The following is a 66,809-nucleotide window of genomic DNA, read 5'->3' on the forward strand; positions in this document are numbered from 1 at the left end:
TATGAATACAAATAAAGACAGATATTTATTATTCCTCTCGAATATTACATTTTAACAGAGTAAAACACCCTGATAATGTTGATAAAAAGTCTCAAATTCTTGTGCCCGAGTATAAGAGATAGACGCAATCAATCAATTTTAGAGTATTTTTCTTACAGATTATTCATAAAACGTTTTTTAAATTTTCATTTGTAATTTATGTCGATGTTAAAAAACTTTTTTATACCATAAATTTAGTGTTAAATGCATGTTAAATCCGTGTCAATTTTCCCAGACAATTTAAAGAATTTAAAAAAAATAAAAAAATCATGTATAAGAGATAGACGCAATCAATCAATTTTAGAGTATTTTTATTACAGATTATTCATAAAACATTTTTAAATTTTTATTTGTAATTTATGTCGATGTTAAAAAACTTTTTAATACCATAAATTTAGTGTTAAATGCACGTTAAATCCGTGTCAATTTTCCCAGACAATTTAAAGAATTTTTGAAAATAAAAAAATCATGTGTTTTAGGGTAAAGTATTTATTTTACACTTGAATATTATACGTCACCAAGTTATGTATGAATGATGACGGTTATGAATGTCTTTTGTATAATTGTAAACATTTTGTTGAATATTTTTCCCAATCAAATGATTAAATAGCATTAAAAATAAATCTAATGAGTAAGTAAGTCTTGGCTAATTTCAGAAGGTAAATGTTTAGCTGTTTGGAGTATCACAATCTTTCATCTTCGTAAATATCATCAATATCTATTTGTAGAACTTTCTCGTTAAAGGTGACCATAGATTTCCTCCTAGCTACTGGTTCTCCGAATTCATCTTCTTCACTTTCCGAATCACTTCCTTTGATTTTCTCATGGTGTCCATTTTGATCAGAGTTGGGTTTATCCCTCGCCTTGAATCCGGGGTTGATGACCTCATCCAGGGAAGAGGCGAGGTGGGCATTGTCTATCTGGGATGGAACCTCATCTACGTACTCCAAGTTTGAGCTTTTTTTGCTGCTGTTATCAGATTCGATCGAGGAAACACTGCTTCTGGTACTAGAGTTCGTGAAGCTTGAATATGTTTTCCGCCTAAAAAAAGTACAATTAGGAATATTACCCAGGTTAACTGATAAAATTACCCACTTAATTATTTTACAACTATTTAATTATGTTCACGGTAAATATAAAGACGTTTGGAACGTGATGTGTGTTTTAAAAGTATATTTGAAATGAAAAGTACGCGGAGATTTTTATAATAATGATTATTCAGAAATGTATTCCAGAATGTAAGTGGGGAGTGTAATATTACGCTTTCTATATACATAAAAAAATATTTTTTACTCTACTCGTAGATTTTGTGTTATACCTACCCGTAAGTGTGTGCAACAAAATTCTTAAGAGGGGTTTTAACAAGTCTATTTCCGTTTAACTCTTAAAAGATTGTGGTAAATAATCTCTTTGCGCGCGGTGATGTAACATCGTGTTATCACAAGCAAAGACGGAATATTCTAAAGTTTAGACATAAAAAAATTAAAAGATGCAGTTTAACAATTCCTTTTCCATAATTTATAAAAATAAAAATATAATTTAGCCCTGTTGTAGCAAAAAAAAAAAACATTAATTCGCCGCTCATAATTCACGCGTGCGTCCTTTATCGCTGTCAACAACCGTCTGAATTTGTTTCACACAACATGGGCTAGGGGGGCTACAGAAAAGAGTGTCTGTCTTCCTTGTTATGTGTTCTATCTTCGTACTCTCTCTAATGCAGATGTATTGCTGATTGCTGTATTTGCGGACATCATTCTTCGGGTAGTAAGGTCAAATACTTTTTGTATTAAAATCCAGCATAGTTATACAACTTTTACTTTTCAAACCCGGTGTGAAAATGACCATTTGAAAATTATAATAAACACAACTTTGTCTTAAAAAAAACTGACGAAGTTGATATGAAATATTTATTTGAAAGGGTGTTTTAAAACCAAAATATTTCATACTCCCTGGACTGGCATCTGAAGCGTTAGACTGATCATCTTACCTTTAGTAATAATAAAAGTTCAACATTCGCTGTTATTGGTGTACTAATGCAGTGCCCTATGTACCATTAGGTGTGGAAAGGGAATGACGATGAAGTTAAGAAAGACAAAATTAGAAATTTTAAAAGTATGGAGGGAGGAGCTGCAGATATACTAATATTTACTTAGTCAAATCCTCGATGATGTTTCTCGAAATATAATATTTCATAAAAATTAGTATTCTATAGAATTACTAGCGGACCCGACAGACGTCCTGCCCGAACGTTGGCTTGCCGGCTATTAGCTGGTTCCGAAAACGTTTTTTCGATATTCGAATTTCCCACCTACCGGGTCCAACTGTGAATCTAAACCCTCCAGAGACCCTCTCAAACACACAAAAAAACACAAGCAGGCATTTTGGTTTCGATTCTAAACGTCACGTCTGGCTGGCGGTCGAAGAACGACTAAATACACGTTGGGTATGACTGAATGTTTGGGCATGAGTTAAGTGTCATAATTTTTGAGGGCTCAGAACATGTCTATGTGTATTAAAATGTAAAGGAATTACCCAATACAATGCCATCTAAAATTGGAAAAAAACAAAAACAATATAGATTGATACAGCGTTATGGAAATAAATTTATTACTTCAAATAAAAATTGGGTTGCAAAAATCTTAAAATAGGTAGGTACTTTATTTGTGACTATTGTTGTAATGCCCCGATATGAAAGGGCCCTAGGCCCCAGGCACACACTTTGTTATGATAAGATGAAAGTGTGTTTTGGTATGCAATGTAATTAATATAATTGAGTAAAGCAACATTACTTACACGACAATAAAGTAATAAGCGCATATTCCCGCTATGGTAAGGAATAACAGCACGCCCAGGATGGATATTCCAACTATATATCCAGTATTGTCCGAATTTCCACCTCTGCCCAACTGTTGCAGTAGGGGGCTGTCAGTAAGGGTGACTCCTTCCACTTTCCACGGGAAAACAGTATTGCCTATTTGGCTGTAAACGAATATAAACACAAAGTAATTCATTAACCTTTCAATCATACGGGTTTCCCTTCCCGCGGTTCGGGTTCCAATACGAATAACCCAGTCCGTTTTAAACACGGTTATTTACTCAGAGTAATAATGCGTAACCTAGAGAGACGCCCTATCACTATGTTTCAAAGAACGCTAGCGATGTTGGTTAGCAACCAATTGGTGGCCATTTTGTTTTATTTGACAACATAAAATATAAGGGTTCGATCGGATGCTTTTGTAACTGTGTTTTGCTTTGTTTGTAAATAACTTGGATATTTACGTTATTATAAATAAAAATCGACTATGGAGAATTGGAGTATGTTTGGTTGCAGCAGTAGGAGCGTCAAAGGTGTTAAAGAAGACAGTTTTCACAGGTAATTGATTTCGAATATTTTCCCATGATTAACATTGATTTTTGGAATTTTTTGTCCCGACACGTGTATTATGTTGCTTAAAAACTTTACTTATACCAACATATTTACTTTAGATACAATTTTTTCTCAAATCAGGAGATAAATTTGTGAATTAAAGTATGTTTACTGTTGATTTTGACAGTTGATTATGGGCAATATGTCAGGGCCGCACTAGGCATCCATATAAAGTTTGAGTTTTTATCGAATAGAGGTCGATTCAAATTTTACTCTAAAATAGCAAATTAAAAATGAAAACCTTGAAATCGCATCTCAAATGACGTGTCCAATTTTCAGGCCGCTACGACTCGCCGTTTCGGAGATGTGACGGACAAACAAACAAACTCAACACAGGACTTTGGTTCAATGGAGTTGGGATTTATGTCTCAATAAACATAACGTAAATATATTGTGATTAAAATGAATAAATAAATAAAAAAATAAACACAAACGTGTATATTCAGTATTAAAAAATAAATATAGGCGAATTATAGAAAAATATATTGGAATAACCCTGCAATGATAAATACATAGGTACATATTTAAAAGTATTTACAATGCAAATCAATATCCCTTTGGCAATTCTCGACCAGAGTACGGCCCATTGTTTAGCTGCGAACTGTGGCTAACTTAATACCCAATAGTCATAGCATGGTTTTCCTACGTTTGGGCTCCTCTCTAGGTTACGCATTATTACTCTGAGGTTATTTACGACTAAAAAAAATGGAAAAACTATGGAATTTTTCAAAATATTTCGAATAATTATTGTAAGAAACCAAAGGTTACTTCAATATTTACCTAAGTTCAAATTGCATTGTATATATTTCTTTTCATTTTAAGTTTTGTTACTATTTATTTTGGTTCTATTGTAATAAGAAAAAAATATACATTGTACATAAAGGGGTAATAAACCATTTAGAACCTTAAACCGTTCATATTGTGATTGTCATACTCATATTGAAAAAAAAATAGTTTATTCATCCCTGACGAATTTAAAATCAATATTTTGGAGAAACCACCAAGGCAAAAAATAAACTGTTTAAATAAGTCAGACACGAAGCAATCAAATACAGGGTGTTCATTAAACCCTGTCACATCCGAAACCGCGATGATCAGTATGAGCAAGAAGACATATTGACACATTCAAATGTTTTTTTGGAACGAATAAAATTTAAAAAAATTAAATATCAAAAAAAGCAAATGGTTGCTTATTTCTGCAAGGGAGAAACGAGGGGGAGGGAGGAGCCTGATACCCCGACAGCCGAACTCCCCTCACTTCTTCCCTGCAGAAGTAAGCAACCATTTGTTTTTTTTAATATTTTATTTAAAAAAAAATTCATATATCTAATTTAAAAAAAATATTTTTTATTTAAAGTTTTTTGTTTTCCTACAATAAACATAGTAATAAAACAGAGTATTAAAAAAATAAAGCATAATTACATATCAACGAAATACATATTAATAGAAAAATAGTAAACAAAAATATCCCACAAAGGCATGGCCTGTTCGTGGGTATAGAAGAAAATGTTAATGAATTTGTGCTCCAATAATAAACAATAGACAGTTATAATATTTTTGTATAACAAAAGAAAGAAAAAATAAAATATTCTGGAAAAGATAATATGTTTTTTTTTTTATAGTAATTAAAAAAGGAAATAAAAAATATTTTAAAAAACACAAAAATATTCCTTATTACGAGTATTAAAGGGCAACAAAATAAATCATAGAAAAAAGAGTTCATATATTTAGTTTTAGTTGCTCATATGTCTTTTTGTCCATACTGATCATCGTTGTTTCGGATGTGACAGGGTTCAAAGAACACCCTGTATAATATCTAAAAATAGAGCGTTTATACCTAGCTAAAGTTGAGGCGGCTAAAATATTATTTTGTGAATCCAAAGCGTAAACAAACATCGTTAGTGATGTGTCATCTCCAGTTAAGTCTTCAAGTAATGGCGAATGCACTAAAATATTTCTTAATCTCCCGATGAAGGTAGTTTTATCAGGGTCTGGTAAAACAGCGGACGATAAAACATTCACCGTTGCCTTAATATTTTCTGAAAGCGTTTCAGTAATTTCTGATATGTTTTCAATTACTCCGTCTTCTATTGTTACCACTGCAATATCAGCTTCTTCCAGAGGTTTGACCTGTAAATCAGAAAAATGTAAATCATGTTCGTATACCCACCTAATAAAATACCAATATTTGTTTGAAATTGTGTTAAAAATTAGACGAACCCACATATTTTTTCTCGATTTAATAACATTAAATAATCGCTTTGCCCAAATCAGTTAATTTACTTACAATAAAAAGGTAAATGCGTTTGTATTTGTTCAACTTTAAAATATACAGGTTTATTGGAAACTCGACGTATTCTCGGCAGAATGAGGAGGGGGTACACAAATGCAACAAATTTTAGTACTCTAACATATGGCCGAATGTGAATACTTTTTAAGGTATTTGGAATTTGGTGATTTATAGAAAAATACCAGTTTCGGGCGTTCGCGACAAAATAAAAAAAATATGGCCATTTAAATGTCATTGAAGTTTTTTTTTTTATTTGTACGTGACCTATTAACAAACCGTATAAGCAATAAAACACAAAAAAAAAAACATTTAGACTGCGACTACTATAACCAATAATGTTTTTTTATTTTATTGATAATTTTTACGTTACTTGCCAAAAAAATTCATAAAATGTGCAAATTACTCGTTAAACCTCCTCGTTGAACAAGCTATAAAAAAAGTTATAAAAAACAGTATTTTTACTAAAACAACACAATCAAAACGAATTTCAACTAACCCGGGTAGCTCACACATTGTGAGCTACCCGGGTCGACCGGTTTTTTACCTACTTTGGAGCCTTGCTGACGACGGCCGATGACCAAATATTTCAAAAATATTCACATGCGGCCATATATTAGAGCATTTAAACTTGTTGCATTTGTGTAACACTACTTTTTCCTGCCAGGAATACTTCGAGTTTCCAATAACCCTGTATATATAACTAAATGGACTCACAGTAATTTTTAGCTCGGCGGAATTCGTACCGTCTCCAACTCCATAACGATCAGTTGCTTTTATAGTTATTGATACGCTTTCTTTGAACGATTCCGAAAAGAAATCGTTTTTCGGATAAACTACTCCAGTTTCAGGGTGGACAGAGAAGTAGTCGTTATTGGTTGTGTACTTTATCTTCGCATTATCACCGATGTCCAGATCGGTCGCCTGAAACAATGAAACGTTCATGAATGCCGCAACATGTAAAGTGTAGCTACTCGGGCATGGTTATGGTCAAATTAATCACGTACCAATACAGTTGTTAGATATTGTGGACGAATAACAAACGCGGTACTTTGTGTGGGAAATCCCAGAGTTATTGGACCAGGAGGATCAAATATAGGTGGATTATTGTTGATATCATTTATGACAACGGTAACAATTTTTTTCTGAGGAGTATAGTTTACATTCTTCGTTGATATCCAAAACCTTTCTTCGTCTTCCTCCTCTGGTCGAACGACATCGGTTTTAGTTGATCTGCACTCGACCGAAAGTTCTAGTTGTGTTTGTGATAAATATAAATCCGCCACGGAAGGATCTTCTCGAATAACTACATTAGATTTAAGATATTTTCCTGTTGGATCTATCTCAAACCAATCGGGTGTATTGGAAGGCCATTTATTATTGATCATCTTGTATTGACAACCGTCTTCCAAGTCACCTATTTCAATTTTTTCATACGCTTTTCCTTCCTGTATTGTAACAATGCTTAGTGCATTTCCCGGGATCCCTGTTTAACAAAATGCACGTAGTTTTAAAATTGAGTAATCAATATAAAAGATGTAATTGTCAGTCAATATGTGTTGACCATACCTGCTTTTCCTTTAAGTTTAATAGCTATAACTGATGTTGCAGTATAGGCGTCTGGTCTTGTAGCCTGTATAGAGAAGACGAGAACTGAAGTTTTCTCTAGCAAAATATCAGAGAGATCTTCTTTAGTTTTGATAGTGACAGTTTTATCTGTTGATTCTAATTTGAAGAGTTCGCTATTATCTGAAAGTATTGAACAACACACACGATAAATGTCTATTACTATGGTTATTAACTTTATGAAAAATTAGAAAACTGCATTACACATACCTCCAACTAACGAAAAATCAGTGTTGGCGTTATATCCTTGTTCCAAGATTATATTTTCTAAGGTCAACACATTACTCGAGTAAGCATAACTTCCAGAATAAAAGTTTTTCTCGAACTTCACCTTTACGCTGGTATCTAGTTAAGGTAAATTAAAGTTATTGACTTATATTTAAATTTAATTTAACTTAATACTCGGAAAAAAACTAAACAATATGAATAAATAGGAATGATAAATTATTAAAAAAATAAAAATATATTAGAACAAAAACAAATAATAATCAAAATGGTAGTAAAAATAAAAATAAGAAAATACAGCAATTGTAAAAAAAATAAGCGTAAATATGGATACTAATAAAAATAAAAATTCAAACAAACATGAATCACAAAACATTAAAAAAATATTTTTAAATAAGAAGATATTTAAAAATTAAAACAGACACAAATTTAAGTCAAAGAAACAATTAACTGGATCGAAAAAGGTCTACTTTTACTCCATCTGCTCCTAATTTTCTGTTATCCCCTCCAAATAGTTAAATCAGCCACTCAATCGGGCGGCTAGCCTGTTTACAAAACGCCAGCATTCAATAGAATGGCTACGCCGTTCGTTGAATGAGTGAAGATAGCTCATCGTTCAACGTTTTGGCTGGTTAAAAGGTAGTCCCATGGAAATGGCAGAACCGAAAGCCTCAGGTCAATCAGTTTTTTTTTTACCACTGAAACGCTAGCCGCATCTGTATCCAACAAATATAGCGTCAGCAACTGACAACGTTTGTTGTTTTTTGTTGAAGTGTTGTGTTTCGAGTGAAAACAGATAGCGCAATAAAAGACGAAAGGAATACAGCATTTTTCTGCAAGTAATGAGTCAGAGACGAGTTTTAAACAGAAAAAAATAAGTCTAAACTAATTAAATAAATTTAATTATCAACAATGTTCGACAAGCTAGGGTGACCATGAATTCCAAATCGGAAAGATACATTGACTTTCTGAAGACTTTAGTTATAAAAATGAAAAAAAAAAACATGTAGGAACGGACCCAGACCCATGAGAAATAACTGTTGTAGAATATATAAATCAGGGAAAAAAGCTCTGTATGCATAAGCAAAGCAATAAATAACCGGAACAAGAGAAAAACAAAAATCCAAAGACTTGCTGACGTCTATGGGGTGTTATTGGATGTCTTAGTAAGATTATTATGACTGCAACAAATGAAGAGCAATTGACAATTGACAAGTCCGAGAGAATAAACGTTTCGTTTATTTTTATTTTTTTAATAAATTTAACATGGAATTATAAAATTAATTATGAACTGATTTATCAGAGTAAATACATTCAAGAAATGTTAAAGCAATTTTGCATAAAAGCCCCGTACAAATATATTTGATCAAAACTGCTGAAAAAGCTATAAATTAGCCGTAACGAGTGCTAACTTCGTACAATTTTTTTTTACGAGTGTCCTATTAAGGTTACATAAGTATTTTTTAAGTTTAATGACAGAAATTCTTTCGGTCATTACGTATTGAAAATTTATAAATACTTTGAAAAAAGTAATTCTCACCTTTTTTTGGCAGGACGATACTAATTGTAGCTTTTACACTTACAGCATCCTTAACTTGCGCTTCTAACACAAGGACGATGAATGACTTTTCGTTTAACACTTCAGGAGCCAGATGGCTATCTAATGTAATTACAGCGGTGCTTCCCGTATTCGAGATGCTGAAATTATCTCCATTTTCTGAAATGATAAAGCTTCGGCCAGTTAGAAATTAATGTTACATAATGTAAGAGTATCTTGCAAGTTGGCCATTAGTTTACGTGTTTTTTTATCTTAGAAAAATCGCACATTGAATCGCATAATGTCAGGTTTAAGTACAATTAATAAATTTAGTACCCACTATGTTAATCTGATCAGTGAAAAATTATAATATGTCAAAATTATGTTGCATGATTATGTTTTATTGTTTACAAGTGCGTTTTCATCTCCGTGATTGGATTTGTATTAAATTCAAAATTGAAGTAATTTTATTTTGTATAAATTTCTACCTGTTTCTTTCGGTATACCCGAGGATAGGTAAAATTATATATATGGTCATGAAAGGGTCAAGACCGCCTGAATTTAAAGAATAAAATATTTACTGTATTACCAACGTATTTTTGACACGAGTGAAACTTATATGGATGCGGTTTTTTATGTTAAAACTAAAAGTAAAATTTTCCTTACCTCCCGATAGAGTAAATATTACGGAGCTATATTCCTTGGTAAGTTTTATCGTCGGCAATTCGAGACTATGGTCCGTCAAGTATTTTCCATCGTAGTTAGGTTTTTCAAACTCCAAAATTATTAGAGAGCCATCTAAAGCAATTAATTATACGAATTAAGGCATAAGAATTTGATTCGGGTCCCTTAATTATTATCATTCATTCATATTCATTAGCGTAATTTTTGGCATATAAGCCATAAATAAGATCAAACAAATGCATGCAAATAAGCAGATACATAATACGTACGCATTTAAAACATATGGCTGAAAAACTCTACTCTCTTTGGCCTATTTCAAACGACAGTAAAAATCCAGACAGCAAGATAAAGTAACAGAGTTGATTGATTGTATTAAAATTATTTTTATTTGTTTAATGGCAGATAAACGCACTAAACAGTACTGCAGCTTTTTAACTTACCCGCTTAATAGGCATTATTAAATAATACAATACATGTAAATTCACCCCAATTAAACCAAGCTTTGTGGATTTGGATATAACAATGGAAATGATGGTAAACAGGTTTGTGTAAAAAATAAAACGAATTTCCAATCTTGTTTGAAAACTGACTGATAATGCAACTTTTGTAGAAATTTTTAAAAATCAATGAAGCCAAGAATATTAAAATACAATAATTATTCACACGAAAATGAAAACGTTTATTTTATTATTATGAATGCTTAATTCCATAATTAATCTGAGATTTGCTAAACTTTGCAAATACTATTCCATATGCAAAGTGTGTGGGTTTAATCTTTATTGGTTTAGATAATTACAAAATAAATTAATCTTGAAAATTAAAAAATAATTAGTAGAATTAAACGTCGTAAGAATTCGATAAAAACTCTAATTATTTATGCGCTCGGTAGCTCTGAGAATATACCTACGCATTTTTTTTTTATTTTCGATTCGAATATGATTTAAAAAATAATGTTTATAAATTAATAGAATGAACATTTCTGTTGGTCATTAAGTAAATAAATGTAAATACTAAATAAGTATTTTTATGTCTCCTGTATAGAGATACAAAAATAGATTAACTTAAAATCCAGTCAACATAGACCATCCAAAGAGGCCGCTTTTGGCCGCTAAACTGCCGTTAAATTGAGTGCAACGGGGCGGTGGGGGTGGTTCGCCCCGGGTGCCCAGCACCAAGGGGTGACACCGTCCACAGTGCAGTTTAGAAAAAATACTCGCACAACCACGAGCACACGCGACAAGCGGGTGAGCGCGGGGGGCGAGTGAATTCTTCATTACCTTATGCATATAAGACACAAATATGTATATTTTTGAGGCGTGATCGTAAGTTATTGTCGTATGTTTACACGCAGGAAATTGTTAATATAGCTAATAACGTAAATATGTTCTTTGTTTTCCAAATCATTAAATATATCAATATCTACTTAAACTTTTACATAAAAAACTTAAGCTGTCAGGTCAGCCAAACGTCGCGTCGCGCCGACCATTTAATATTCCATACAGTTTTCGCTTTATACGGGACAGTTTGAAAACTGCGCAAGAAACTGTACAGTTTTTTTCCGTATAAAGTGCGCTATAGATTTGTAGACGTGACTACTTACTAAGAAACTGCAAAATAGCCATCTACCCCCCTCTTCTTGAACATTCATAAACCACTTTTCATATCAAGTGTCACCTGAAATATTTTGTCACCACCGTGCATGTCCGTCCAGTCAGTCGCTGGTGCAGGGTTTGAGATTCATGGTAAAATGAAACTATTCGGAGTCCGTTCCGAGTCTAATTCTGTGTCTCAGATTCTTCCTAACTATTTGCGTTCCGGTGACTTCGTGTGAAAGAAGCTTTTCAAAATTAAATTTAACTAAATCGTATTTAAGATCAACAAGCCAAGCGCGACTATCCAATATCCCTATTTTGTCAATTGAAAGGGAAAGAAAAGTAAAATTCGACCATTTTATTAAATATTTTAGTAAAATAACGTCACGTAAGCTCGTTTGGTAAGTAGGTATTTGTTGTTTTATTTTAAGGGGTGCTCATTTGAAATCCAGCCGGGTGCCAACCCACGCTACGCCGCCATTGCCATAGCAGACTATTTTAAATACTTACGTAAATATTAAGCCAGACTAAGCATTTCAAAGAGTGGCTTGGAAAATACCTGTGGTGGGTAGATCAATATTTATTATAGTTCGACCAGTAGATGCGTCTGAAGCTTTGGCTTCTAATACTAAAACGATGTAGGAATTGGAATTAATTATATTTTCGGTCAAATGATCTTTCACCGTAATCGTCACGGTACTTCCTTTGTTTGATACTGTAAAGTAGGTGCTGGTTTCTGTAAATAATATGAGGATGTTATTAGAATATGTTGATTTTAATGGCAAATTAATATATGTGTAGTAAAACGGTGATCAGTTAAAAAGCTTGTTTAACATGGCTTTTTAGAATAAACGTATAAAAAATGTTGCAACAAACCTCCGATAAGTTGGAAATTTACATCGACGATTTCTTCCGTCAGTTTAATACTTGATATGGCGAGAGAATGATCTTCTAAATAACTAACGGCATAATATGGCTTTTCAAACTGTAGAATTTTCTGGCCATCTGCAATGAATGTGTTTAAAAAGCACGTGTATGAATAACGATTTTAGACAAATTCATGCGTGATAATTATTATGTCATATTTTATTTTATTGTCTGAAAATGCCAAATATATGTAGTCACTAACAAAACGTAGCAATTTAAAAATCATATTCATACTTAAAATACTCATATGTCATGGAATATTGGCGGCCTCCGTGGTGTAGTGGTCAAGTCGCTTGACTCAGACATGGAAGGTTCCGGGTTCGATTCCCGGTGAGAACACAAAAAAATAATGTGATTTTTTTCAAGCCTGGGTGTTCTGTGATGTAATTCACCATTGTAATTGGGCCTCCTGGCCGGTTATGGTGCAAAAAAAAATTTAAAAAATCAAGAGCTGGTTTAATGGTATCGTTTTTAAAATGACAATGGTCTGTGGCCTTATTCTGTAACTAATTCATTTCGTAAATTCATTCGTGTCGTATGAGAGGGAATGAGGTGAAATTCGATTTTGAGTGCGTTAGAGTGTAATAGATTGTAATATGATGAACGAACGAACTTACGAAACGAAATCGTGACAGAATAAGCTTGCTGTAGCTCAATCACAAATAACCATCGAAGTGCTTAAAAACATGCTAAGCATTTGAGCGATCACAATGAACAATAATGAACATTTTTTTTTCTTTTATTCAGGAAACATACAGTACGGTTACATAGTTTTATATTTTACATAGTTAGACTAACATCTAATGGACCAGTGAAGTTTCCATATTATATTATAATTATATCTAAGTTTGTCAATGAACTAATTTTTAATACAATAATAAGTACAAAAAAGATAAGGAAAACAAACAAAAATGAAAGTTGTTTAAAAATTAAAATCAAAGTAAAAAAGTATTGAAAAGTTTGTAGTTACTATTTACAAATGGAAATTTTATTAAAAATGAAGAAAAAATTTCTTGACGTGCTTAAGTTATCGCCGTTATAAGTCAACGCGTGTGTAATCTCTAAGTCAACGCTCGTGTCGGTTTGATTTTTGTTTTCCTCGAAAATAAATACAGTTCATTGGCGAAAGATCGGTGTTTACTATAAAAAATAATACAACATGTTGTATTTGCAAAATAGTAAGGAGTATCTAATACAAAAACGTGAAAATTAAATTACAATTACTATAGCGACTGCTTTTCTTGACATTAAGCTTGCCGACCGCCGGCTAAATGGAATAAATAGCATGATAAATAATAAATAAATAAATAAAAATAGCAGTTTTGGAATATTATACATATTTACACCGGTGAAATTCAAATATGTTATTGCGCAGCAGGATTATACGACGCGAAACGTAAATATTTTGTCACTTAATATTAGGTGTTCACGGATGTTCCATTGTGATCGCGAATACGATAAACAGCCACGATATTAAGTTGTTATCAGGTCGATAGTTATATTTGATTGAGCTACTGATCATCGTCACATTATGTCACACAAACACACAGAATGTTTGTCTCGACAATCGAAATATTTAATTTCTGTTCCAAGATTACACGTGTAATACTCGTAGGTAATTTAGTGGTGGAGCAACATTTTGGGCTTTTCTACTGTACTGTAAATGCATTCGATTTCAAACAATCAACGATCTAAAAAGAATGGATGAATAGTAAAAAGGTCTCCAAACCAGGAGACTGATAAAGCGGTTGAATACAAAAAGAAGCTACAAATGAGAAGCGTCAGAACTTGGTCACATAATAATTAGAATATGAAGACATGCACAGATGATATATTATTAGAAAACATATTTGTACATTCATCTAAGCAGAAATACGAGATACAAGAAAACAACAAAGAAACATAGACATGTAATATGATACCGTTTGTAAGTAAATACAAAACACTAATTCTAACTACTTTTCTACAAAATGTATAAGTATTCGTATAATCAATACAAAGTACACATTATTATTGTACCTATAACTGGCAAACCAATGCTGAGGATAGTATGACCAGTGACAACATTTTCCACCTGCGCTTCAAGCATCAATAAAATGTAGTTCTTGGTATTAAGGATGTCTTCTGGTAAGTGTTCCTTCACCGTTATTGCCACAGTACTGCCGGTTGGTGTAAGGGTGAAGTACCCTTTAGTTTCTGTAATCAAAACCACAATGAAACTGATATTTTTAGTCACTGGTAAAACTGCGTAATATTGTTATAATAACATAGAAAAATGTTACTGCGTACCTCCAGAAAGAACAAACTTGACTGAGGCAAAGTTTTCTGTAAGTTTAATGGTCGGAACATCCAAAGTGTTGTCTGCTAAGTAGCTCGCTTCGTAGTACGCTTCTTCAAATTTCAATACCTTTGGAGTTTCTGTGCCTGTTTGTATCGTAAAATTAGCTGTTAAATTCACAATTTCTCTCGCTTGAGTGTAGTGTCGGTAGGTAGTAGGTATACAATCAGTTCTTACCCGAGAGAGGCAACTTGATGCTTAGGGTGGTTTGCCCATTTACAGCGCCTGTCTCCGCGGCATCTAGCACTAGGAGGATGGTGGAACTGGAGCTGAGAATCTCCGCAGTTAGGTGTGTTTTCACTGTAATGGTCACGGTACTCCCGGTATTTGTCAGAGTGAAGAAATCTTTTGTATCTAAAAGGAAAGCGAAAATTGTATCTTTTCTGACACGTATTTTATTTTACACAAGATAATATTTATATCTTTAAAGTGGCTACTTACCTCCCAATAAAGTAAACTTGACGGCGGAAGACTCTTGAGTAAGTTTGATGGTTGGAATGTTGAGTGAGTGGTTTTCCAAGTAAGATGCTTCATAGAACGGTTTCTCAAATTTTAACACTTTCTTTGAAGGATCATCTAAAAACAAGATAAATCCAAAGGGGAAGTAAAATGATACGACTCCGGTCAACAGACTTTGAACTTACTGAAAATGTCATTTTATTCTATGACTCAAAAACATGGGCAGCAAACCTCGTTAATCTTAATTACGACATTTAATGCGTTTGGTATACAAAGCACAAGATTTCTTTTATGTAATGTAAAGTATTGTTTTAGATAACTATGTCTAACTAGACAAATTCATTAAATTAAACAACGAAAATGTACAACAATAATTTCAATGAAAATGTTAGCAGACTATTAAACTAAGCTAATTAAAAAAAAAAGTGTATTGTATTATCAGGGCAATGATTTTTTAAAGTTTTGTATTTTTTTAATTACTTCGCGTGTGACGTCTCAAGTTTTCTTCCTTTCTTCTCAATGAGTTCTGCTGATTGGTCAGTGACCTACCGTAAAAACTGGAAATCTATTACAACTCCCTTATCATCGGTTGATTCGAAAGATCTAGTGACGTCATGCAAAGAAGTTATTTTTATTTTTTTTATTCAATTTCCCGTAGGGTTGTACTTTTTCATTGCTATTTTATAAATTATTAAATTCAGACCCACTGCATCCCTACGTTTTTTAATGTTTGCCATTCTTCATCTGATATCTATATTTTTCTGAAGATCGCACAAGGGGTGTGCATACGTATAATTTGATAATATTCATGAATATATTTTTTCAGTTGGCATGATATTGTCAATAAATTCCATCACAAATCGATCTGACCTATTATTTACTTCACATTTAGACGATTTATTATTCCAATTATCTTTTAAGTGCTCCATACTTATTGTTTCTTTGCTGCGATTTTGTTTTTCCTTCCTTTATTGAATTTTTTTAAAACCAATCTTTGAAGAAATCCAGTTAAAATTTATGGTCTTGATTTGGAAAATGACACAAATGCGAACGTTCCTGTTATAAATATATTCTTAACTTGTTAAGCGAGCATCGCGAGTTTTGTTTCTTCCAGAACCTCATTTGAAATTATCTTAAAATAAATATTAACTGCTGTTGATTATGATTATTACGCCGTCTCCTGTATGCTGACTAAACGAATCACATCTGACAGTTGTGAATCCCAGAAACATTACTTCATTAGTTATTATTTTTTTAGTTACATAATATATTCCACTAAGTATCAGCAAACACAGTTTATAGTCATTCAATAATACGTTCAGTTCTTCGTAATGAGTAAAAACACTTCAAATATTCATAAATAAATATTTTTTAAAACCTGTCTTGTTCTAAAAATCTATTTTTCTTTTCTCTGATTCCATTATCTTTTTCTGAACAGCACATTCCTTGCCTCATACAGAATGGCTAATATAAGGCTTCAATTGCAGTCATTTATTTCTGATCTTACAGTTTATGCACTGCAACTTGTCTGTTTCTTCATCACAATTTTTTATTTCAATGTTCAAAACAGCTTAAAAGATTTAGTAGCAGCCTTCCAAATCTAAATTCTCGAGGCCCATCAGATTTATTTTTAAATACCACAGAGATAAAAATCTTTGTTTTTGAAACAAGTATTTTGGTTGTAAATAACTCACTATTAGAAATTCGGATTCAAACCTTGAACCTCTGGTCCCGGAGTCCGCAACACTAGCAATGACTTTTTTTTTTAAATAATGATTTTTATTAAATTTTTTTAAACCAAATTTCGTTGCATAATATAATTAAGCTACTAATATAGCTGTATTCTTATTACAAAGTTTAAAAGTTACATGATTTTCATAAAATCTTATGTAGGTATATCTATAGAAATCATTATCTATAAAATAGGGAAAATTAAAACATTAAACGAGTACATTGAGTCTTGTTAAAGAATTAAACAATGACGGATTTGTTTTAAAACAACATACATTATTGTGCGAATCCATGGAATAAAATTCCTTGTAATCATAAAATACGTTTTTTATTATATTTTGAGTTACAGGTGACGTACAATTATAAAATCTTTTTTGTTTAAGAAGATGTATGTCCTCCATTTGTTTTTATAATAGCCTAAACACATTTTTAAAAGGAATTAATTAAACTTCGGCAATTTTATTTTATTCTGTCATCTCGTTTATATGGTCCGGTGAATAGAGCTTTATACTTTAAGCTATTCATCATTCTTTCTATTTGTATTAAAGATCCGGTCCGCATATACGAAAAGCAGCCCCAAAACATCTTTACAGGATATTTCACCGTTTGGTCAATATGAGCCACAGTAAGTTTTTCATCCCCACTTTTTCTAACAAATTAAGTGCGATATCCCCGCACGAAAAAGTGGGTCTCATCTGAAAACAGCACCTTCTTCCAGTCTTCTACAGTGCATTTGGTATATTTTCTAGACCAAATGAGCCTTTGATTCATCAAACGTGCCGTCAGGGGTTGTTTCTTTTGTGGTCGAATTGCTTTTCTTTCAGATTTAACGCGTCTTCTTCGTACTGTTAAGTCATGTATCATCATCCCAGTGGCTGCCAAATCTCGTTGAAGTTCGAAACTTGTTTTCTGGGGCTGAACTTACAATTTCTGATTAAAGATATTTTATCTCGGACATTAGTTTTCCGGTTTCATGCACAATTCCCAATTCTTTTTGCTTCAATTGACCCTGTTTCTCTTTTCTGCGTAACGATTACTAACTGACAGCTCTCTGACTCACAAAACATTCATTTGAAATCTCCTTCTAAGTCATTGATGTATGTTCACTTAAGGTTATAATCGTTTCCCCTTTTCTTGGCGTGATATCCATGATTAAAACCAACCCAAAAACACTGTTTAATATGTAAGCAATTTATAAAAAAGTCCTTTATTAAGAAAATGTAAAAAAAACAACAGATAGTTCACCAACAAACAATATGAGCTCTCAAATGATAAATAAACTGTAAGTCATAAATTTTGGCGCTGAACAATTGTCAAATTGACATATGAGTGTTGCTATACGTAAAAAATGACAAAAATTACTCTTATTCCGTTAATTTGCACAATACTTTAAATATTTTTGATTCAATTACGCAAGAAAGTTGTTACAGAAAATCATCTAAAATTGTACAACCACCTCCTCAAAACATGTTTTTACTAATTTGTTGTAGAATCAACCTCACAGCCTTCATATTCATAAAATAATATTCAACCTTTCTGTTGCGTATGCTGATTTGGATACCATGGCCATGAAGCATTGAACTACCACAAAAAATGTGAAGATGAAGTACGTATGATAAATATTTTTACATCTTCCTAGCAAGACACTGCACCAAAATTAAAGCATAAGCATGATTAAAATACAAAACAGCTTCATAAAAAAATATGTGTTTGTAATGAAACACTACCTTTCAGAGGTAAACCAATACTGAGGATGGTTTGACCAGTGACAATATTTTCCACCTGCGCTTCTAGCACCAAGAAGATGTAAGACTTTGTATCAAGGATGTCTTCTGGTAAGTGTTCCTTTACTGTTACAGCCACAGTACTGCCAGTCGGTGTAAGGGTGAAATACTCTTTAGTTTCTGTAATCAAAACCACAATGAAACTGATATTTCCAGTCACTGCTAAAACTGCGTAATATTGTTATTATAATGAAAAAAATGTTACTGCGTACCTCCAGAAAGAACAAACTTGACTGAGGCAAAGTTTTCTGTAAGTTTAATGGTCGGAACATCCAAAGTGTTATCTGCTAAGTAGCTCGCTTCGTAGTACGCTTCTTCAAATTTCAATACTTTTGGAGTTTCTGTGCCTGTATGTGTCGTAAAATTATAAGTTAAATTCACAATTTCTCTCGCTTGAGTTAATGTAGGTAGGTAGTAGGTATACAATCAGTTCTTACCCGACAGAGGCAACTTGATGCTTAGGATGGTTTGCCCATTTACAGCGCCTGTCTCCACGGCATCTAGCACTAGGAGGATGGTGGAACTGGAGCTGAGAATCTCCGCAGTTAGATGTGTTTTGACTGTAATGGTCACGGTACTCCCGGTATTTGTCAGAGTGAAGAAATCTTTTGTATCTAAAAGGAAAGCGAAAATTGTATCTTTTCTGACACGTATTTTATTTTACACAAGATAATATTTATATCTTTAAAGTAGCTACTTACCTCCCAATAAAGTAAACTTGACGGCGGAAGACTCCTGAGTAAGTTTAATGGTTGGAATGTTGAGTGAGTGGTTTTCCAAGTAAGATGCTTCATAGAACGGTTTCTCAAATTTTAACACTTTCTTTGAAGGATCATCTAAAAACATTAAATATTAAAAAATATAAAGTATACTATTCTTTATGATACATCATTATGTACAGTATTTTTTTTTTTATCGAGCTGCAAAAGAGCAATCAAATATGTTTGATTATTTCAAATGCTAAAAGAATATGCGGTGAGAGACAATTTTGATGAATAAGTATTTAAACATCATTTTTCTGTCACTTTCTCGCAAATGCCTCCCCGATGGTGTACGAAAAATGCAATTTCATTTCGGACTGATATGGATGACTGAAAGCGACAAAACTGACGTTTCGTTGTCCCGTTTTCCACACCCCAAGAACTGAACGGATTTTGTTTTATTTAACTACTTTTTCTGTTTTTCAAAACTATTTAACATATTTGTTTACCTTACATCCGAAGACGGCAGACAAAAATGGACGTTGTTATGGATTTTTGGGTGGTCCTACATAGCTCTTCAACACAATATCAGAAAAAAAAACAATAAAGACCTGTTATTGGTAAATATCTATAGTGTGTAAAAAAATCATCGCTTTAGTGCCATAATCCAGGGAGAAAATACGGGAATACGTCTGCATGAAGAAAAGTCAGACCGCGTTTCCTCTAAAGAAGATTAACCTCTAAACTTAACCAACTACTCACATCGAAAGATAAAAAAAATCTAGTCAGGTGGCGTTTAAATCACTTTTTTTATTATTTTGGTTACTTATCCGACTACACACACCCGATCTGGGAAATGTTAATTGATCCAACAGCGAGATCCTAATTGAGGCCCGTAGGGCCGATTTTATTAGGCTGCTAGGACAGATTCATCAAGGCCAGCAGAGCTGATTAAATGAGGCCTCAAGGGCCGAAAAAAATACTATGCAATAGTCGGTGATTTGACTGTGTGGTATTTCAAGATGCTCGAGATCCTAATCAACAGAAGCCGAAAGGGCCGATCAACTAAGGTCTGATTACATGAGGCAAATTTTTCTGTAAATTATGTTGCTTGCTATTTATTTTATAATTCAAAGAAACAAGTATAATATGAATTGGTTTTAGCCGTAAATAAATAATTATATATATTCAGAAATGCTAACTTAAAAACAAAATATTATAACAAATCTTTATTTTTAAAAAATGGTAACACGCCTTAAAATAGGTTGGTACGTACATCGTTATTATGTATTGAAATTAATTACGTAAACGTAATTTTTACAATTTAATTATGCTTACGTAGAAGGGTATATTACGATTGTACCTCGTTGCGGTGAAACATAACACATTTTTTAGTTTGTATGGTTGGTATATGACATTCTACGTAGGCACAATTCAATTACAGTTTAATTAAAAACGTTGTATTATGCACTCAGTATATATATATATATATATATGTCATTAAATATTACTTTTCACCAAATAATATAATAAATTAAAATATTAATGGAAAATTCGTAGGTATTTTTTAGTAATATAACGTAATCATAATTTAGATAAACATTAAATAAAATAGCTGTTTTATTATAAGATATTGAGGAAATTACTTAAATAATAAAAAGCAGTATGTTAAAAGGAAAATGGTACCTTTCAGAGGTAAACCAATACTGAGGATAGTTTGACCAGTGACAACATTTTCCACCTGCGCTTCTAGCAACAAGAAAATGTAGGTCTTGGTATTAAGGATGTCTTCTGGTAAGTGTTCCTTTACTGTTACAGCCACAGTACTGCCAGTCGGTGTAAGGGTGAAATACTCTTTAGTTTCTGTAATCAAAACCACAATGAAACTGATATTTCCAGTCACTGGTAAAACTGCGTAATATTGTTATTATAATGAAAAAAATGTTACTGCGTACCTCCAGAAAGAACAAACTTCACTGAGGCAAAGTTTTCTGTAAGTTTAATGGTCGGAACATCCAAAGTGTTATCTGCTAAGTAGCTCGCTTCGTAGTACGCTTCTTCAAATTTCAATACCTTTGGAGTTTCTGTGCCTGTATGTATCGTAAAATTATAAGTTAAATTCACAATTTCTCTCGCTTGAGTGTAATGTCGGTAGGTAGTAGGTATACAATCAGTTCTTACCCGACAGAGGCAACTTGATGCTTAGGATGGTTTGCCCATTTACAGCGCCTGTCTCCGCGGCATCTAGCACTAGGAGGATGGTGGAACTGGAGCTGAGAATTTCCGCAGTTAGATGTGTTTTCACTGTAATAGTCACGGTACTTCCGGTATTTGTCAGAGTGAAGAAATCTTTTGTTTCTGAAAAGAAAGCAAAAATTGTATCTTTTCTGACATGTATTTTACACAAGATAATATTTATATCCTTAAAGTAGCTACTTACCTCCCAATAAAGTAAACTTGACGGCGGAAGACTCCTCAGTAAGTTTAATGGTTGGAATGTTGAGTGAGTGGTTTTCCAAGTAAGATGCTTCATAGAACGGTTTCTCAAACTTTAATACTTTTTTCAGAGGATCATCTAATAACATTAAAGATTGAAAAATATAAAATAAACTATTTTGTATGATACATCATTACATACAGTATTATTATTTTTATTTTAATTGAAGTATTTATGTAGCGCTATTTTTATGAAAACTATTTCAAGGGCCCTGTAGAATAACTAAATATTCCAGCACGTCTTGCAGCTACAAATCCCATGGACGATTGGGATTTTAGTTTCTTGTTTTCAATTATGATCCATTCTAATTATAACAGATAGAAGCTGTATTACAGCACGTCTTGCAGTTACAAAGCGCATGGACGGTAAGAAATCTACCCCCCCTTAAAATGACGTTTTAATTTGACAGTAAAGTCTAGTGTTCGAATGATATTAAAATAGGAGTTAGATTATAACAAGTCTTGCAGCAACTGAGCGCATGAACAATTGAAGGTCTAGACCCCATTTGCAAAATTTAGGTATTTGATAGTTGATAACATTTACATATTAAAGCTAAATTATCAATTGTCTTGCAACTACAAAGCTAACGCACGAGTGGAATTTTAGCAACTTAAAACTGTATCAGTAAATTCACAAAAAATAAACACTGAGCGAAGTAGGTAATTTGTCAAATGTTCCTGCCAAAAACAAAATAGTAAAAAATAAATAAACTGAGCATTGTTTAAACATTATGGTTAAGAAAATTGAGAAAGATATCCGAAGGGTGGCTTTTGTAGATTGCATGTAGTTACTGTCGGACATGCGGCTAAGAGGCTGTTTGCTAATTCCCGGAAGATGGCAAATGTACATATATGCAGGTACCGAGGAATGGTGTATATTGTTCCAATGACTTGGTGTCCATTTTCGTCTGAACTGTTTAATTTTATTATAGGTACGAAACATTCTCGCTCAATTATTTTTTTACGTTAATATTTGACAAACGCGTGTAACACTCTCAGTGTTATAAGGATTGATTTATCATTTTGTATGTTATTAGAAGGTATGTATTTAATATTTTATGTATTTATCAACAAAGATAAGTTCACTTTTAGTCGCACTGTTGTAATTTATTAATTAAGGGGAGGTAGTGTTCCAGATAGTTAAATTTGGTTACTTTTGAATCATAAATTAAAACATTCCTAAACGGTTATAATGGAATTAAATAGATAGGAGCACTGTTTATAGAATATTTCTGTTGTTCACTATTCGTTTTATATTTTGGTAAGAATAAAGTGTAAAATAATGCCTAAAATAAATAGTTCTCTTATCCACATTAGCGACTTATAAACGCCAACTGATAATAACTTATTTTCGAATTTTAAGGTGCGATTAGAGAAGAGAACTATATTTTACGCCCAACCAGCACGGTGGCTGAACGCGAACTTCATAATAGTACTCTATAACAAAAACGTATTATATCTAAAAATTATTTTAAAGTTTTAGCTCAGGCGGCACGCACTCACGCTGCATTTTCATCGCTAACAATACCGCGTAAGACACACTGGAACTGCTCGACGTCGATACGATCAAAACTCAACAGAATCTCCATGTCCCGTGTCGGCTTCGGTTCAGTTAGCTTTTAGTTCTCTCTCTCTCTAAGACTTTCAAATACCTTCATAATATAAATTCGTGTCACGATTAATTCATTCAGTGTTGTATTAAATTTAATAATTATTTGTAAAGTCCTGTATTTATCATATAAATAACTATTAAATCTCAGAACAATGTAAGTGAATCTTTCATTAAATTTCACGTAACCTAACAACAAAACCACGGTCAGTCCAACTAACCATTTCATTCCAACAAAAAAGTTCACTACAGAGTTTTCACCAACTTGTTATTAGAAAACGGATCACTGTTTTCGGTAGGCGATTCATCGTAAACTAATATTATTTTACATTTTCGCTATGTAATATGGATAGCAGTGAACTACAACAATAAATATGAAGATGAAATAAGGAAGCAAAATGTTTTTTACACGTACACCGCACAAGCATAAGAATATACAAAACAGTTCCATAAAAACGTGGGTTTATAAAGAAATGCTACCTTTCAGGGGTAAACTAATACTGAGGATAGTTTGACCAGTGACAACATTTTCCACCTGCGCTTCTAGCACCAAGAAGATGTAGGACTTTGTATTAAGGATGTCTTCTGGCAAGTGTTCCTTCACCGTTATTGCCACAGTACTACCGGTTGGTGTGAGGGTGAAGTATTCTTTAGTATCTGTAAACAAAACCACTCGGAAACTGATACTCCAGTCACTGATAAAACTGCACAGGTAATACGGTTATTGTAAATAGACAAATATTCATGCTAACCTCCAGAGAGAACAAACTTCACCGAGGCAAAGTTTTCTGTAAGTTTTATAGTCGGAACATCTAAAGTGTTATCTTTTAAGTAGCTCGCTTCATAGTATGCTTCTTCAAACTTTAAAACTTTTGGAATTTCTGTACCTGTTAATTGTAAAAACCGGATATTTGATTTGTGATTATATTAAAGCTACTTTCATGCATATAAACAATATGTCACTTGATTTCTTTACCCGATAGAGGCAACCTGATGCTAATGATAGTTTGCCCATTCACAGCGCCTGTCTCCACGGCATCTAACACTAGAAATATGGTGGAACTGGAACTGAGAATTTCCGCAGTTAGATGTGTTTTTACTGTAATTGTTACGGTACTCCCAGTATTTGTGACGGTAAAGAAATCTTTTGTATCTAGAAGGAAAGTATGAAACGTTGAATAATTCGACCTTTGTTAAGAATCGATATACCTTTAAAAATATAATAAACGTAAGGTACTGATGCCTTAAAAAGTCATATTTTTACCTCCTAATAAAGTAAACTTAACGGCGGAAGACTCTTCAGTAAGTTTTATGGTTGGAATGTTCAGTGAGTGGTTTTCCATATAAAATGCTTCATATACTGGTTTCTCAAACTTTAATACTTTCTTTAGAGGATCTGAAAGCACATCGATTAAATAACTCATTTTTGTGTTCGATAAATAAATAATTTTATGACAATTTTAGAATGATATTGGTGTTAAAAAAATACCTTTAGACGGAAGCTTTATAGTGACGACCGCTTGTCCACTTACAGCGTCCTGCATTTGCGCTTCCAATACCAGGACAATGAAATCATATGAACTGAGAATATCACTAGGCAAGTGCTTGTTGACCTGAATATTGACAGTACTACCGACATTTGATATTTTGAAGTAATCCTTCTCCGCTGAAAATTTTTTTATAGATTCATCCACAGTTCATTAAATTTTTTTTAATAAAATAAATATTTGCGTTCTTATGATTTACCCAAATATTTAATTTTGAGGGCCGTTTTCAACGAGTTGTAAATAACTCACTATTAGAAAATGGAATCAAGTTGGAGTAAAGTGGGATTCGAACCACGGAACTTTGGCCCGTGAGTCCGGTCCACAGGACCACAACCCAATCTTTAATAACATTTGTTTACATGTGCTTGATTAAAATATTTGAATTTGTGTACTAACACAAATTAAAGTGCTATGTTTACTTTTATTTTTATTTTTTAAAGGAATAACCCGCTAAGCCTCTATTTTGAGGCTTGTCAGCAGGTGGGATAGAGGGGATATGGAAGAAGGTAATGAAAAATACACCACAACACTCAGACCAATTGAGAAAAAAATCTTTCTTGGATTTTTTCCTTGCAACTGGCGGGATTCGAACCCGCGACGCCAGTTTCACAGATAGCCGTCTAAACAACTGCGCCACGGCACCTGTCTGGTTTGCTGACATGTACTAGCGTATCAATTAACGACATTAAACATTTTAATGAACTGTACTTGTAAAGAACTGTATGCGTATTTCAATATTTTATTTGGGGTAGCAATCATCACTGCTATCGTTGTTAGGAGATAAATAATGTATTTTCAATTGTCTCTTCTTGATTTTTAAAGTATTTAAAAAAACTTTTTTTTTACGGGGGCTTTACTTTATTTTTTTATTACATTGCATTTATACAGTACATTAAAAGGTAACGTATACCCAACTCTTTGAGATATACATGTTCATGTGTGTATATGTATATGTATGGATCTGTGTGTATGTATGTATATATAAATATAAATATGGATGTGTGTGTATGTATATGTATGTATGTTAGAGACGCCCCTTCTTTATTTACATTCAAGTCAAGATTGAAATGTCACTATCTAAATATTTAAATTGTTCCTTTATCCTTCTTCTTTCCTTCCCATCCCCTCCCCGCTCTTCATAGTATAGTGCTATTTTTATATATATATATATATATATTTTTTTTGTTAATCTTTGCTTTTAATTTCTGTATAAAATTGTAAGATTCAATATGTCCATGTATTTATAATTTTCTCAAACTGAACGGTTTGGGTAGGTAGGCAGAAATTGCCGTAAGGCAATATGCCCGCCCTTATATGTATATTTATTGTATATGTATATAAAGTATCAAATAAAAATAAATATGTTTGTTGTAGATGTACATTTCTATTCATTTTTATTTATTTTTTTATTGTTTTATATTAACTTACTATTTCTTCTTCCTTCCCTATTTTCCCATCCCACTTACTTTCACCCCTAGCGAACTGTACGTTTTGTTTTTAATATATTTTTTCCTATATGAAATGCGTAATTGGTCTTGTTATTTGTAGTTATTCTGTATGTGTTGTTTATAACTATGACTGTGGTTTCAAAAATAAATAAAATTAAAAAAAGCTTTGAGTTGATTTGGGACACAATAAATTGAAAAAATAGTTATGTAATCATACAAAAATACAAATTGATTATAACATCACATTCATACATAAGGAGATTTTTTATAAAGTGGGAAATGGCATGTACAAATTTTTTTTTTAAATACATTTAAACCTAAAGTTAGGGCATACTTATGAGTTACATAATATAATAAAGAACAATAATTGAATTTAATAATTTATATTATTATTAGAAAACAAGTAGCATTATTTGTACATATATTATTTAAGGTTCCGAATAAAATGCATGCAATATCTCGCAGCAGTCTCCTGCAATGGTCTCATCCATCAGATAATCCAATGATGCATATTTCGCCTGAAGATGCCTTTTGTTAAAGAGAACTTAATTAATTCAGACTTTGTTTGACCAGAACATAGAGGTAGTATTGTTTTTACAAGGCTTTTTACCTTGCACGAAAAATATATTTTGGAACATATTAATATTTCTAGAACTTACCTCCAGACAAAATAAAACCTACTGTTGTAAACTCTTCCGTAAGCTTCAATGTGGGTATATTCAACGAATGATCGTCTAAATACTCTGCTTCATAAACTGGTTTTTCGAACTTCAAGACTGTTTTTGGGATGTCTTCTGCACAAAAAAATGACAATTTTTATTATTTCAAGCCCGTAATTTTAATACATTACAAAAAATAGTGCAAATGATTTCATCATCGTCAACATTTCATGTCCGTTTTCTAGTTGGAGCGTATTGTGTCCACGAACATCCTTCATCCTCTCAAGTCAGCATCTTATACTGGTACCTACATGTTTGTGTTTATATCATATATGCAGTCGGTATGTAGTCATTTGTAAAATTATCTGCCTGTCAAAATTTCCAAGATACGAATATTTATATGAGAGTCTAAGATTACTCAGAAAGTTGCAGTAGACTGAAGTTATCTTTGTAAAATGAAAAATAATTAGATTCATACGAAAAAACATAATCCGTGTCACGATATAACGAAAATTTGAAAAATTATATGTATTTCATTTTAAAAAGTTTTAAAATTTTTGTTACGGTAAACAATATTGATAAACTTTAAATTGGAATAAAATATACAAATATTATTGTAATAAGGTTTGTTTTATTTTTGAGCATTTCTGAAGTCTTATACAACGTTTTATAATAAAACAAATTAATTTATGTTTTATACTCTAAATAAATAAACCAATTTTTCCAACGAATCCTGTGAAGTTCCCAAGTGGTGTGTATTATACGAGTATCATCAGATTCCAATGCTTTAATAATTGGTTTGTTTCCAAATACACCATTAAAATGACTTATCCACACATAATTAAGCAGATAATACCTACCATTTTGGTAAATAATAGGAGTTTCAATAAAAAGTTTGAATTCAGAATAATTTTGACATTGTTCAAATTCATATCGCACCTTTAGGACGAAAATAACAAAACTCAAAAAAAGTTTAAAATGAGTTTAGAACATTATCCATATTTCTGCATTAAAAAAAACGCAACATTCGGGTGGGAATAGGACAAAACCGTTACATCGGTCTCTATATTACTCAGAAAATTTAGATTCCGTGTCAGTACGAAAGCGAAGCAATAAGTGTTGTGTTCCCATTGCTGTGTGAAGGACGCAACGCAGACAAACATATAGTGACCGAAAGCCGGTTGAGTCGATTTAATTCCGATACAAATGGAATGTTTACTTTTATTTTTTAAATATTAAAACGACCAATTTAGCTTTGTGATTATTTCGTTCCGACTTACCGATAATCTTGAATTATTTAAATAAATGCCATTTAATTATTTAAATCGTATAATTCGGCATAATTTTTAACTAAAAATTTGGTGCTTACTTTGAAAAATACGAAACAATTGACGAAAGAATACGAAGGTGTCACAATTTACATTCTTCTTTTGCAATTTCCCAAAAAGTTGATTTTTTTAGTTGAGTCGTTTTCGTCCTAAAGGTGCGATAGATGCAACAGGTGCAACAGATGTATACACGGTTTTCAGGGCCAGACCGTGATACTTCAAAGGAACATTCCTCATGGTAAGATTTTAAAATGTCCTAATTAAAATTTTCCAAAAAGTCATTAAAAAAAATATTAAAAGATCTCAAAATTTAGTGAATTCTTAATTTCTTGGACAAGCAGGCCCTCCACAACCCCTAGCCCTCTTCTACCCAGTCGCTTCACCTGTCCGCGTCTGATGCGTATCGCTTCGTGGGTAAAAAAAAGTAGAAAAAATGTACTCAATTTTAAGATTTTTTTTTTTTTTTTAAATTACTTTTTGGAAAAAGGATTTTTTAAAGTTTTTTTTTAAAGTTTGCCGTGAGGAATGTTTCTCTGAAGTTTCGCGGTCTGGCCCTGAAAAACCGTGTATAAAATAAAAGGAAAATTCATGCAATAAGTCGGTCTATTTTATACTTACCCTTTTCCGGCAAATCAATAATAATACTAGTAGACGCGTAATCTTTTGGTGTCGTCGCTTCCAGAAGGAGAAGAAGTCTTTTCGAACTATTTATAATTTGTTCTGGTAGTTGGTTCTTTAAGCTAAGTTTAACGACGTTTCCATCTATTTTCGTTTCAAAATATTCTACGCTGGCGTCTAAATCATACAAATAAAGGTAATTTATTAAGTACTGAAGCGAAATCAACCGGAATAAAAGATTATATATTTAGACATAGAATTAAGAATAGTCCAGAAGGAGCGTAGAATCATATTTGAATACATCGAACTGTGTTTAAAAATCCCACCACTTTGCCCTTACACATATATATTAAGTAATAGATTTGCTACTTACACATGCATTTGCCACTTTCACATGAAATGTGATCCCATCCTGTTTTTTTTTTATCCCAGCAGTATTTCTACACTTTAAAACGACTCAACACAACAGAGTTAAATTCAAATCGGTAGTTGCGTACTGAGCGACGTCTATAAAGAAACTAATGGATAGTGGAGCTAGGTAGAATGGATTGTCTCATTTGCCCATACCAATTTTGAATCAACTGCTCCACAAGTGAACAGCTTATGTTAGGTTTTTGTTATTTTCATCGTTTGTTTTGTAATATAAATAATATAGATTATTAATTAATAAAAAAAAATTAAAAAAAATAGATGTACATAAATACCGTGTTTTTTAAACTATCTGAATATTTGTTAATTATCTTTGTTTTTAAGTCAGTCTTCTTTGTTTATTCTCAAATGTAATTTCAAAAAAGTATACTGTTAAATGTCCTCGGCACGGAAAACCCCAGTGAGGTCACATTATTTTTATTATTAATTATAGTTTGTAAGCAAAAAATGTGAATAAATAAATGAACAAAATGTAAAACTACTATTTTATGAGTAGTTTAGTCACCTTCTGTTTGATGCGCGTATGCGGTTTCTGGACTATTCTTAATTCTATGTATTTAGGTCAGAATCAAGTTTTGCATAAGAAAAAAAATATTTGGCTACAATAACAATTGAACTACTAAAAAAAGTAGGTTATTAATTTTTTTTAAAGAAAAATATATTTTTTGTGTTAGTTTGAAGTTGCGAATATTCCGATATGTTAATATTATGTATCTTTTTTGGGTGATACCGTGTATGTTGGATTTGATCCGACGATTCGGCTACCATTGCAGGAGCCATCTTCAGGGAAAACTGTGTGTTTTATAGAGAAATGTATGTGTTTATGTACTAGTAATTTGTACCGTGTCACAATCAGCAGTAGGCACATTTCTAGTTTTGTAGGAAAGAATAATTATGTTTATGTACTAGTAATTTGTACCGTGTCGCAGTCGGCAGTAGGCACATTTCTATTCGTTTTTGTCATATGTAGTGCTGGGAACCATGTTGAATTTAATTTAAGCCCGTCGTCTTTGTTTATATTATTTGGATGTCTGTGTATTTCAATTGCCTCTTTTATTATTCGTGCACTATAATTACTAGGTTTATGTAGAACTTTTAGTTCAAAGGCGAAAAAATGCCCTGTGTCTATAAAGTGTTCCGCTATTGCGGATTTGTCTGGGTGCCCAAGTTTACACGCTCTTTTGTGTTCGTCAATTCTCTTCTTTGCTGTGCGCTCGGTTTGTCCAATATACACTTTATCACATCCTTTGCAACTTAGTTTGTATACGGCTACAGTGAAGATGGCTCCTGCAATGGTAGCCGAAACGTCGGATCAAATCCAACATACACGGTATCATCCAAAAAAGATACATAATATTGATAACAGTGACCGTGAAAACCTTCGCACCTATTCCGATATGTTGTTTATACATATTCATAAATATGCATATTACTACTTTTGTGGGAATAATGGGATTTTTACGAGGCTACGACCCACCTCGATTAAAATTGAAGACCTTGGCGGAAAACAACAAATGTCACATACATAAAATTTTACAGGAGAGCAATAAAACTTTTCATTTCCTAATGGCACATGATTTCCTTTGCCTTTGATATTGTAAAATGTAGGCAATACAATGAAAACATAAAAAAAGGTTTCATTTTTGTCAATATCTCTTTTCGAATTTAAAATACATAAGAAAATAATAGTGTGACATTTGATGTTTTTCCAAAAATTAGGCACATTTGTTGTTTTTCCACAAAATCGGTGGATAAAAAATGCACTAATCTTGTTAAAACATTAGGAAAATGCTTATTTTTTTAAAAAAGCATTAAGATTTTACTTGTGATATGTATTGAGGAGGAATAAAACATTGATTTGTATTACATGGACGACGAAAATTTATTAAAAGAACAAAATTATTAAAAAACGAAAAGAGAAAAAAGAAAAATTGTTAAACGAAAGATTTAAAAACTAATCTCTAACACCTTTACTATTCACTTAAATGTCGTCTTGCACATCATCATCATTTATTAAATTTTCATAAAATATTTTATTTTCAGGATTTTGTAAATATTTTGTCAATTTTATCAAATCGTTTTTTTTTGGTGGCCTTTATAGGTACCAAGCCAGAGTATGCTGGCTTTAGTGTTATTTGTCGGGGAATTTTTTTTTTTTTCGGACTAAAAATGAGTCCCATTGACCCATAAAGTTTTGTTTGGCAAGAACTTCGCCCACTCTATCTTTATCTATTTTGTATTTTCTGATTTTTCTTAACTCAAAGTTTTTTCCAAACGACGGCTTAAAGAATAGTTTCAAGGAATCTTTCATAAAAATCCGATGATTCTGGCTTGACTTATATACTATGAGTCAATCCTTTTACTTAGCAAATCTTATTTTTTCCTTTTTTACACTGATTAACAACCCTCTTCTTAGGTTTTTCAGATACTTGCATACTCGAAACATTTATTTTAAATAAAACAATTAAGCTTTAGTACAAAATTGCCTTAAATTGAACGTTAACTTTCAAACTGCACACTAAAAATGACACTTTGAAAGGAAAATACTGTTTTTAAACAAATCGTTAAGGACATTTGTGGTTTTTCCACAAACACGATATTTTTATCTAGTGATTTAGTGGGTATTGGTTGTTTTGACCTTATTTATAAACTAGCATCGGAAAGAAGGTGGATACTAGATAATATTAAGACAATAAAACAGTTTGATTAAATTTTGGACATTTGTTGTTTTTCTGCCAAGGTCGTCAATTATTATCATTTAAAGTCTGTTAAGATTGAAAATTGATGAAATGGTACCTCCTTTTAGCTTGATTACGACTTTTTCATTGTAACCCTCAATTTTGATGTCTTCAATATTTAGAACAGCCGCAGCGCTGTACGTTCCTTCGTAAGTCGACTTTTCAAACTTCAGCAGCGTGGCTTCGTCTTTCACGCAAGAAATTATTGATTAGTTCTACACAGGTAATAAGTTTATAATTTTCGAACTATTAACAAATAATACTCAAATAATAAGACTTACTGATTACCGGTGAAATTTGCAAGCGGCATAAAAAAAATATCAATCTACTGAAATACGCCATTCTTAAAATTATACACAATTGTAACGTTGGATTGAAATATTACATCCTGATATAATTCACTCAATTTTAAATTTCCTTGCCAACCACCACCAAATATTATTTTACGTTTTTACAGACAGCGGCAAAAAAGCCCCAAAAGAAAGACGACAAAGCGGCAGAATGAAGCGAAAATGAATAAACTCGAATGATCAAGATTAAAAATTAAAACCCCAAACAATTTAAGGTTAGAACGCAAAAGTAAATTTATACCTTTAGGAACTGCAACATATATGGTAGCTGAAGCACCTACAGTATTTTCCTTCTTAGCGTTTAAAGAAAACATGAAATGATCTGTGTTCTCCAATACTTCTTCAGGAATGGGGTTTTTTATTGTAATATCAATTACATTGTTGACATTATTCACTTGAAAGTATTTATCTAAAAATAATTAAACAGGTTTTAAAACATTTTTATTAATTACTCTTCACACAATTTTGGTAACCAACTTAATAAGTAAATAAAGATAGGTTTATGCGCAATTTTTTTCCCAAGGGATACTCAGTAATATTTTGTAAACATTTATGGGTAATGGATACATCCATGTAGGAATATTATAACTTATTCAACTTACACGCTTTGTACTCATTTCGAGTGATATTGTCTCCATGTTTATTGACTTGGATACGACATAAGTTAGAGTGAAATTAATGCAATAACTCTTTAATAATGCAATTTTGAATAAAGTTGGTAAATCTCAATTTATCTACTACTTCTGCGTTATCTAATGAATTCACGTGCGCTGCTCATCATATGTTGACTTAAAAAGAGCCGCACAAGACAGGGAGGAATGGAGGAGAAGAATGAAAGTAATTGCTGCCAGCCAATCCCAGGATTGAGACCAGAGAAGAAGAAGAACGAATTCAGAAATCGATGCATAATACTAATAAAAAATATTAACATCCTCAGATAGACGAGTAGTTATCAACTTTGGCGTGAATTGAAATGATCCAAAATTATTTAAAAATAAAAAAAAAAAAATATTGACCAATTCAACTGATTTCTAAAACAAAAACCTAATACTTGCCTTCCGATATTGAAAAGGTGGTGTCACTGGTAAAACCGGTAGAAATTTCAATTTTTTCTTCAAAAGAAAGCTCGCCATTTTTTATAGAGCCAGTGTAATAGGTCTTACTAAACTGCGGCGCCGGTGGTAACTGCGCCACCGGGTCGGAGGTCAGAGTGATGGTGGCCGGGACAGTGTGCGGTGGGTCTCCTGTTCTATCCACATCCTGGAATAAGTACATTTACCATAGAGATGGAGAAATAGATGTCTGCCGACCGATTGCGCGGGTGGATGGAAAAGTACAAGCAACATTAATAAAATAACTACAAAAACCGGTTGATTTTTAAGTAAATACCTACCATGAAGTCAAAGACGAAGCGAATTTTTCATAACTTCCTTCCATATGCTATTGCCCGACCTGCTGACAAGCCTTTAAAGTAGAGGCTTAGGGGGTTATTCCTTTAAAATTATAATCGTCTTTTGCTGAAAGTATTTTAGGGGAAAACTTAGCATGCCTATTGTGCGTCTGACAAACTGTTACCAATGCTATAGGCTAAATATCTGGCAGAAGAGAAAGAAAGCCATTTCAGCATCAACACTAGCGAGCTGTATAGATTTTAGGATATTAAATGTACACTTTAAATACTCCTTAAGCTGTCCCCTTGTTCACATGGAGTCATTTGTTTTTTTTATAATAGATTCTATGGAACTGATGCTGGATGGTGATACGCAGTTTATTTTCGAAGCAGATTACGTAGTAAGGTCTAACTCCTTGAAATGAAAAATTTGGAACTGGTGGGGAAAACTTATCATCGTTGCTAGCGGTTTGAGCGGTCTCTTCAGCAAGTGCACATAGAAGCACGTCATCGTCATTATCTTTGGTGTTCGTATTGTAAATCGTAAATAAAAAAGTTGTTTTCTGACATGCAATGCAAAAAAACTTAGTCAAACAAAAGAAAAAACTCCGTGATCGCCAATTTATTAATGGACCCGGCCGAGGTAACTTACCGTTGCAAATATTTTAAGAACTAAGGGTTTCTCTAAACCCAAAATGGCACTTTTTGTTTTCAAAACTCCAGTGTGAATTTTTTTCGTGGCGTCAACTCCGCTGTACTCCATCTCGAGGTACTCGTTGGAGTCTATCGTAAACTTAATGGCAGAAGTTGTGAGGTCATAATCCCGGACCTTTATCTCCCCGTACAGAGTAGACAGGGGGACTCCCGGTGGCATTGGAGTAAATATTTTGTACTCAAAGTTGTTCCCGGGAAGGAATTCCGGGATATTGTTATTGGTGTCCTTTATTTTGAATGTTATAGGCTGAAAAAAAGGTGCACGAGAAATTCTTTATAATTCATAAAATGGCATTATTAATATTTTTGTAATTTTATAAAATTCGTTATAAATAATATTTATATTTGTTTAAAAAGTAAGCCCTCTTTTAAAACTATTCCCGTTATGATTTATTTTATCTTCTTTCTCTCTGTTTCTTTCAATTTTCTGTCTCTTTCATACAATATTTTATTATATAAATAGCAATGCGTGTAATTATAAGTTAGTTAAATTCCTGACGATGAGGTAGTAACCTCGAAACCGGTCGAAATGTAACTAAAAAAATTAAGTGGTTTATACAAATTTATAAACAAATAAGTGTAAAAAAAATAAAACATAATCTAAATATGAGATATAAACTTTTAGAAATTATATAATAACGAGCCCGAATAGTTAATAATCGAACTTTCGAGATTGATGGAAAGTTCTGTTCCTAATGTTTAGGTAAACTTACCAGAAATCTAGATTGTCGAGAACATGTAAATGTAATCAACATTGTGAATTCCTCCAACGTTTCTTGCTTTTCATAATCGGCAAAACCACTGGATAGTGTTAATATGAAACTCGAATCCTTCAAACTTGCTGTTACATAATGTTCCTTAGAATTCAAATTTTCGGATTGTTCCGCCTTCTCTATACCTGTTGAAATATATTATTTAAAATATATGAACAGCATTTAAAATTAATGTATCAACATCATTGTACCCTTATCCACCACCCAACAACGGTGCATAAGGCACTGGATTAATACTCCAATTGCATAATATAATTTTGTAATAAACATACTATATGAAGAGAAATATCAGTCTTACTCATAAAGAAATATCGAGCCATAATCGGCAGAACAACGTAAGCGGCATTATTGGCGAAATGCGTTTTTTAAGGAAAAGTGTTCTTTATTGCCCCCCGCACAAGTTTTAAAAACAGCGTAGCTCTATAAAATTCACCTGCCACATTTAAGAATATTTATTTAATTTATTAAAAGACATTATAACAAAAAATACAATATTTACAAATAAATCAAAATAATATGCCAATTATAGTTTTCTAAGTATTACTCCGCATCGTTCTACTCTTTTAAAAAAATATGCTGACATATTGTTTTTAAGCTAAGCAAATCAACGTAACCGACGACAATGTAGGCGGTTACGCTAGCTGGCACCACTGTCAGAGTTATAGGCAAAACAGCGTTAACGCCACTATCTTAAAAGCGGAAGGTGTTTAAACAATTAAGCTGTCATTTCAGCATTGGCAATAACCAACCATTATAAATCCCATTTACCGAATTATTAAAAAAAAAATATGGAACAAAAATGAAAAAAAACTTTCTGCACAATTCACTTTTTGTCGCTTACGTTGTACTGCCGATTATGGCTCGATATAGCCGACGCGCCAATCTAGAAACTGAAAAATTTGATTTCGCTCTTGCAAACGAACTGTTAAGTAGTGTTAAAAAGCGTAGAGTAAATATTTTTTTGAGAAACGATCATGTTAATTTATGCATTTTTCGATTTCTATTGAAATACAACTTAATGTATTATGTAAGCTCAAAGGTTAAATTCAGTAAAGATCCGCAAGTTATCTAGTTCGTAAGTTTAAATGATTTGTAATTGAACGTAGTTATGCAGAAAGCGGCCAGTCCACAATTTTGAAAAAATGAGATATTGATGTTATCAGGAGCAAGGTCTATTCTATGTCCTGTTAAAAACAGCAAGACCACTTTCGTACAAAAAATGTTTTAATCACCTTCTGAAAGTGGTGTCCATCACAAAAACGGCATTTCTCAATTTGCCGAAAACACCCAAAGCAATAAAAAAAAATTAACGAATTTTAAAAATTATTAAAACTGGCCATAATTAAATTCTTGTTTGTATTATAAATAAAAACCAATATATTCATTGTTTATCATTTGTTTAAGTCATAAACATTCCAACTGTGGTGTAGATTTGTTTATTCACTCTTTTCACTCAAGTGTTATCATCCCAGTTTCACTTTTCTGTTGCTGGCTGCTTTCTGCATAACTACGTTCGATTTATATAGGTGCAGAGGTTTTCACGGTCACGGTTATCAATGTGTTTCTTTTTCGGGTGATATCGTGTGTATTGGATTTCTTCCGACGTTTTGGCTACCATTGCAGAAGCCATCTTCAGGGTTACCTGTGTCTTTTGTAGAAAAAAGTATGTGTTTATGTATTAGTAATTTGTACCGTGTCGCAGTCGGCAGTGGGAACATTTCTATTCGTTTTTGTAGTATGTAGTGCTGGGAACCACGTTGAGTTAAATTTGAGTCCGTCGTCTTTGTTTATGTTTTCTAAGTGTCTGTGTATTTCAACTGCTTTATATTATTTGTACACTGTAATTACTGGGTTAGATTTTTTTAAGTACCTTTCACATTCGTTGCCTTTCCGCTAAATATAATGTCCCTGTCTTTGTCGAAAAAAGCTATTATTTTTGCGGAGTTCCAATCATTTTCTTCGATGCCTTCAATTGCGCAATCGCCATCTTGTGCTAAAACAAAAATAAAAAGTTTCAAAAACTATAAAAATCAAAATAGTTTCTAACTTGACAGTGGAATTAGAAAAATAACTGAACAGAGAAAATTTAAAATATAGCGCTTCGTTCTCTACCAATAATATGTAGAAGCACGCCAAGTTAATATTATTGATTTATTTACGGTTTTTTAAGTTAGTTCATAACATCTTAAGAACAAATATAAACTTTTAATAACTTTACAATTTTTTTATCAAAATTTCTCCATAACATATTTTTTCAAATTAACTTTAAAATATTATGTTGATAAAATTTGAACAAAACCACTCACCGATTTATCTGTCTACAGGTTTCGAGACGTAACCCGTCTCTTCGTACCACTACACACCTTCATGTATTTGCATGTTGGTGTAGTGTTGTTGTCCTGATGAAGAGACGGGTTACGTCTCGAAACCGGTAGACAGATAAGTCGGTGAGTGGTTTTATACAAATTTTATTAACATAATATTAAAATGTTGGACCACAAAGTTAATGCTTTGAATATTAATAATATTAACTTTAAAAATTTAGATTTTTCTATTTCCTTTATTTCTTCAGGTAACTCATTGCCAGGGTTAATTCCCTGAACAATGAGTTTTGAGATTCTGTTTTTCTCCTCATTGCTAATCTTATCTTTTTTATCCCTTGTTTCATATGTATGACATTGTTGTTAAAATTTTATTTTTGTTTTTATTTTATTCATCTCCTTAATTATTTTATGTACAAACATTGCTACAAAATATTTAATTTGCTGCTTTACTGTGAATTCTTTGTACATAAGAATATATATTTCTTTTGAGTATAATCCTCATCGCCTTGATTTGAAGAATTTGTGTATTTTAAATTTCTCCTTCATTACATAAAAAAAAGAATGGAAGAACAGTAATTTATGTTACGACATATGATTGTTTTCTTTATATATTTTATTTTATTTATTGGGGATATCAACAGTAATACATGCCAAAAAAATATAACAAATAAAATATACCGAGAATAAATCCAATGACAGATATCTACAGAAATACATTAAAAGCACTTACAATACATACTAGTGTGTTTGTGTTCGTGTAGTGTGTGAGAGGGTGGGTAAGCGGGTGTTATTTTGGAATGAGGGTGGACACATGTGTGAATATTATTGCACAAGTGTCAAAAATATTAAAATATATAAAATATTAAGATTTAGAGATAAAATAAGATTTTATTCTAGAAACTAAGTATAATACAAAGACAATAAGAACACCACTATTTATATCTATTACATTTTGCAATCTTTCCATTAATGAAATTTATGAGAGCATGTATCACATTTCACCAGTAAGTCATAAAGATACATGTATAATATACCTACATTTCTTTGTTAAAACTTATATTTTTCAAATAAACTGAATGATATGCACCTTAATGTTAAAAAATGCTATCAAATAACGTTTACAAGAAAAAGAACTCAAAACTGTTTTACTTATAGCATTAATAATATTGACCTCAACTCAGTAAGCACAATCCGAGATCTTGGAATCACATTTGACTCACGTTTAACTTTTTCCAATCATTTCAATATTGTTAAAGAGAAATCTTTACAAATGCTGGGCTTCATACACAGAATATCCAAGCCATTTAGAAATGCAGCATCAATAATTTGTTTGTATAATTCTCTTGTACGTAGCAAGTTGGAATTTGGAAGTATTGTTTGGTCACCTCATTATGTGATTTATAAAAATATAATTGAAACTGTACAGAAAAAATTTCTTCGTTCTTTGTCGTTTAAGTGTAACATGGGCAGAATACTTCAATGTTATGAAGAGCGCTTGGAGTATTTTAAAATTGAAAAGTTAGAAACTAGGAGACAAATTATAGATATGATATACTTGTATAATATAATTCACAATAATGTTGATTCAGTGTTTTGTGTTCAAAGTGTGTCATTGTACGTTCCCCGTAGGCGCCTTAGATCACCTAATACATTTTACCTTCCAATTTTCACAAACAATATGGCACATTTTAACCCTCTTGCAAGTATGTTAAGACTCTATAACAAAATGGAAAAAAAGTTAACATTGACATTTATCATGGTTATAAAAAAAACATTACTATGTATCTTAAATCAAATGCCTAATCCTTATTTTTGTGTATGTAAATTAATTTTAGTCTATTTTATTATATCTTATATGTTTTTAATTTCTCTTTTCTTTTCTTTAAAAAAAAAATCTTTCTTTATTTTTACCTTTCACTAAACTTAATCTTTATCATTACTTAAATTGATTTTACACTCTTATTTTATATAATTTATGAAAGATGTTGGAGTTCTATAATTGAGAATATGTGTAAAGAACGTTAGTTATGCTTACTTAAAAAATGTATGTATTTTATGTATTCTTGTTGAACTTCCAAATAAATAAAAAAAAATATATATATTCCTAGATAGGGAATTTTCCGGTGAGGAATACATTATATTCAAAACATATACATTTTATGACTATGAAAAATCTAATAAATAATTACGTTTTTATAGAAAAAAAAACCTTGAATAATCATTAAGGTATATTATATTGAGTATGCATGAGCGTTCGAAATATGGTCCCTCAACCTGCGGCTAGTTGGCATATGTTCGATAGAACGGACTTTAGTCTGTTGCGAGCAGTCCCCGGCTATTTTTGAACTATTGTCTCCTCGCAATTACTAAAATGAATATATATACGATCTGGATAAGCGATGGTATAACGTTTCACCGGTAGGTAATGTTTTAACCTTAATCAATACCTGTTTAAAATAGCTATTTTACCACTAAGATATAATAAATAGAGATAACACTCCATACAAATCCGAGCTAAAAAGTCGTCTCCGGAGGAAAGTGAAGTAAGTATTTAAAGAGCTTAAAGCGATTTGTTTTTATTTAAGAATTTAAATACATCACACGACGAAATGATCATTTGGAAAGTGGAATGCACAAAAGATAATGGTAAATAAATTTAGGAGGTAATAAGGCTGTCATTTTGATATCAACTTGACTTGATATCAAGTCCTATTTAAAATGAACTTCAACTGATTAAAAAAAACTATGTCAAAGAACAACTTAAAGAAGATGTTAGAAAAGTGAAGAAAGAAGATGGAACAGCATAAAAAAATAAGTAAATATACTCTTAATAAAGTTAAGTATCTTTTTTTTATGAATGGGACTGTTTTATATATAAGGAAGCTGAAATACAAGATGTGGCGCAGTGAGATCTTTGAGATTGGGTGCACTGAAAATGTGTTGTAAAAAATGATTGCATTCGTTTATGTCCTTTTTTTTTTTTTATTTTTTTTATTTATTTATTCACACTTTTTATCAAAATACAATTCTATATTCACTTTGCCCAGCTAACAAGGGTACATACCCCGTTCCAAGCTAGGCAATTACATTTTAATATATTATAATACTTAACAAATTAATATAGAGCACAGACAAACAAAATATAAACTTATTCGGATACACATTTTGATTCATATACATACAGACATATACATATATACACACATGTATATATAAATATACACATATATACACATGTACATACACACACACGTACATACACCCATGCGCATGCACATACATACATTCATAAAAACATAGACAATTTATTTATGCGAAACTTCATGGTTGTCATCTATAAATATATATTTTTTAAATTATTCCTTATTTTTTATATTATATTTTTAACATCCAGTAAGGTTCTCCAATCCGTGGCATGCATCAACTTTTCTGACTCCCTGCGACCAATGTCATGAAAGAGCATTATCATTTTTATTTGGGTTTTTTAAAAATTTGTAGGCACTTATATTTATTTCATTGATTTATGTTTCAAATATGTTTTAAACATATTATTATAACGGACGAACGATGCTTTCTTCGATTACTCTCCTGGATATTTAATTCCAATAGCTACGAGGTGTTTTTCATAGATTTTATTTTACTAGTCCAAAATATTTTTGAAATATACACGGTCATAAACAAAAAAAAACATTTATTCACTTTTTATAATAAAACTCAATGTTATGTAGATATAGACATTTGCTGAAAGTGGTTTATAGAGTCTTTATTCAATAAAATATACATATTATTACAATAATAATACATTATAAAGAAAACAAAGTATTAAGATATATTTTGTCCCGATAAACTATTTAATAATAGTTTGTCATCGGGTGCTCAGACATTAGTTTTAATTAATAATCAAATAAGAAGAGAACAGACATAATACTGTATACGTATAAAATAATAAACATAAAAAATAGTTTAAAGATTTTATTTATTAAAGGTATTATTAGTATTACTTAAGTAGGTATCCTTTTATTATTTTATTTTATTTATTCATTTCAATGGCTTATGCCTTTGATAAAGTTTAAAATAATATTGAAAAACAATTAAAATAAAATAAAACACCAGAACACAGTATAAAATATGGATAAGTGAAATAAAATCAGCAGAAAATAAGGAAATAACAACAACTGAAAATGTTATTTTTTCAATTTCTATGCTTATTCATGGACCAGGTGGATTTATCAACAATATTTTGAGTTTGTCCAAATTTTTGTAGACATAAACAATAAACAGCTCCTCAGGGAGTTGAATCCAGTCCTTGTCTACAATAATTTGGTCAAACTCAAAATATTGTTGAATAAATTATTAATTAAAATAAGTTTTGTAACATTATCTTGCGATAAATAAAGATAAAAATATTTATCGTGATGCATAATGTATTGCTATAGCATTCCTCACTTATCTTTATAATAGATGAGTTTATTCCGTTTTATCGACTAATTGATATCGTTTGTGAAACGTTAAGTTCTTATTTATTATCTTTATTGGCTCATTTCTATTTGTGTGCAGCTCATTTTGAATAATCAAACGACTTTTTAGTATGAGTATTTTAAGAAAAATATTTATACTCAACACAAAAAGGTGCCCGTAAAATATAACTTAAATTAGATTTTCTTCTTACTTGGTACATTAAAAACGATATTTCATCAAACTGTATTAAAGTTCAGATTAGTACCTTAATAAAAAACTATTTTAAACTTAATCGTTATATTGAAGTACTCAATATAATTTATTTGAATTAGTTTTCCATTGTCTTAGGTTTAAGATTTCAAGTGAAAGATAAATTTATAGACACTATCAAGAATACAATAAAATTCACAAGTTCTCAATCTAATTTATGTGAATTAAATCTTTCTTCTTATAAAGTTTAAGGTTTCCAGTTAAATAATTTTTTAAACATAATCTAAAACCTTTGATTACATTCGTAATGGATCAATAGAGTTTATGTAATTAAGATTTTTCATTTTGTAAAGTTTGATGGATATTACCAATAATAAAAAAGCATATTTTACTACATTCATATTGTAAGTTCTCAGTATAATTTATTTTAAATAGGTGTACTATTTTGTAAAGTTTAAGGTTTCCAGTAGAGATGCCGCGTTATTTGTTCATTATTACACCACGTTGTGTTACTGATAGTATTTATTAGTAATAATTATTAGTAATTAGTAATTTTCATTGTCCATCATAGCACCGTTTAATAAAAAAAACCGCCGATTTGGGAATATTATGAGATTTGTAGTAAAGATAGTAGACTGGCCGTGTGTTTGCTGTGTTACAACTAGATCTCTCAAGTTTTTTTAAAATGATTTATTTATTAAAATAAAATAATAGCCATTGAAATGGAATAATTTGTTATAACAAAAAAAAATACTTACAAATGAACCAAAATTATAGGCCAATTATAGTTTTCTATACATTACTAAATTCAATGTTAAATAAAGAAGAAAAAAAGCGTTCATTGAAATAGCCACTCCGCATTGATCCACACGTAAAAATAAATAAAATATAACAAAAGTAATGAAATAATAAAAAAAATACAAGAAAACGTTTTTTGTTTACTCGGACCTTAAATCCTTTCGCTGGCGGATCCATACGGGAGAAATACGGAGCGGAGCTATCAGTCCTCCCTTCTTCCTTTTTTATACAAGAGAGAATAATTACAATATTAAAGTGTACAAAAAATCAAAAATTAGGTACTTACAGTTAGGATCAAATTATAATTTTAATTTTTAATCAGGGTTCTAGCATTTTCTTCAAATTTGTTTAAAGTGAGGTTAAGTAAATCTATTTCAGCAAAAAACCTGTTATAATTATTTACAATTCTGGGCAAAGATGCATTCTTATTATTATCAACATGAAATTTTTTTATTTTTTTTTAAATAAATATTTGCGTTCTTATGATTTACCCAAATATTTAATTTTGAGAGCCATTCTCAATAATTGTTGCAGCCGAGTTGTACGTTGAGGGATACGAATTTTAATTTTTTTCAAGCAGTTGAGGGCAATCTAAGTTGTCATTGCATATTTTGTAAAGGAAAACGGTATTAATTTAACGAAGTTATTATTTATGAGGTAAATCGCAACCGTTTGCTACCAACAAATGCAGAGAAAAAAGTTTTCATTCATCACAACTTATCACTGATAAATTGTAAGTATTTAACTAAAAAAATGCGTATTCACGTTTATTAAATAGATACGTGCGTTTTTTTATGATTTGGTATTCGGTATTCGGCCGAATAGTACGCAGTATTCGACCAAACACCGAATAAAAAAAGTAGTCGAATAGGTCGAATACCGAATAGGACACGAATATTCGTAACATCTCTAGTTTCCAGTGAAAGCAAATTTATGCATATTATCAAGATATTTCACCACGTGTATTAAAAATAATTAATTTATTAAAATGTAATGATTATACTTTTCTAAAATGTTACATTTGATCATCGCAAACAGAAAGAATCATACTATATTATCATATCTTGTTCAGGCATATCAAAATGATAACATTATAAGCGGGTTTGAGTTTGAGCGACAAAGTATTTGTGAGGTATGTACAATTAAAAAATATATTTAGTTAAATCAATTGCGAGTATTTTGATGAAAAACAAACATTACCTTTTGCAGGATTCAATAAAATTAATAACAGAATTCCACTAATTATGCAAGAAAAAAGTTTAGAAGTCATTTTTAAGCAATTTTCACGTAAAAAAAAACATTCATTGTATCTATCCCGAAAAACAAATCACTCTGTTTAGATTCCACTACGTTAACTGTATATTTGTATTTGAGATTTCCCGACGCCAGAACTGTTTCGATCAATAGCTATTAATGACTGTCCTCTGCGTAGATTACTTTTGTTTCGCCGTAGATATCGCTATAAAATATCTGAGATAACGACACCTGTACATTAGGGTTATATTCCCATACTGACGGCCCTAACTCATATTGTGACAAGTGATAATATTTATTTAAAAATATCCTTTCATGCTATTTTTCCATTAATGCATTAGAACACCAGCGAGCTCTCATATTATGCACTATGAATGCCAGCTCCAGAGAACTCGCTTTACGTGACAATTAAGAACGTAATCTGAAGGCCAAAGTCTACAGCTCTTGTCTTCTGCCGGTGCCAACATACGGTCTTGAAATCATGTCACTCATTGCTAGAAGTGTTCACAAAATTAAGTGCACTCAGCGGTTTATGGAAAGACGAATGTTGGGCGTCTCCTTAGAGACCGAATAAGGAATGAAGAGATAAGACGCCGTACAAAGGTGACCGATATCGCAGAAAGAGTGGGAAGACAAAAAGGCATGTGGCGAGACAAGAAGTCGATAGGTGGACCCCCAGAATACTAAACTGGAGACCCTACGAAAGTAAAAGGAGAGTAGAGAGACCACAGAGGAGATGGACTGATGATGTCGTCGAACTCGTGGCTCATGGATGGAAACAGAGTGTCCAGGACAGAAAAATATGGGAAAATTTGGAAGAAGCCTATATCTAGCAGTCAGTCTAGAGAAACAGGCTAAAAGGAGAAAAAGAACTAAGAACTTAATTAAAATATTGATTCTACGCTGAAATGTTTTGTAAGTAATTGGATGTTTAGTAAGCTGGAAATTTTATTAGAAATACGTCACCTAAATCTGAAAGTACATTGCCAAGCGCATCTAGCCGATTAAGAACAGAATGTTGCAGTTATACACTTGAACACGCTTTAACACTCACAGATAGGTCTTATTCTTCTTTATTCTTCTTCTTCTTCTTCTTCTCTTGGTCTAGGTCGTATGACTTGTTTGCAGCGGTGGGCTGTCCTGGGACCATGATATATTTAGCATAAATACAAGAAATAACTCTTACGAAGATTCGGGCCGCTTCCAACTAATACAAACTATGTTTTGGAACACTGTACAATTCATAATAAAAAGTTAAACATTCCTAAAAGTATTTTAACCAGTATTTCCAGAACAGAAGGAAAATTTTCTTTACTAAGCGATAATGAAATGTGGAAATCAACGTACAGGATTTCAGTAAATAGATAAAAAATAGTTTGACTCATATGAACCCGTCTTGATAAAACTCAAAAACAGTTTTCTCATAAATATTTTCTTTGAAAAATGAGCGGAATAAATGAGAAACTTCGTCCTCGACCAGTAACGGTGAAGTGATTCATTTAGTTAATTAGATAATTCTGACGGAATGCTTGTAGAAGAACCTTAAACATTTCGATTCCACTTCTTATGGAATCTTTTCTAGCACTGTTAAATATGGTCAATTGATACTGGCTAATAAGTATATTTCACGTCTTCCCAAGAAACAGATTCCAAGATACGTTTGCTCAGTACTAAAATTGCTTGATTGAAAAAAAAGTAACAGATTGCAGGTCATCTAGTAAAATAAATAATTTTATTGCAGTTAATGATGCAGTTTTTACCGCACATAAAACGGACTTAATAATTTCTATTTCTGATCCGATAAATATGTTTGCTAATGGACAAATTCCTATACACAATATATTAATAAACTGATAATTTTATTGGATGAGAAAGCGTCTGTCCGAAAGTATTATGTCCTCTTTATCTATTTATTTCGATATAAAAAAATCAATTATTATATTTGTGTTTACAGTAAAATCCCCTTTTATGGTTTACAATAATTTATAAAATTAACTTTACTTTACGTGGAATTAGAGTTTATTATTTAAATTTATTAAATTACTCAATGAGATGTAACTGAAACGCCCATCAAATACACGCTTTTTCTTTATTTGCTTATCCCTCAGGGTGAGTTTTTAAAAATTAATGTATTAGAGGAAAATTTTCAAAACGAACACATGAAATCATGGCGTATCAAAGCGACCCCACTTCGAGGGTTGACAAGAATGATCACACCATGCTTTTATTTTTTCTGGCTCACACAACATAATATTGTCTCATTTTAAAAACTTTTTTTTTGTTTTTTTAAATTTCCCTTTCAATAACATTTAATGAAGGATTGAAGTTCGGAATTGATCAAAGTCACTCAATTTCACGTACTTTTTAAAAATCATAGACGTTTACGTAAAAACTGCCGCCGCATCCGATGACGTCATACTCGATGACGTAGCAAATTGCTCGTTTTTCACTTTATTTTTTTCACATTATATCTCCTTTATTTTTCTACTGATTTTAATAATAATAGTACCAATTGACTCATGATTTTGAAAAATAATTCATACGCTAGTAAAAAAATCCATGAGAATTGCCCATTAAAGAGAAGCTAGAATACTTTAGGCATTTTATGCGAAGACAAAAGTACGAAATATGTAGTCCGTATCACATTGCAGTGAAAAATTGAAGGAAAACGCTGTGTATAGAGAAGATGTATCTCCTGTCACAATGAAAAGTTGAAGGAAAACGCTGTGTATAAAGAAGATGTATCTCCTGTCACAATGAAAAGTTGAAGGAAAACGCTATGTATAAAGAAGGTGTATCTCCTGTCACAATAGAATGTTGAAGGAAAACGCTGTGTATAAAGAAGATGTATCTCCTGTCACAATGAAAAGTTGAAGGAAAACGCTGTATATAAAGAAAATGTATCTCCTGTCCCAAAAACTTAAGAGTGGTTCCGCTGTGGCTCCAAATACCTATACATTCAGAGCGGCGCAGACAAAATATAAATTGCAATGATGATAACCATCGTCTACCGTGGAGTGGCACCATATGAATAAGTAGATGTACTACTACTACTACTATCACGCCATTTCCCTAGGCAGAGAGAATGGACCGCCACACACGTCTATTATGGCATACATTTCTAACTTCTTCCACATTATACATGCCCTTTAGTTCTACCTGCTTTTGACATGACCAGACCTAAGATATGGGTTTATCTGATCATGCCATGCCATATATATACTTGTTTAACCATTCTTCCGTTATCCATTCGTTCTACATGACCAAATCATCACAGAAACCCTTTTTTAATCTTATCAATAAAACCTGACTCAGATTTACAATATCGCCCAATTTTATCATTCGCAACCCTGTAATACATTGATTTCCCTTACATTCGTCGAAGAGATCGCATTTTGAGAGCGTTCACTCGGCTTTCATCCTTCCTCTGCCAGTTCCATGTTTCACTTCTATACATAAGTGTTAAGACTAAAACTCCGTTGTGCGCTGCCAGTTTAGCTTCGATTGACATATTTTTATTAGCTATTACTGGGCTTAGTGGGCCATTCATTTTGTTGCCCGCATTCGATCTCCTTTCAACATCTTTTTCTACTCTTCCACTTTCTGAAAACACGCTTCCTAGACTCACAAAATCTTTTACAGTAACCTCACTTCCCCTTTCAAATACCATCACTTTTGACTTATTTTCGTTCATCACCAATTCGCTCTCCTGGCGTACATTATACCTTGTGGAAACTATTTTTTACTATAGATAATAGAGATAGAGTTTTTTTTTTTTAATAAATAATTTGTTTTAATAAAATAATGCTGCTAAAAAAAATGGTTTGAAAGATTACTTTAGACGAAATAAAATGTATATACACGGCGTTTTAGTGCAAGACCGCAAAACTGCGGAGAAACATCCCGTATGGTAAACTAATCATAATATTTTTTAATCGGCATCAGTAGCTGTCCTCGGATCTCTGCTGAGGCTTGCGGTTGACCGTGATGTTGAGAGCCAGCAGCTGGTCGATGGGCAGGCGCGGGGACAGGTTGACCATGCTGGCCCACTGGCCCGTGCACAGGTCGGGGAAGCGCAGTGCGCCCAGCAGCCGGCCCTCCACGCCCCACGGGGACACGCACTGGGGAGCGTAGTCCCACACCTTCTCTTCGTTCAGCCTGAGCCACCTGTAAACAAATTAGGCTCAGAATTTTTAACACTCTCCAATTAAAATTGATGACTTTTACTAATATACAACATATGCCCCGAGACATTAGTGAAAATTCTGTTTTTCTGAACGCATTGCTGATAAACATCGATGAGCATTCGATAGAACCGAAGAACTTTCTGCATCCCACGTCATCATACTTCCCACTTCATAAATTCGTTAACTGGAAGACTTTAAAAAGGTTAACCTCAAAATTTGAAACATGCTACGTCAAGGAATACGTCATACGAAAAAATTTAACAATATAATTTGATTTTGAAATATGTTATAATAAAAATACCCGGTAATGTTATGTGTTCCATATCAAATACAAATAAATATTCTGTTCATATTGTATTATAACATAATGTACCTATCTGCTTTTAACTTTGAAACTGTATTTCTTTACGTAATATATGTGTACTTTTTTTTGTAAGTATATATTTTTTTAAATATCTTATACAAAATTTTCTCTTTTTTACGGCTTCTTATATTTTTCTTTACCAAATACATTTCTTAATACTGTTCTATCTTTTATTTCTTGGTAATGTATTTTTTTTAATTTTACGTTGTTCATATACTCGTGTTTTATTTAACTTTTATGAGCTTGAAAAAATATCTAAATAAAATAAAATAAATGAGAGTAAAAACGCGCCATCTTCTCTGAAATTTCCATTTGTACATTACATACTTTATATTGTTGATCGCAAAATTGAAATATATATATATATCTCTGTTTGGTGGGAAAAAAATTTGCATTAACAAAAGATTTTATACATTGTACTGACCGTACATTGTACACCCAGTTAGATGTCGACAGTCTTTGTTCTGCGGAGTTAACACCTCATTATTTGGGCTTGCATGCAATTATCAATTAGTATGATCTACAGAAGTTGTAACTTACGTAGAAATGTAGAGAGAGTGACAGTCACAGTTCCAAGGGTTTCCAGCTAATTTGATGGAAGTCAGACTAGGTAAGTAATCCAAGGCGCGTGAAGGGATTGATGGAATCTTGTTGCGATCTAAATGGCTGAAATTATAATAATTTAGTTAATTTTATTTATATTTTCTGCAAGCTGGCTCATGATGACCAACATTTTCATGAAATAATCATATTGAGTGATGAGGAGGATTTCCGTTTGAATTCACACGTTAATAAACAAAATAGTCAGTTCTGGTCAGCAGAAAATCCTCGAATTATTTATTTTTCATCTTTGCATCCTGTGATAAGATGGTACGCCATGTGGCCTGGAGGAATCATTGGTTGTTACTTATTTGAAGATGAACGTGGGGTGACTGTTACTGGAGAACATTATCACAACATGATTGATAACTTTTTGGCACCAGAATCAGATGATTTCGGCTTAGTTGACACATGGATCCAACAATGTGGTGATACTTCATATACAGCAAATGTTATAATTGAATTACTTAGAGATTTGTTTTCACAACAAATTATCTCTAGAGCTGGTAATGTCGACTGGCCTCTTGGGTTGGTCTCCGGATTTAACTGCCCGAACTTCTTTTTGTGAAGATATCTAAAAAACAAGGTTTATGTCAACAAACTAGGGACACGCGAGCAAGTTAAACAAAACATTTGTGACGAAATTCGTGAAATACCCGTTGAAATTTCTGAAAATATGATGAAAAATGTTATAAAAAGAGTCAGCATTGTTTATCATTCTAACAGTGGCGGATATTTAGCTGACATTGTAATCCATATGTAATTCCCAACATTTATGAGCAATAATCCATTTTTCTTTCATTATCCATAAAGTTATATATCCGGCAAACACTGCATAATAAAAAAGATAATAAATTCAAACAGAACGCAAAATGCCTTGATCTCTTCAAGTGAACCGGAAGACCTTTCGATGCCTATCAATAGTACTTCTTTTTGTAGAACTTTCTATGGGTTTCTCTTTGTTTAATGCAAAGAAGTTCCTGTGAAGGTCCACAGCCGAAATTCTCTCCCAAGGAAAATTAATGATACTGTAACTTCCATTTAACATTTTGTTAACATTTAATTCGTTGGTGAAAAACAATGAAACAAACCTAACTTTTTTTTGTTGCTGTAGACTGAATATAATTGAGCTTTCATAAAACTAATTAGCTCTTAAGTGATTTAATGTGTTCTAAGCTTTTATACAACTGTAAAATTACATAAAATGTAATGTATTTAAATTAAACTAAGATACTGAATGTAATAGCGACATAATAAGGGTTCTTACAGCGTTGTTAGAGTCGGCAGGAAGGCAAATACTTTTTGATGTATTTCACGAAGCAAGTTATTTGTCAAAATCAGAACTTTAAGTTTGCCCATTCCTTGAAACGCCGACATGTTGAGGAATTCTATTCTGTTTGATGATAAAACTAATGTTTCCAAATTTGAACAGTTGCGAAATAGATAATCGGGTATTTTAGATATCAAATTTTTGTCCAAGTTTATCTGCCGTAAATTTTTCTGGTAATCAAACTCGTTCCCTTTGAACTGAAACAAAAAGATTTTTTTCTTTTAAATTGTGTCAACCTTAATTTCTAAGAATTTAAATAAAGTTAATATTGTAACTAACTTGACGCAAAACCCTTCCGACTGACTGTGTTCTCAGGGAAAATTTAAATACTTTACAATGTAATAATGAACGAGTCCACACAAATCATGGAAGTATATATTATGTAGATCAAGAGGGAATATTTGTGGGACAAGTAACCAGATATTACCAAAATTATTCAATAATATGTAGAAAAATACTTCTATAATTCCATATCGTTATTTTTATTCAATCTTTAAGTTGCTAATATATAGGATTGATTTATAGTTATAGCTAATTTATGTAATTCACTAATAAAAAAATGTTGAGAGATACTCAAGCTGAGGTGACTTTTATTGTTAATCTACCTTTTAAGCCACGTTATTGATTTGAAATTTATGAAAATAAATAAAGAAATAAAATCAAATAAAGAATAAAACAAAAAAAAACTAATAAGAAAACGAGTTGATCACAAGTCAAAACGAATTTAATAAGTTTTGAACCGTAGTTTTAACAAATGATACTTACTTTTTCAAGTCGATTAGACGAGAGATCCAAAAATACTAGATATTTCATGTGTTTTAACAAACCATTGTTAATGTTAGAAAGTTTATTCCTTCTCAAAATGAAGACCTCTACATGTTCGAGGTCGTCAAAAACTCCCGGTGAAAAATAAGATATGTTGTTCTCGGCAAGTTTCAAAACTTTTAAATATCTCAAATTAGCGAACGTGGGGGATTCGATTGAGGAAATGGTATTTCTAGACAGTTCCAGCTGCGAGAGTCTGAGGGCGCCAACCAGGAGGTCAGCGGGAAGAGAGGATATTCTGTTGTCCGAAACATCGATGTTCTCCAGATGCGGGTTATTCACAAAAAGCAATGTTGGCAAGCTCAGCAATTTGTTTCGAGACATATCCAACTCTTTTAGATTAAATAATCCACGAAGTAGATGGTCTGGAACTTCTTCCAGATTGTTTTGCTGAAGTCGTCTAAAAACAAATATTAAAGTTAATCATGTTTCTTTTATTCTCATGTCTATGATTTATTTTAAATAAATTCATCGAGATATTACAAATAAATGAATGTAAAAACATTTTAATGTAAAAGGGAGTAATATTTTTATTGCAAGTTTTAATTTCTAAAATGATGAAATATTAGGAGTTTTCTAGGAATTTACCCCGGATAATTATAATCTGCTGTCAATCAAATAAGCTGTTTACTGATTTCAGCAGAAATTATACTCATTCGTCTTAAAAACCGGCTAATAATCGCATACTCTTATTAGTACGATCAATGATTCTGAAATTGCTACCGCTATGATGGTTTCAGTGTATTCAAGAGTAGTTTGATAACAATTATAACTAAATACAACACTTACAAGTTCCTCAAATTATGCAAACTATCAAAGACTGATTGAGGTAAATAGTCCACATTATTGTCGAACAGGTCGAGGTCCGCAAGGTTAGTGAGACCCCTGAGCGAGTCCTTGTGTAAAGTTGTCAGCCGGTTAACTCCGAGGTCTCTGAAGGCACACATATTACCGTAAATTAATTCATTTAAACAAGTCGTATTTCTGACATCGCCATAGTAAGAAAATTTTGTTTTTTATCATTCCCTTATTAAAATTGCAACTATCACAAAATATTGGTTATAATTTACTTTGAAATATTATATCTGCTATGTCATCTAGGCCAAGCAAAGTACTCATCTTATTGAGGTGCCCGTAACTCCATGGCCCGTACACTTTAACTACAGGGTCTTTCATTAAGCGCGCATCCGAAATGTCAAATTTTCCATGATTCTGGCGCATAAATCAGGCTGAATTTGACCGATAGCATGGGTTATGTTGGCTTTGAGGACCTCTGTGGTTTGTGGCTTATTTGAATAGACCTGCGACTAAAGAAAACCCCACAACAAAGTCTAACGGGGTCAAATCGCACGATCTCGGTGGCCAGTTCACAATACCTCCACGTGAGATAACTATGCCCTCAAATCACTCTTGCAGAATGTCCAATGAGACATGAGCTGTATGGTACGTAGCGCCGTCTTGTGATTGCGTAGATCGCGTGAAAAATATGAGATTCAATTTATAAATGAAACTTCCATTCATTCCATCTCTAAGCTTTAATGTGGTTCACATATAGCTGGTTTATCGCACAGACTTAGTTCTGCAGCCTACGCTGCTAAAAAGATTCGACATCTTACTGATGTAGAAACAGCAAGGTTGGTCTATTTTAGTTTCTTCCAAAGCGTTATGTCTTACGGTATACTGCTGTGGGGAAATGCCGCAGATACTGACTCTATTTTTGTGCTGCAGAAGAAAGCTGTTTGAGCAATTTACAATATGAATCCCAAAGAATCAATTAGGGATAAATTTAAAGAAAACATTATATTGACAGTCAAATGTCAATATATATAAAAACTTGATGTATCTACATAATAATATTTATGATTTTAAAACAGAGATTTTCATAGGTTCAACACTAGAAATAAAGATAAGCTAGTTATGCCCGCCACCATGATTGCAAAAAATATATGTTTTGCTTCAAACTTCACACGATTCTACAACAAGGTACCTCTTGAAATTCAGGCTTTTTAAACAAATGAATTAAAATGTTTATCCTACTAAATAAATCGAAAAAAAATCCTTATGAATGTATGAAATCGCACCACAGTGGCAAAACTAAAAAAACTCGTTTTTTTCAGTATAATCCCAAATAACTATCGACGTGCTTAAAATCATGCTAAGCATTTGAGCAATCACAATGAACAATTATGAACATACTTAAGTTATCGCAGTCATAAGTCAACGCATCTGTAATCTCTAAGTCAACGCTCGTGTCGGTTTGTTTTTTTTTTCTTCGTAAATAAATACAGTTCACTGGGAAAAATCTGTACGCAAACATAAAATAATAGCATAATTAATAAATAATATGATAAAATTAAATAATACTACACTTACAATATCAAATATCAAACACTGATTTGATTCTACTAAACACATCATTTTATTTTTACAAATATAAAAACAAAAATTTCTTGACAATGGTTTCGCATTGTTAGGTCATTTTGAAATATAATATATTGTTTATATATTTTCCACAAGTATCTGTAAATACAAAACTATAAAGCTTCATTAGTTATTTCACAATACATACATGTATGTCAATAAATACTTACTATGTTCTAAATTTTTCCGAATATAAATACCTAAATTCCTCATTATCTATTAAACACTTAGCCTTGCCCTTCACTATTGGCTTTTTCCACAATTATGATTAATGAAGGATGCTATACTTAATAAAATTAATTTTATTTTTTTCTTAAGTATCTTGAATTATAAAACCATATAAGGACACTCAATCCAGCTAATCTTTACATTCGTTTTAAAATGACCTAACAAGGCGAAACAATTGTTAGAGATTTTTGTTTTACATTCGAAAAATAAAATAAAGTTTTCAGTAGACTCAAATCAGTGTTTGATTTCTTTTATTATAAGTTTAAATATGGAGTTCTACAAAATAAACACCAAATCAATCAATAAAAAATAATATATATAAATGCGAGTTAGAGGGTATTGGCAGTTCACGGTCGATATACATATCTATGATCTTACATCTGAACTACGTCATGAGGAATCAACTGTGACGTCGGCAAGTAGGTGAGATCAGCTCTCCAGCATGAGACACTATGGGTTTCCTGGTCGCACCTGCAGTATCCCTGTTTACACTTTCTCCACCGTTCTCTCTGCCTCGTTATGCCCCAAACTACAACAATTATTCATTAATTTAATTCATTTTGAAATCCGTCTCCGGGCGGATGCAGAATACATTCCTGGGTAAGAAATAGAACCAGAATTTTGGAATAGCGTTTTTGGCTCGACGGCTACTCTCAGGTAAAAATCATAAAGAGGGAAATCTAGTAAAGGCAGAATATCCATTCACATCATTTAATGTTTATAAACATTGGAAACATTGGATATTTATACATTGGAAAAATTGTGAATCTTACACAAAACAGGCAACGGCAGGTCATAAGTCTTCTGTATTAAATTTTCAAAAAAGTTATAATTATGCACATCGTATTACATAAAATACGTTAATATCTAGTTAGTTTTTTTTTGTTATTATTTACTGGTTTAAATAGGATTCAATATCGTTAAAAAAAACCTTTTTTAAATATATAATAATGTGCAGAAGGTATGTTTCATTTTATATATCAATTTTCCTACTCAAAACGGTCGTCTATATATGTAACTTTAAAAATATGTGTAACTTTTATGTTTTATTTCGTCGTTATGTAAAACTTTATGATTTAAAAAAAATCTGAACTAAATTCTAGACAGTTTGAAGTTAAGCTTAGTTTATGTTATGAGTAGTTTTTATTTATTATTATTTAAATATGTATTTATAATAAGCGATTTACCTTCTATAACATATTTATTTAAAAATAAAAAAAATTAAATATAATGATTATTGTTATTTTATAAACGTACATATTGTACATATATTTTTGATTTCATAAAATACATTTTAACATATATTTTTCCTTTTTTGAAAATGTTTTTTTGCATTTGAGCGTGTTTTTTATTCTTATTTCTTTAAATTTTTACTCTTTAATTACTTTTAGTACGTTTTTTTTTCATTTTTAATAAACTAATAATACTAACTAGATACTTTTAACATAACTTTGATTATAATTTTAATTAAATTCTTAAACCTCTTACAGTTATGTTTTTTTTCTCTTTAAATATTGTTGTATTCGAAAAAATAAAAATATTTCATTGATAACCTTAGTATGATGTAACATAATATAGAAACTTCACAGGTACATTATAATGAATTCTAACTTTGTTAACTATAAAACTTTGTTATTGTACTGTATGTTTCCTGAATAAAAAAAAATTAAAAAATTCACAGGTAGGTATTTATAAAATTCAAAAAAACATATAACAAAGAGACTTTTACACTCTTATCGTCGACAAATCATTGTGACGGCATTCATAAATATGTTAATCCAGTAATATTATCAGAAATACGTGATTCTTTTATTTATATGATTAGATTATTTATTATTCGATTACTATCGAATTGATGATAGTTTCTAGAAAAACATTTATATCGAGTGTATATCCACAAAGTGAGTTGCGTTTGTACATATTTCTTACCATTGCAGTGTTGCGATAGCAGTTTCGCGCATCCGTGCTACTTACCCTGACCTTTTAAAAAGGCGGTGACGCTATTTTGAGTTAGTTGTCTGTTGTTTATGCTTCGTGGTGCTTGTTTGAAATGTCCAATAAAACTGAAAATTTGCTACGTGTGATTTAAGGTCTGTTATTCGTTAAAAATAGGTATATTGTAACCCACCACCGGCACGCACGTTTTTTTGTGACCAGTGGGCTTTAAGAGTTAATGCGAAGAACATTAAGCCATTTCACATTCACCAACAGATCTGTGACAACATGAGATAACTGATTCAATAGTACACATGGGTGAAACATTTCAATGAAGGTTGTTATAATGTGTACGGTGATGAACTAAATGGGCGTCCAACTTTGGTTGGTGCAGGTACAAAAAATTAAAAGAAAACTGAAAGTTTACTATTTTTGCTTTCTGTATAAAAAAATCAATTTTTGAAAAATGAGTACTCATTTTGTCGCAAAACTCTTACTGATTAATAAAAGTCACATATCAGGCGGCATCTTATGATGAAAAAAGAATATAAAAGCTTGTGCTACACTATAAGTACCTATAAAATTCTAGGAGTTACGTAAAAAAATAGTTAATGGTCTAATGTGAAAATACAACATTTTAATTCTGAATTATTTGTCAAGGTATTAAACAAAGTAGTCACCATGCTTAATTTTTTGAACATGTAAAGAAAATTTACACCTGGCAATATTAAAGTGTGCTGGCGAGATCGGAACCCGTCAACGGGTTGAAAGTTGAAAGAGAATTCAAAATGGCGACGCAAGCACGTGAGATTTCGCCGACGCTGAGCCAGTAGTATAACAAGGGGAAGGAATCCATGAGATCAACAAGTATAATAGTTTTTATATCACAAAGCTTATTTAGATCTGACGCGATAACTCATTATCTTGTTTATTTCAAACTGGGTTCCTTTTGGTTGAACACGTATCAAATTTAACAATGCCATAAATTTAATGACTTTTTTGATATGAATAATGATACATCATGCATGATCAATATGCATCATAGCAATCAGCCCTATAGATATGACTTCTCTCGCCCCATTTTAAGAAGATCTCTGCATTTCAGTACATTTAACTATTGAATGATGACCAGCCATCTTGGAGATCCATAGTTAAAAGGTCCACGCTGTCCAAGGACAGTCTACAAATAAATAGACCGAGTGGAATTTGTTACGTTGATCGATAGATTATATGATTTATTTAATCAAAAAGAGAGCACTTTGTCCAAATAATAAAATGATAAATAGAATCAATCCTCGTTGGACCTTGATTAAAATAGATTTTTTGACATGTTTTTGAAAATTGAAAATGCTAGTCACGTGTGTAAAAAAAATCATTTATACATCCGAATAGTTTTTTCGGATATTTTCTTTTTTAATAAATTTAAACAATTTAATTAAGATTAGTTTGAAGAGGCAGACTGATATTGAAAACGATATTTAATTAAAGAATAAACTCTGTAAGCATCATTTGAACGTCCTTTATTTCAATTTTCAAACTATTTTACGGGGTAAATCTGAAAGGAGTCTAACTAAATACTTTTCTTGTTTCTGATGAGTATTATTCTTGATGATTGAGTAAGCTGGTGGATGCACTTTGAAAAGGGGCGCCAGAAACATGATAAGTCAATTTTTTATTTTTAAAATTATCTACGAAAATTTTAATAATTTACAATATTTTGAGCATATCCAAACAATTATAGGCAGGCAGAATTTCCTTCCAAGGGAGTTATTTAGATCTAAATTTGTTGCAACGCAGATAACTCTCTAAAGAGGAAATGGAGCCTGTCAACAAACATTTGGAACCAATTCTTATTCTCATTCTTAGAGGTAGGAGTCAGTGCTATGCAAGCTCCTGACGTCATTTTGACCTGTAAATATCTATTGTGACGGGTTTCCGTTAATAGTTCTTGCCCTCCAAGTCCAGGTCTATAAGAGTCTGGCTACTGTGTGGAAGGCGAGAGTTGACATTTTGCTAAATCTCCCCCTCCAAGCCTAGATCAGTGAAGTATCGGGCTATTAGATAGGGGGCGGGCTCTATTGTCATTAGGTTTAACCAGTGGTCCCCTGAGGATTAGGCCTATTTTATGATGTAAAGCATCACATTCACTTAAAAAGTGTATACGTGTTTTTCCATCTGCACTGCAGAACCTACATCTAGAAGTTTCGGAAAGGTTCTTTGTAGCAAAATGTTTGTTTAATCTGCAGTGCCCTGTAAGGGTTCTTGTGGTTACCCTCACTTGATTTTGCCTGAACTTTATTAGGTCGAAAGCAAACCTCTGCGAGTATCCTTTTAACAGTTCCTTCGCATGGTGCTGATCAGGTACTTTTTGCCAGAGCATTATGCTCTGCTTTCTGACCCATGACCTAAATTCATTACGAGGAGGGCATTTAGGCAACCCACAGTAGGGTTTAGGGCCTATTAGGGCTGTATTAGCTCCTGTTAAGTATGTCCAATATTTAGGCATACTCACATAAAATCATGATGTATCAAAGTGACCCCACTACGAAGGTTATCTTAAATCACCAAGTTTTTATTATTTTCTTGCTCACACAACAAAATATTTTCTCATTTAAAAAATAACAATTTCAATTTCCTTTTTATGAAGGTTTGAAGTTTGAAACTGATCTAAGTCACCCCATTTCTCTTTCTCTGCTTAAATCATAGACTTTTACATAAAAACTGACTCCGCATCCAATGACGTCATACTTGGTGATGTCACAAATTTAAATTTATTTCAACAGAGAGGGAAAAAGTTTTCGAGAAGGGAATATGGAAGTCTAGGCATTTACAGGGCTTATGACCTGTCATTGGCTGGTTTAAGTGGCCACTTTACACACTGTGTAACATTCACCATTCTGCCCATGTTTGAACATCCACATTTCTTCAACTCTTCCATCTGTTGACTTTTGTGAAGTAAAAGAGCTGAAACCTTTATCACGTGGGTGAGATTCATCCGGCTGAACCAAATCACCTACTAGGCAACGCCTGGAAACAATTTTCCAATTTTTATACTTCTTCTTTTACCAGGTAGATTCATGTGTAAAGTGTGTAAAGTGGCCACTTAAACCAGCCAATGACAGGTCATAAGCCCTGTAAATGCCTAGACTTCCATATTCCCTTCTCGAAAACTTTTTCCCTCTCTGTTGAAATAAATTTAAATATGAACAACTCCCTAGGGATGAAATCCAGCCAGTCTGCAAGCATTTGGACATAATCAAACATTGTTGATGTCACAAATTGTTTATTTTTATCTTTATTCAAATGACTAGTTTTTGATCCTTTATATCTCCGTTATTTCTTAACTATTTTTTATTAGCTAATAAAAAAATAATTTATGAGCTAGTAAAAAATCTACGATAATTACCCATTTGTGTAAGCTACAAGCTTACTCTAAAAGAAATAAACCACGATAGGTGTGAAGATGTTCAAAATATAATAAACTTATTTGTATGAAGAAATAAGCTGGAATAATCGGCTAGTTTCATTGCTCACTGCTGGCGCTGGGCGCGTTATCGCGATACCTACTTGGAGAAAAAACAAACGTGGCATATATTTATAAGAAATAATAATATTTGTTTGTTTGTCTGTAAATAAAGTAAGTGTGAGGAATTATTTTGGATAGTCAAATATAATGGTAAGCTGCCCATAATCGCTTATAAAGACGATTCGCCCATGATGAAGTTCCTATTGGCTATAGAACTAGACTGGTGCGACCGCGGACAAATATAGTATATGTGACTGAAGGGGTTACCTTGAGCTGGTCTTTAATTACTTGACAACTGAGAATGAACTGCCACATTTAGGCACTTTTCCATTGTTGCGTTCACACGGAACGTCAGCAACGCAACGGAAGAAAGGGAACGTCTGATGACACGCCGCACCCTACGTAAACACGTTCAACGGTGGACGTCGAGAAAAGTGCAGATGAAAGCACTTCCGGAAGATAAATTGCGTAGGACCTGCAGGCGCCAATCGAGGGTCGTAACAAACCACGTTTTGCTGCTGTGATTGATCAGGGAACTCGGGAGAGTTCTTCCGGGAGGAACAAGTCATAATTTTGGCAAGTTAAAGTGAGTTGTGAGAAAAAACTGTGGAAGTAATTTAGGCACGTTTAATCTATGACTTCGCGATTGGCGTAAGTAATTTGAGAAAATTGTATACGCCATTTCGAAATGCTATTAATTAAATGCATTACAAAAAGTTACGAAATAAATAATTGGATTGATTTCAATGGATTTCAGCAATACTAGAGTGGTTCGGATAGTACGTTATTTTATAAAAAATAGGAGGTCTAGTATAATATAATATAGTTTGCAAATAATTATGTAACCGATTTTTTTAAAAATAAATTTATATTTGATTTGCGTTGTTTTTTATTTTACCTCCCGGATTTTCAGTCAATACAGTTGACAACCCTAGCCGGAAACCGAAAGTTGTGAAAATGTACATTAATATAGGATTATATTGTTGGATTTAATTGTGTTGATGTGTGGTCTGTCTTGATTGCGAGTTAAGGTACAATTTCATTGTTGTGTCATGTTGCGGAGTGGTGTGTTAAGGACTCTTCTGTCATTTTTATTGAACATTCATACTGTTTGCTTAGCTTGCTTAACGAGTTGGTGATGCTTTTCAGTGAGACTAAATGCTTTAAAGAGACGTTGCTAGAAACATATTGTTGCGTTGTGTTGTGACGCACCATAACTCCGTCACTCTGAAGCAGACTAAATACCGTTGGTTCTGGACTGCATCGTGACGAGCCAAGACACATCACACTAGAGCAAGGGTCGTCAACCTTTTTATGCTTACCGCCTACTTTTGCTTATTTTTCATGTTTAAAATTTCTCTACCGCTCATCAAATATATTTCAATGCAGTATATGTGTGAAAAAAAATTAAGGGATTTTTAAAAGCAAGTTTTTATAACCAATATTTTATTGCAAGAAAAAAAGAGTGCGTAAACATATATTTAAAAAATACAAGAAATTTCAAAAATCAAATTCAATTACTTTATGAGAACCTTGAGCCTGATGCTGTGTGACTAAATATTTTATGTCTTGTTCAATTTTCGTTAAAAACAAACGAACGTCTCTTATTTCAATGATTTTCAGACAATTTCTTTGTTTTGTTATGATAATATTCATGTTATTCACCACACTGAAACCTGATTCAACAAGATAAGATGTAGGAAAGGGTACTAAAACATATTTCATTGCTTCCCACATTTTTGGATATAAACAAGGCAATTTTTATTTTGCCAAAGTTTTTGGCTTCCAGAAATATTAAAAATATCGTTGCTCTCCTTGTCATATTTTAGTTCCCACAGCTTTTTTTAATAAATTATATCGACCTCATCCAAATTAACGGTGAAAAAATTAATAATTCAACTATACATATCTTTAAATTTAAAATGTCTTCAAATATTATTTTCATATCAATTTTAAGTTTGCTCATATGGCAACTAATTCTTTTAATTTCTTCTGGTGTTATATATTCTTTTATAAATACATTGAAATAGGCACTGTCAAAGTCAGGTGAGTCCACAGGTCATTCTTCATAGCCAAAGTTAATCCGATTACAATATATTTTGTCCATTGGTGAAGCTATGTCTAAAAACGAAAATTGTAAAGGAATTTTTTTTAATTTTTTGGGGTAAAATCGCCCACCACCCACCACGGAAGTCTTTATCGCCCACCAGTGGGCGGCACGGACCAGGTTGACGACCTTTACACTAGAGGAATGCTATTCTGACCATATAAAATACATGGCAGCAATATGCGCCGGATAGATCTCCAACACACCACTCTACAGCAAGAGATGATAATGTAATCCTACCTTTAATCGCGTTGCTTATTACAACACATTGAATCAGAAGAACAATAAATCAATTTAAATAGAGCAAACACAGTCCTACAAATTCAAATTACCCGGTTGTTCCATCGCCCTTAATCTTCTTTCAAGGGTTCGGAGTCTGAAGTCCCCATTTTCTATTTGCTTCATGTAATTAATGGGAAGTCTACCATTTGGTTGGGGCTGGTCTCCCTGGGGCATCTTCCCCTCCATCATCTCCCAGACATCACAAGCGGATAGAAAGCACATATCTTTGGGATTCTCAGAAGTCAAAACTGAAAGGTTTATAAAAGTGATTTGAAGTTAGTACAGACCAGAAGTCCGAGGCTTAAGTACCGCTCTACCACAATTTGATTATTTACAATTCGTTGAAAATGGCCACCAAAATTGAAACATTTGGGTAAATCATAAGAACGCAAAGATTTTATTAAAAAATAAAAAAATAAATTTTCTTGTTTTTTACTATTGTAAATATCGCCACTTGTAGGTTCGTACTTCCATAATTTTAAATATGAAACTGTGTATTTTGGAAACAAACGAATAATTAAAAATATGATAATTCAATCTGACTTTTGTCATTCTCAATTTTTTTAACATTTTGAAGGGTTTTATCCAAACACGTATATATATATATATATATATATTAATAAAGCCGCACGCTATTTTATTATACTTTCAGACGATTCTACGTTTTTTTTACGAATATAGTTACATAAAATGATACGTGTTTTTTTTTATATCCATCTACTTTTATATATTTAGTCAATGTTGTAACTGTAAGCTTTCCAAAATAGAGACTAGCTCTTGTGTTTGGAGAGTGACTTACACTGTTATAGTTATTTAGTAATTTGAAGTTCCATAATTTCGAATATACATGAGAAAAAAAAACGAAATAAAAAGAAAAACAGTATATTATCATGAATAGTATAATACAGTAATACTAATTAAAGTAAAATATTGTTTTTACTCTGGTTTAAAGAACTAATTAAAATTTACATTTAATTTAACCAATATTATTTTGTTGCCCTTTAATAATAAGGAATATTTTTGTGTTTTTTAAAATATTTTTTATTTCCTTTTTTAATTACTAAAAAAAAATACCATTTTATCTTTTACATAAGATTTTATTTTATCTTTTTTTAGTTCCACAAAAATATTATAACTGTCCATTATTTATTATAGGAGCAAAAATTCATTAACATTTCTTGGATACCCACGAACAGGCCATGCCTTTGTGGGATTTTTTGTTTACTATTTTTACTGTTAATATGTATTTCATTGTTATGTAATAATGCTTTATTTTTTTTATACTTAAATTTAAATAAAAAATATGTAATAATAATAATAATTTAGTGATATTTGAGTATTAATAGTTTTTAGTTCATTAGGGAGATTATTATAATGTTGTATTACTTTGAAAATAAAACTATTATGAGCATGACTTGTGTGGAATTTATATATTATTTTGGCATCCGAGTGTCTTATAACTGAAATTCGATTTTATTTTCTATTTAAATTTAGTGTCTACTGTCTACTGTATTAACTTTGTATAGTGTCTACTGTATTAACTTTGAATAATTTATTAATATTTCCCGTACTAAATGTTGAGGGTTTCTATAAAATTACTTTGATAATCAAGCTTTGTTCTATTTTAAGAGTGTTTAATATATTGGCACATGCAACAATACCAAATTATAACTCAATTGTACAATTGAGTTATAAGCAATCTTTAAATTTTGATTCTTAAAATGTTCCTGTACCTAATAAATTTGTATTTTTATTTTCTAATACGTTTAACTAGTTCACTAATAAGGACTTTGCAATTTAAGTTTTGGTCTACATATATACCAAGATATTTAATTTTATCTTTTGTGTCTAGTACTGAATATGTAAGAGTGCAGTTAGTTTTGTTGTAATAGCTTTGGTAAATAATCATTTTTATGATTGAATTTAAATTAGTTTTCATAATGTTTTTTTTATATTTTTTCTGCATTTAAAAGATAAAATAATGTGTGTTTTAATATTTTTAAATAAATACCTTTTAACACAGAAGTAATGAGCACAAATAAAATTGTTTTTAAATTCACTGAATAACGAGGGATAATTGGATAAGACAGGTTCTTCATTCTGTTAGTTCTGATTATCCGGAGGTATTTCCGTCAATGCTAAACCAAGTCTGGATATGGACTGGTTATCTGTAGCCCGTGGGACTGGTCACCACCGAGGATTCGTATTCGTGAATGCCTTTAATTATCTCTTCCTCTGCGCCCAATAATATTAATTGTTCTAATTATTATTACAGTCCCATCAGTTGTGATTGGAACACTTATCTACATAAAGAGGAGTCTGTAATCACTGGACTGATAACATTTTTATTGTGACAAAATTAATTTGATGTAACCGCCTTTTCAAGAATATCTTTTGAATTTTTTATGAGAGAACTCGCGGATGTTAAGTAGATAATAAAAGATTTGTAGATTTTTATGTGTTTGACAGGAGTTGCAGAATGTGCGTGAAGTGTCGAGAATAGAAGAAGAAAATATTTTGTACTTTGTATATGTGTAGAGTCACATAGAGTATAGCTGATACGCTGACCTTCATTATGAGCAAGGCAGAAAATAAACAAATCTAACTTAAAAAAAAAAAAGATTGTTGCTGATTATTAGTTTGAAAGGAGTATCTAATTCGGTAGTGCCAAAACTATGCATGTACGGGAGTAGATACAAAAATTCGCGAAACAGTAGGGTTGCCAGGGGGGTGGGGAATATTCATATGCATGAATAAATACTATAACTTATCACTAAGATACTCGTTTATGCTTAGTATTGACACAAATGAGTAAAATACCACTTGAATAAGTGAGGCAATTTGGAAGAAATATCGAGTATGGATAACATTGAGAATCGAGGCGTTGTTAAATTTCTAGCGTAACTGAATTAATCGCAGATCATTATTTTTAAAGATATGTCAGCAGTAAACGGGAACTCTCAGCCATGATTTGTAAAAAGTAACTGAAGTCTTTTCAGAGGTGGTAAAGAGTCAATTGAAGACGATCCCCACCCTGGACGACCTGTTGCAGCCACTTAATCATCATACTTTATTGAAAAGAATGAAAACTTATATTAAATGATATCTCGTATTAATAATAATAATAAAAAACTGATAAAAAAAGTAAAAGTATTATTTCCACCTTAGTACAACAGTGCTTCAAGAGTTTCCGCTACTATTTAGACCTCAGTGGAGACAATGAGGATAATGTTTTAGATCAGAGTTCATAATTACAAACCTGAATTGAAAAAATATTCCATGCAATGGCATTTAAAAGGCTCACCTCCCCCAAGAAGTTTATGGTATTGTTATCAGCCAAAAAGCTCATGTCTTCAATTTTTTGGGATATATAGGGTATCTTGCAGATAAACTATACAGAAAATGATGCCCTCATAACCAAAATGTACAACGTTAATTTACTGGAGTAGTAAAAAGAAGCTTTGAAGGAGAAAACTACAGGAAGATTTACCAAAGGTCTCACTGCAATGTTGCATTGCAATGTTGCATTGCAATGTTGCATTGACTGCTCTTTACAAATGTGGTTTCCAAAAATTAAACCACCTTGCCTACGGCTCAGATCTGGCTCCACCCAATTAATGTTTATTGCTAAATTTAAAAAAAAAATCTAGGAAAGGAATTTACAGGTGATGAAGAAGTCAAGTCAGAAATTTCAGCCTATTTTCAAGGCAATTACAAAAAATAAATTGGTATACCTGGAAAATGCATACGTGTTAAAAAATTATATAATGAAAAATAAAAAATATCACCATCTGTCCTTGTATATGGCATAACGAATAAAATATGAAAAAATCACCTCAATGAAGAATCTATCCAGTAAAAACTTATTATTCTAGTTTTCAAACGTTTTTTTAAGCCCATACAATACATCCATATTACAGATTACATTACAGATCATCCCATCTTAAACTGGAAATAAAATCCAATTGTTCATGCCAGATTTTAAAACCAGTTAAGTGCATTAAATATCTGGGAATAATTCATGACAAAAATCTTCGATGGGGGGTTCAGGTTCAATTGCTGGTTTCCGGATTCAGAAAATTGTGTCACGTATTTTGCTTACTTAGGAACATCTTGGACATTGACACTATCAGAACTGTGTATTTTGCTCTTTTCCAGTCAGTGGCAACCTATGGTATAGTGGGCTGGGGAGGTTACACTGCGTCTATCATGTAACCCCTAATAAAGATACAAAAATTAACACTAAGAGTGATGCTGCATTATCCCTCCATTTTCCCATCTGAGACATTTTTTCAATTCATGAAGGTACTAGACATTAGACATTTAAAAAAGAGTCATTGACACATTTCTGGTCATGCGGCTACAAGAGGAAATCCCAGCAGAATAGTCGTACGAGGTTTTCCTGTAATTTGAATTATTTCATTCCAGAAACACGTACGACGTTAGCTCAGAGGATTTTTATGTGGCCCCAAGAATGTTGAATGTCCTGGATGAACATTTTAAT

The 66,809-nt window shown here is 32.1% G+C and overlaps 1 protein-coding gene across 7 annotated transcripts; it reads right to left on the reverse strand.

The window, feature by feature from the left end:
- Positions 1-523: 523 nt before the first annotated feature.
- LOC148282507 (uncharacterized) lies at positions 524-44,744 on the reverse strand. Of its 7 annotated transcripts, XM_088224968.1 has the most exons (37): positions 44,447-44,744; positions 37,327-37,449; positions 35,397-35,581; positions 34,622-34,930; positions 33,635-33,839; positions 32,821-32,988; positions 32,288-32,416; positions 29,063-29,239; positions 27,117-27,251; positions 24,952-25,128; positions 24,727-24,858; positions 24,439-24,615; positions 24,215-24,349; positions 23,943-24,119; positions 21,798-21,932; positions 21,539-21,715; positions 21,313-21,447; positions 21,044-21,220; positions 19,358-19,492; positions 19,094-19,270; positions 18,869-19,003; positions 18,600-18,776; positions 15,124-15,258; positions 14,860-15,036; positions 14,634-14,768; positions 14,364-14,540; positions 12,294-12,422; positions 11,977-12,153; positions 9,808-9,939; positions 9,145-9,321; positions 7,590-7,724; positions 7,323-7,502; positions 6,761-7,239; positions 6,471-6,677; positions 5,304-5,596; positions 2,833-3,018; positions 524-1,080 (listed from the first exon to the last, which is right to left on the reverse strand). In XM_088224968.1, exons 1-37 carry the CDS (start codon positions 44,514-44,516, stop codon positions 723-725), a joined length of 6,624 nt encoding a protein of 2,207 aa, XP_088081094.1. In that variant the 5' UTR covers positions 44,517-44,744; the 3' UTR covers positions 524-722. The 7 variants fall into 7 exon arrangements, with proteins under 7 accessions (XP_088081094.1, XP_088081096.1, XP_088081095.1 ...); XM_088224970.1 differs by lacking the exons at positions 29,063-29,239; positions 32,288-32,416 and having other exon boundaries at positions 27,117-27,248; XM_088224969.1 differs by lacking the exons at positions 29,063-29,239; positions 32,288-32,416.
- Positions 44,745-66,809: the final 22,065 nt, after the last annotated feature.

Source organism: Micrasema longulum, unplaced genomic scaffold, assembly GCF_059751315.1.
Source record: "Micrasema longulum isolate JH-2025_06_02 unplaced genomic scaffold, ASM5975131v1 h1tg000322l, whole genome shotgun sequence".
Classification (NCBI taxonomy): Eukaryota; Metazoa; Arthropoda; class Insecta; order Trichoptera; family Brachycentridae; genus Micrasema; species Micrasema longulum.

Excerpts from the sequence above, each read along its gene's own strand:
- LOC148282507 (XM_088224968.1), bottom strand. The coding sequence starts at position 44,516 with ATGACTTCTAAACTTTTTTCTTGCATAATTAGTGGAATTCTGTTATTA. Across the intron at positions 32,989-33,634 it reads CACCTTTTCAATATCGGAAG|ATAAATACTTTCAAGTGAAT; the intron begins GCAAGTATTAGG and ends AATTATTTTTAG. Across the intron at positions 19,493-21,043 it reads TATTGGTTTACCTCTGAAAG|ATGATCCTTCAAAGAAAGTG; the intron begins GTACCATTTTCC and ends TAATGTTTTTAG.